General features: G+C 37.5%; 2 protein-coding genes and 1 long non-coding RNA gene across 3 annotated transcripts; 1 reads left to right on the top strand and 2 right to left on the bottom strand.

Annotated features, from left to right (window-relative positions):
* Positions 1-9,417: 9,417 nt before the first annotated feature.
* Positions 9,418-15,227, top strand: LOC103964467. Its single transcript, XM_048570930.1, is given in 5 exon segments — positions 9,418-10,357; positions 10,418-11,893; positions 11,975-12,485; positions 12,951-13,475; positions 13,478-15,227. Coding segments are annotated over 5 exon segments (4,851 nt in total). The 5' UTR covers positions 9,418-9,520; the 3' UTR covers positions 14,980-15,227.
* Positions 15,228-24,852: 9,625 nt separating this feature from the next.
* On the bottom strand, positions 24,853-26,243 carry LOC125471042. Its single transcript, XR_007253346.1, has 2 exons — positions 25,749-26,243; positions 24,853-25,178 (listed from the first exon to the last, which is right to left on the bottom strand). It is a non-coding gene; the product is annotated as an uncharacterized LOC125471042 (long non-coding RNA).
* A 23,795-nt stretch (positions 26,244-50,038) lies between these two features.
* Positions 50,039-57,436, bottom strand: LOC125471070 (developmentally-regulated G-protein 3-like). The gene is given in 11 exon segments (XM_048570943.1): positions 50,039-50,401; positions 50,541-50,592; positions 51,215-51,406; positions 52,067-52,366; positions 53,038-53,147; positions 54,067-54,126; positions 54,555-54,601; positions 54,604-54,625; positions 56,567-56,740; positions 56,832-56,885; positions 57,197-57,436. Coding segments are annotated over 11 exon segments (1,104 nt in total). The 5' UTR covers positions 57,239-57,436; the 3' UTR covers positions 50,039-50,350.
* Between the last annotated feature and the right edge of the window lie 12,552 nt (positions 57,437-69,988).

The following is a 69,988-nucleotide window of genomic DNA, read 5'->3' as shown; positions in this document are numbered from 1 at the left end:
AAACCCAAAGTGTTGAAAAGAAGAGGAGCATAAAACATGATGACATTGATGCTAGTGAACTGTTGAAAGAATGGAATGACAAAACAAATGATAAGTTGAGGCATATATCTTGGTGTAAACACGAAAATTTTGTAACGAATGAAACGAGAACACGTGTACAAAGTAGATTTGTATTGATTTGAATTTGCAGGTTACAATCTCTATTTACAACTTTCCCTCTGATTCAATCTTCAAATTTGATGTAGATGTGTAGGTTGTTGATCCAAGGGTTGCGATGACTTGATCTCGGATGAACGATTGAATGATTGCTTCAAGTTTTGAGCTTGAAACAATGCGTGGATAGTCTTCACCTCAGGTTTAGGGCTACGGCAAAGGGAGTGTTGATGTAGAATTTCGTTGATTCAAGGGTCTTGAAGACTTGATCTTGAAACGAACGTCATTACAAGTTTTGAGCTTGCAACAAAGTCTTGAAGGAATCGGCACGAGTGCTCGTTGATTCCTCAAGGGAGTGCTTTGGCTTTGGTTGAAAGAAAGCTTCGGCTTTGGTTGAACGTTCTTCGGAGAAAGTTTTGGCAATGTATTAGTCTTCAAATATTTGTGTAGAGGTTCTTCTCAATGTAGAATTTTTCGACCCTATGCTTGTGGGAGGACCTTGTATTTATAGGCTCCTCAAAGCTTGCCTTTAGGTGGATTTGACTTTGATTTATGTCCTAATTCACCCATGGGAGAATTTAGGGATGTTTTATGTCTTAATTTCAGCCACCTTTACTCCCTTGGCCGAAATATAAAGGCTTTATTGCCTATTTTGTGAACAATATTCAATTCTTACTTGTTTTGTGAAGATGCCTTTAGCTTTCTTTCTGGTTTTAGGATCACTTTAGACCCTTTTGCCTAATTTAAGGGAGTTTTCTCCCTTGAGTCAAATTTTGGGAATGTTTTATACTTCCCTTGCTTGATTTATGCCACATGTCATTGATGACTTGTCCATTTGTGATGAGTCATATGTCACGTGGAGCTTTGTGATGCATCATTTGTATGCAATGAAATTTACATGTCTACAAATGCCCCCACTTCAAGGCGTGTTGTAGGCATGTGCTTGTCACATGTAGGAAACGTGTTTTAAAGTCCAGCAATGTGAATGTTCTAACTCAAAGGTTGTCGAGACTTGATCTTGAATTAGTTTGCTTTTTCAAGGGCTGTAGAGGCGTATTTCTTGAATTGACATGATGAATTTCGTCAAGGACTGTTGAGGTGTATTTCTTGAACGAAACATTTCTTCAAGGGCCGTTGAGGCTTGGTCTTGAATCGAAGTGATGAATTTTGTCAAGGGCAATTGAGGCCTGGTCTTGAATTAAACTAAAATTTTCTTCAAGGGCCGTAGAGGCTTGATCTTGAATGAAATGAAAATTTCTTTTTCAAGGGATGTAGAGGCTTGATCTTGAATGAAATGAAAATTTTTCTTCAAGGGCCGTAGAGGCTTGATCTTGAAAGAAATTTTAAAAATGGATGAATTAGCACACACTTATTGTGAGTATTTGATTTCCCATAATCTTTAGCAAAATACATTTGGTGTATTTTGGGACTTGATTTTCTTTTCCTTGTGGGTGTAAGAAACAAATGTTTTTCCTTGTGGTCGTAGGAAACAAATATTTTTCCTTGTGGTCATAGGAAACAAGTGTTTTTTCTTGTGGTCGTAGGAAACAAGTGTTTTTTCTTGTGGTCGTAGGAAACAATGTTTTTCCTTGTGGTCGTAGGAAACAAATGTTTTTTCTTGTGGTCGTAGGAAACAAATGTTTTTCCTCGTGATCGTAGGAAACAAGTGTTTTTCCTTCCTTTGTTCGGAATCCTCTTCAATTTTGGTAACAAGAATGACTTCCTTCAAACAGTTGGAAAACTTTTGAGACTCAAGGTTTTGGAAATGTAAGTAGGATGTGCATTTTTTCACTTTCCCTTTTTTTTTTTCATTTCCCATGGCAAGGAGGTGTCTTTTTTCTTTCCCCTTTTGATTTCCTACAGCAAGGAGGGTGTTTTGTCCTTTCCCCTTTTGATTTCTTGCAGCAAGGAGGAGATTTGTTTGTTTCTTGTTTGATTTCCATGGCAAGAAGGACAACTTTCTTTCCTTTTTTTGATTCTTATGGAAAGAAAGGAGTTTTTCTTTCCCCTTTTGATTTCCTATAGCAGGGACGGTTTTTTTTTTTTTTTTTTTTTTTTTTTTGATTCCCCACAGCAAGGTGGTATTTTCCTTTCCTTTTTTTTTTTGTTTTTTGTTTTGGGAAAGATGTCATCTAACTTGCTTGCCTAGTTTGAAGTTGATTTCTCTTCTGGAAAATTCTAAAAAAATATGGGAAACGTAGCCTTATCCCTTATCTTTTCAGGCATATATTGCATGCCAGTAAGAAAAATCGGGAAAGCCTTCAACTTTGCATTTTCCTACAGCTGCGCAATCCTGATGGGAAAACAACTTCTGCGGGATAACTTTGAAAACTGGAACGTTTGGCTTTAGGGAAAATTATAAAATTTTGACATAATGATCCTCAGCCACTTAGCTTCCTTCTCCAATTGGCCTTGCATCAAAAATCCTTTGGAAAGTTGAATTATCACCAAAATAGTCTTGCTTGTGCAGATTGGCTAAAACTTGTCATTTTTTAGAATTTGCTTCCTTCTTTTGGTTGGAATGTGCTTCCTTGTTTTGATTTTCTTTTGCTATTTGGGTATGTATTTCCCTTATAGCATTAGGAAGCAATTGACCCTTATTTATAGGACAATTAGGTGTGAATTTTTTTTCACAACAAATAATTCTTGCCGTGGGCTTGCTTGGAGCTTTTGCGATGGGTTTTGCTTGTTGCTGCTACTTAGAGATTGTTGCAGTGCGTCATTGTTTACCACATTGTGCTGTACAAAAGATTGCACCATGTTTATGTTGTGTAGTGCCTTTTGGTCACAGTATTCCCTTGGTAGTGACGTTGTCATGCGCATCTGTTACTGTTGCTGCCGTGCCCTTTTTGCTGCTGTTTGGTGCGAGTTGTAGTTGCTTGAAGCTTATTACCGTGCCCTTTTTGCTACTGTAGCATGCCTTGAAGGACTGTCTTATAGCTACCCTCTTTGTCATGCTTGATCAAGCTTGGTGTCTAATTTCCTCTTGTCGTTGTGACGTTGTCATCGTCATTCTTCAACATTCACGAGGTTTGTCTAGCATGTCTTTTGCTTTTAGTGAAACAATTTTTCTTTCTTTGCTGCCCCACTTTTGTGCTCATGTTGCTTTGTTTATTTTGTTGTAGCCATGGTATTTTTCAAGTGCTTTAAGAATAATACCATCATTATTCTTGCGAAGGAAGGTGATTCGCAAGATAGAGGGACGACGTTGAAGCTTTGCGCGCCGTTGACTAGCCCTAAGATGCTTGTTCTTCCTGCAACAGATAACTTGATGCATATCAAATCATGGTCTTCTAAAGTGTCTTGAGAAGTGACGGATTTTGGTTAACTAACTCCAAAGAAGAAGGTGTGTACATCAAGGATTCTTATTTTGAATCATTCATACCATGTTCGAAAATTCACCGGCTTCGTTTGAGCTTCTTGGCGATTGCATCCGTAGCGAAGCCATGAATTGGAGTGGCACCTTGTCGACTATTGGAGAAGTTGCCTTTGTTGAGTTTTACTAGGAGTGGCTTGAAGATGTCTTGAGCCACTTCAAATATATGCTTACCAACGTGGGCCTTTATCATGCTATGTATGCATCTTTGTTCAGTTCTGATCGCCATCCTTCCATCCTTAGTGCATTTTTTAAGCATTGGTGTTCAGCGACCAACACACTTCACATGACTCAAGGGGAGATGTTGATTTCACTTTGGGATCTCCAGGAGATAGGAAGCTTGCCAATCCAAGGTTGTTCCTAGCGTGGATGAGTTTTCTCATCACAACAGCCAAAGATTGCTTGCGAGTTGCCACTATTTGTTTTGGGCATACCACAAGTTTTCCCAGGAGACTTAGGGTAAGTCAAGAGTGAAGATTTCTTCATGGATATGATTTTGGTATTAGGATGCCATGAAGTACAAGAGGTATTCAAAAGAAAAGTGGCCGCAATAAGACAACCAAGCCGAAGGGAGACTCGAATCCGTCATGTGTCATTGATCTAGCTCGGTGCTGTACCTTTGCTGAGTTGAAAGCATTTGAGGATCTTGGTGCAGTGTCAGAGCACTTGGAAGAATCTTACCTAGCCGTTTTCTTGGCTTGTTGGCTTTGTAAGTTTGTTTTCTCCAAAGATGACGTCAACTTTATCCGTCCCGAAGTCTTCAAAGTTGATAGCAAGATGGCAACAGGCGAATCTTTTAGCCTTCTTATTTTGGTTTTAGCCAATATTTACAATGGCTTGAGTGTTGTTTCAAACTCGGTGAGCACCGAAGATCGTGTTGCGGTACTTCTCTACCACTATGTGTACAGTTGGTTGGGTGAATACTTTGGCACTCATTTTTCTTCCTTGACTTAAGACAAGTCAGGGCCTTCTTCACCAACTTCAGTCAAGCTGGGGCCTTTGATGACAAAGTACTCTAGCATGCTTTCTACAAAAAACTTTGGTGATTTGCAAGCATAATCGATGTTTCGAAGTCGTGAAGGTTTGAGAATGGACCATCTAGCAAGGGTTGGTTCAGCATGGCGAAGCCTCATAGATGATTTGCACTTTCGTTCTTCCGACTTGTCTTATCTTACAAGCCTTCGCTCGGGGTATGCTTCTTTACGGCAAGGAGACCGATGTATTGTTTAGTCGTATAATCCTCACTGTTTCAGCAAACAATTTGGTTTTGTCCAACATATTCTAGGCAAGCTGAACGAAAACACATAGCTGGAATCCTTGCAAGTCGTGTATATGCATTGGGAGTCTTGTACTCATTCATGCACAAATGCTTCCATCACCCTTCCCACCAAGGACGAGTTTAAGAGCAATCCAATGACTCGTGCCTACATAGGTTGGTGGGTGACGATTCACCATGAAGACTTGGGGATGGCAAGTGGCACTAATTATACTCATTCACACAATGATGCACCAAGAAAGGGTTGTTCTGCGATTCCTATGCAGCTAGCGCCTTTTGATTGTGCTAGTGCAGCTTATTTGCAAGATGGACTCACGACTTTAGCCCCTCAATGCATATGCTTGTCTTCTCAACGTTTGGATGCTTCTAAAGAAGCGGGTGACAAAGTTGATTCGCACGAAGATGAGTTTATTTTGCAGCAGCGTCAACAAGTTTTGAACAAGCAACCATATGAAGGTGCTTTAGATGGCAGTGGTGTCAATTTTCGTCATAAGAAGAAGAAAGTGTTCAGTCCTCCTCAATTTGACTCAACGAACATGGGATTTCATTTCTATATGGAGATGCTATTTGGAGGCAATTTACCTACAAATGAGGAAATTGAGGATCCGCCTATTGCAGAGCTTGTTCCAAATTCACCAATTTTCCCAAGCTTGCCCTGTGTAAGCGAAGGTATGCAATATCCTGTTATGCGTCCAACATCTTTGCCAGCTACATAAACCTCTTTAGCTTTGGAATGTGTCCAAGTTTGGTCTTTTTAGCAAGCTGCTTTGGAAGGTTATCAAGCTATAGGGACCTCTTTTGCTTCGGTCTAGGCATGTCTAGAAGCGTTGGCATGAGAGCAAGGGCAGTTGGAAGTTGAAGCATCACGACTTCAAGGAGTTCTCTTGGAGCAGGATGCTATACTTTCTCAGCATCAAGAAGAGATTATACACCTAGAGCAAGGGAAAGATGCGGCCATGGAAGTACCTACCTTGTCTCCCACCGATGTAAGACTTTAAAGACTTTGGAAAACTTGCTTGAAGATCGTCGCCGTAGTTTTAGGGACATAGCTTTCAAGTAGTGTCTTCCATTTTTTTTGTACTTTAAGCTTTGTAGCCAAATTCTTCCTTTAAAGAAATAAAGTATTCACATTCTGAATTTGTTCTTTATTCTTCAAAGAGTTTGTGTTTTGTTAATGATGTGACTGTACTTGAAGTTTTTAAAGTTTCAAGTTGCCTACGTACGCTCAGTTGAGGAGGGATCAAGTCATAACGTAGTTTAAGGGAGTGATGGGTTTTTGCTATCTTGATGGTGAGTTTTTTGTTTTTTGTTTTTTTTTTGTTTTGTCATACAAAGATTATGCTCTTGCGGCCCAGAAACGTTGTGCAGTGCGCAGTTTAGGCTCGTGCATGCGAAGAGCTTTGAGTGTCACCTTTTAAGCTTATACAAATAAGGAGCGTTGTGCCATGTGCAGTCTAGGCTCGTGCAGGTGAACAACATTTTTTGTTTGGTTTTAAGGGTAGTAACGCTTCAAGAATCTACTGTTGATGGGGCCGATCTTTGAGCTGTCTTCTGCCATGATTAAGTAGGCATCGTTGGTGTAGACGCCTTGTATTACGTAAGGTCCATCCTATTTTGATGTGAACTTGCTTTTTTTTTTTTGTGAGTTGTGATGATGGGCCTTCGTGATGCCAAGAGAAGATCTCCAGTTTGGAAAGACCTTGTGCGCACCTTCTTATTGAAAGCCTTGGATAGCTGTGCTTAGTAGTATTCCAAGTGTTGTTGAGCTTCAATCTTCTTTCGTCGAGTGCTTCTAACTCTTGAAGTCGTAGCGTTGCATTTTTCTCTTCAGTCAAGCCTTCTTGTATAGCCATCCTTAGTGAGGAGATTTGACTTTCAAGTGGCAGAACATCTTCCACGCCATATATAAGAGAATAAGGCATAACTTGGGTAGAAGTTCTATGTGTTGTCTTACATGCCCAAAGTGTTTCGCTTATTCTTTCGTGCCAGTCTCTGTTTGTTTGGCCGATCACATTCTTCAGGAGGTTGCACAACGCTTTGTTGAATGCTTATGCAAGACTGTTAGCCGGAGCATGATATATAGAAGACTTGTGTTGCTTGAACTTGTATTTCTCGCAGAGCTCGTCCAAGAGTCAGTTGGATAACTGTTTTCCATTGTCAGTGATGATGTGGCAAGGCACACCATATTGGTAGATGATATGCTCCTTGATGAAGCAGACGACAATTTCCTTCTTGACTTCCCTAAGGGTATGACTTCAACACACTTGGAGAAGTAATTTGTGGGGGTAGGATGTAGGCTTCTCCAATAGATGATTTTGGTGCGATTGGTCATACGACATCCAATCCCCATGCAACAAATGGCTATGAAGCAACCGTAGGGTGTAATGGCTCAGGCGATTGATGTATGAAGTTGACGTGAACTGGTAAGCTTGGCACCTTTTGGCGTGCTCCAGGCAATCCTTCACCATGCTTGGCCATTAATAGCCTATTCTTTTGAGCTAGAAGTGTAGCTTTGGTCCAGACTGATATGCTCTCCATATGCCTGAATGCGCTTTTTCTATAACTTGATTGCTTCTTCTTCACCTAGGCATCTTAGAAGTATTCCTTCAAAAGAATGCCGGTAGAGTGTTCCTTTGTAGTAGAAGAAGCGAGGTGCTCGTCGGCATACTTCAGAGAGGCGTCTAGGATCGTCCAGAAGCTTTCCATGTTCCAAGTAGTTGATTAGCGACTGTCTCCATTCTGTAGTGTCGACTGGAAGTACTGAGATGATGTTTGTATCAACCAGTAACATTTTAGTGACGAGCTGGATAACCCATCTTTGGCAAATTGGTACGCTTGTGATAAGCTCATATTTATATATATTTTATATCAAATTCACTTGTCTTTTCTTAGTTAGTTCCTTATATTTTTGAGTTATTTACCTTGTTTTTGTGTTTTTTAGGATTTGTCAAGTAAAGAAAAGAAAAATAACACAAGTGGAATGTTAAGTAATAAATTCGTCAAAACTGCCTGTGCAGGTCAGCTGACTTTGGAAGCAATTTTCGGACAGCTCAGAATGAATTAGAGAATGAGCCTTATATGCTTGGAAAGCTACGGATGTCTATTTTCTGGAGCATTTTACGGATTGTTAATATCATTTTTCTAGAAAAAGTTATGGCCGTTCAAACACTGAAAGGTTCCCAGGAGGCTGAGCAGTTTGTAACTGACAAAGAAGCATTGAAAGCAATAAATCCCATAAAACTAACAGCCAAAACTGATGCAGCCAAGAACAAGCCAGCTAACACCTATTCAAATATCAGAGGAAATGAAAAATTAAGTGAGAGTAATGGGCATAAAGGCTGCCCAAAGAGTTACAATTGTTTTGGCATTTCCTCCCACTTATTGTCATCACTAAATGGCTGTTAGTGGGGTGAGTTATGGAGAAAAAACTGTGGCAGCAGAAAAGAAGAAAATACCTACAGGTTGCAGCAACAAAGGGGGAGAAAAAGTGTGAAAAAAAGATAGAAAAAAAAAGAAGCAAAGCAAGGGAAAAAGGCAAGGCTGCTGCGTTGGGGAAGGAAGGAAAGGAAGGAGGAAATCTTGGCATTCTCTTCTCTCGGTTTTATCTTCTCAAACTCATGTCTTTCTTTTGGTTTAATTTGAGAATTATGTGTAACTAATTTTTAGTAGTTAGGGGCTGTTTTGAAGCTCCTAATATGATTGCAAGTTTGTTATGACATTTCGTTTGAATTACTTTTACGAATGGATGAAAATTGGTTCACTACTTGTCTCATTGATGAATTCTTTATGTGTTTTCTATGGATGCATACTTAGTAAGCATATCTAGGATTCTAATGCTATGAATATGTGTGTGCCTGCCCTTGTCGAATGAGGACCTACATATGTTCTAGAGTAGTACTTGTTAATTGCGATTAACATGTGAACCAATTTCTAGGATAAGTAAGACAACGCCAGTACTTACGATGCCTTGTGATGACTCAAACTCTTTTCGTTCTTAATGATTTCTACTTGTTAAATCTATGAACACACCATTCAAGATTGCATGTTAGGGACTAAGTTAAGTTGAAAACGCCATTCTCTTAACATACTACATAAGAAAGAGTAATAGGTTGAGTTCTAACATTGAGCCAACTTGAGCATCTTCATCCAAAAATGAAAGGAATTTGAATGAAACATAACATGTTTGCATGATTATTTGGTGGTGGATAGCAATTCCCCTAACTCGTTTTTCTTAATTTGTGAACTACTTAAAAATCTGTCTCTGTCTTGTTTTTGTTCGATTTAATTTAAATATCAAATCAACTCCAAAAATCCCAAAAATTTGTGTGAGTGTAGCTCTGTGTGTCTAGTATCTGCATATAAAATTTCGTAGACTTTAGATAAGTGTAAGTCGGTCTAATAATTATTTTTCGGTGGCTGGTCAGTAGGGACAGCAGCCCAGTTTTTGTGACATTTTAAGTAGTTAGATAAAACAATCTTCTGCGGGAAAGACCCTTATTTTCATATGCTACAATTGACAAATATTATTGTTAATAAGGAAAATTAATAGGACATTTGTGTGCTACTTTGTCGTGTGAATTTAATCCTATCAAATTTTTGGCGCCGTGTCGCCGGGGATTGTTATTTCTAATTACTTATTTTTTTTTTATTGTTTTCTTTTCTTGTCTAATTAGTGTTTTTGTTCTTGTGTTTATTTCAGGTACTCTTCGTAGTATATGCGTACTCGAAGGTCCAAGAGCATTGATCTAGATTCCTATGATCCTGAGGTTGAACGAACATTTCGAAAGCTTCGAGGAACAATCAAGCAAAAGCGTGCATCGGTGTCTTTACCACCATCTTCTCCACCACATTTGAGTTCGGAAGAGGAGGAAGAACCACAAGAAGGCATGGCTGATAACCGGACTTTGAGGGAGTTGGCAACGCCTAATACGGATCAACAACCATTGTGCATCACATATCCAAATGCAGGAGGAGGATTTGAGCTTAAGTCCGGCATGATTCACTACTTGCCTAAGTTCCATGGCTTCTCAACAGAGGATGCCAACAAGCATCTCATGGAGTTTCATGTGGTATGCTCGGGAATGAGACCAGCCAATGTGGATGAGGAGCAAGTCAAGTTGAGGGCATTCCCATTTACATTAGAAGCTAAGGCAAAGGAGTGGCTTTACAATTTACCTCCAGGATCAATGAACACATGGAACCAGGTGAAGCAAGCATTCTTGGAGCAATATTTTCCGGCCACAAAAGCTGCAAGCATAAGGAAAGACATATGTGCAATCCGACAACAACATGGAGAGCCCTTTGGAGATTACTATGAGCGATTCACACATTTGGTTGCATCTTGTCCTAATCATCAAATTTCAGAGCATCTTTTAATACAATATTTTTATGAAGGATTGTGTGGTACTGATCGTGTAATGCTTGATGCAGCAAGTGGAGGAGCATTCATGGACAAGACACCAACAAATGCTAAGGCATTATTAAAGAACATTGCTGGCAACACACGACAATTTGGAGGGAGAGATGAGCTACCTCTTAAGAAAGTTAACGAGGTAAGTGCTAACTCTAGTATTGAATTACAATTAGCTAACTTGACTAATCTTGTGCAACAGGTTATGGTGGCTCCAAAACAGGTGTGCGGTGTTTGTTCAATGATGGGACATGCCACAGATATGTGCCCTTCGTTAATGGATCAAGGTGGTCTTGAGCAAGCTAATGCGTTAGGAGGGTTTCAGGGGCAACAAAGACAAAAGTATGATCCATACTCCAACAACTATAACGCAGGGTGGCGCGATCATCCACATTTAAAGTGGAACAATCAAGACAACGGACAACAATCTGTTCCCAACAACTATAACCGTCCACCTGGCTTCTTTCAAGCAAGACCGCAGACACCGTTTCAGCCTCAACAACAACAAGCTCCAAGTAAGTCTCTTGAGGATTTAATTGCTTCTTTAGCTAACTCTACTCAATCTCATCAACAGAAAACAGACAAAGCAATTGAAAACCTTGAGCGCCAAATGAGTCAGTTAGCAAGTTTGATGGGGCAACAACATCAACCAGGAAGGTTGCCTAGCCAAACCGTGGTGAATCCAAATGCGGAGCAGATGAATGTTGTGACTTTAAGGAGTGGAAAAGAAGTTTTTGAGCAGCCAAGGATGCAAAAGAGGACTAGAAAAGATACAAATGAGCAAGGGGAGCAACAAACCAAAAATCTTGAGCAAGATGAGGCTTCAACAGAAACTGAAAAGTCTCATAAAGATACAGAATTAAACAAAAAAGATTATGATAAGGTAAGTAAAGAAGTTCAAAATTCATTTAACTCATGTGTCCCTATTCCTTTTCCTCGTAGGTTTATGAAGTCTAAGAAGGAGCAAACTGATAAGGAAATCTTGGATACTTTCCGACAAGTCCAAGTGAACTTACCTCTTTTAGATGCCATAAAACAAGTGCCCAAGTATGCAAAGTTCCTTAAAGAGCTTTGTACGAACAAGAGAAGATTCAATGATCAAGAAACTGTGGCATTAAGCGAGGAAGTATCAGCTGTTTTGCAGAGAAAGCTACCACCAAAGTTGAAGGATGCCGGTAGCTTTACCATTCCATGTGTAATTGGAGGGAAAGAGTTTGGAAGAGCATTGTGCGATCTGGGGGCATCCATCAATCTGATGCCATATTCAGTGTATGAATCACTAAACCTTGGAGACTTGAAGGAAACAAAGGTAGTAATCCAGTTGGCAGATCGTTCAAATAGATATCCCAAAGGCCTATTGGAGGATGTACTTGTGCAAGTGAATGAACTTATTTTTCCCGCTGATTTTTTTGTTCTTGAGATGGAACATGACCCTATGCCTACTGCACTTCCTGTTATATTGGGAAGACCATTCCTTAGAACGGCGCGTACGAAGATTGATGTCTACGATGGTACTTTAACCATGGAAATTGATGGAGAAAGTGTCAAGTTCAAAATCTTCAATGCTATGAGGTACCCTAGTGATTTTGAATCTTGTTTGTCTATTGATGCGTTTGATTATTTTGTGCAAGATTGTTTTAATGAAGGTGTAGGACAAGACAATTTAGAGAAGGCGTTAGTGCATAACATTACACATGGAAAACTTAATTATTCCGAGCACATTGAAGAAGAATTAATCCAGACAGTGGCAGCCCTTGAGTTTCTTTCACCAATTCATGGTAAGTTTTCTTCCCATTTTATTTCTCTTCCTACTTCTAACGAAAAAATTCTTCCTTCTGTGATTCAGGCACCCAAATTGGAGCTTAAACCGATTCTTGAACATTTGAAGTATGTATTTTTGGGAGAGGATGAAACATTACCGGTCATCATATCATCACAACTCACAGCAGAAGAAGGGGAGAAACTGATCCGGGTACTGAAGGATCACAAAACTGCCATAGCTTGGAGCATTGCAGATATCAAAGGCATAAATCCAGCTACATGTATGCATAGGATTCTGCTGGAGGAAGGTGCAAAACCTACAAGGGAAGCTCAACGCCGTTTGAACCCACTCATGATGGAGGTCGTCAAGAAAGAGGTTATCAAGCTTCTTGATGTTGGCATCATATATCCTATCTCGGACAGCAAGTGGGTGAGCCCTGTTCAAGTAGTTCCGAAGCGATCCGGAGTCACAGTTGTTAAGAATGAAGCTAGTGAGCTAGTGCCTACACGTGTGCAAAACAGTTGGAGAGTCTGTACAGACTACCGGAAGATAAATAGCACCACACGCAAGGATCACTTTCCAGTTCCATTCATTGATCAAATGTTAGAAAGGTTAGCTGGTCATTCTCATTATTGCTTTCTTGATGGCTATTCTAGATATAATCAAATTGCAGTTGCTCCGGAGGATCAAGAAAAGACGACTTTCACATGTCCATTTGGCACATTTGCATACCGGAGGATGCCGTTTGGACTTTGCAACGCCCCCGCCACATTTCAAAGGTGTATGGTAAGTATCTTTTCTGATATGATTGAGAAAATAATTGAAGTGTTCATGGATGATTTTTCAGTTTATGGTGATTCTTTTGATACATGTCTACATAATTTGTCCTTAGTTTTAAAACGTTGTCAAGAAACTAATCTGGTCTTAAATTGGGAAAAATGTCATTTCATGGTTTCACATGGATTAGTTTTAGGGCATATCATATCTGAAAATGGAATTGAAGTTGATAAATCTAAAGTAGAAATTGTTAGTTCTTTACCTCTCCCTACTACTGTCAGGGAGGTTCGTTCTTTTCTTGGACATGCAGGTTTCTATCGTAGGTTTATGAAAGACTTCTCAATGATTTCTAGACCCTTGTGCCGTTTGCTTCAAAAGGATGTAATATTTGATATGAATGAAGAGTGTGTGGTAGCATTCAACAAACTTAAGGAGTTGTTATCCACGGCTCCTGTGATCATGCCACCAGATTGGAGTTTACCTTTTGAGTTAATGTGCGATGCTTCAGATTATGCTGTCGGTGCAGTTCTAGGACAACGTGTCAACAAAGTGCCACATGTCATCTATTATGCATCACGAACACTCAATGATGCACAGTTGAATTATTCAACAACAGAGAAGGAGCTTCTAGCTGTTGTATTTGCTTTAGAAAAATTTAGATCTTATCTAATTGGAACTAAAGTTATTGTGTTTTCTGACCATGCAGCTTTGAAGTATTTACTCACAAAAAAGATGCAAAACCACGACTCATTCGATGGATACTTCTGCTTCAAGAGTTTGACTTGGAGATCAAGGATAAGAAAGGGAGTGAGAATGTTGTAGCAGATCATCTTAGCAGACTTGTGCACTCAAACATAGAGGAAGATTTCATCCCTTTACGTGAGAGTTTTCCGGATGAGCAATTGTTTTCATTAAAGGTTACTGACCCTTGGTATGCAGATATTATCAATTACAAGGTCACCAAAAAGATTCCGGATGATTTTACACGTGCTCAGAAAGATAAGCTTGTCAAAACCGCCAAATACTACGAGTGGGATGATCCTTATTTGTGGAAATATTGCCCTGATCAATTGATTAGAAGGTGTGTCCCTGAATCTGAGTTTAAATCTATTCTAACTTTTTGTCATTCTTATGCATGTGGCGGCCATTTTGGAGCAAAAAGGACAGCCCTTAAGGTGTTAGAGAGTGGTTTTTATTGGCCTAGTTTGTTTAAGGATGCGTACGAGTTTTGTGCAACATGTGATCGTTGTCAACGAACAGGTAACTTGGGCCCAAGAAATCAAATGCCACAAACCCCTATTTTGATTGTTGAGATCTTTGATGTATGGGGCATTGATTTCATGGGACCTTTTCCATCTTCAAATGGTTTTCTTTACATTTTATTGGCTGTGGATTATGTTTCTAAATGGGTAGAAGCGAAAGCTACCAAAACTAATGATTCAAAAATTGTTTCAGATTTTATTAAGACTAACATCTTTGCAAGATTTGGGACACCTAGAGCAATCATTAGCGATGGAGGGAGTCACTTTTGCAATAAAACATTTGAAGCGTTGCTTAGGAAGTACAATGTCACACATAAGGTGTCTACACCTTATCATCCGCAAACTAGTGGTCAAGCAGAAGTATCAAACCGTGAGGTAAAGCAAATTTTGGAGAAAACTGTGAGTCCTAGTAGGAAGGATTGGAGCATGCGCTTGAACGATGCATTGTGGGCTTATAGGACTGCTTATAAGACTCCTATTGGAATGTCCCCATTTCGATTAGTTTATGGGAAACCATGCCGTCTTCCAGTAGAATTAGAACACAAAGCTTATTGGGCTATCAAAGCCTACAACATGGATACGAGTGTTGCCGGACAGCAGAGGAAGCTTCAATTGAATGAGTTAGATGAAATTCGGAATGATGCATACGAGTCTAGTCGAATATACAAGGAGAAATCAAAGGCATTTCATGACAAGATGATATCAAGGAAGAGCTTTGCCATTGGACAGAAAGTTCTTCTATTTAATTCTCGCCTTCGGTTATTTCCAGGTAAGCTTCGTTCTCGATGGGTTGGTCCGTTTGTTATAACTAATATTTTTCCTCATGGTGCAGTGGAAATCCAAAGTGCAAAGACCAGAAACCTGTTCAAAGTGAATGGACATAGACTCAAACCATATTACGAGTCTTTTGCGGAGCATGATGTGGAGGTTGTACCCCTCCAAGAACCAGCTTCCCTTGAATGATTACTCTTGGTACCGTCCGGCTGAGGACGTAAAAGCAAGCACTTATTGGGAGGCAATCCAATATTTCTATTCATTATCTTTTTATGTCATTTTCAATTTTTCGTTTGTTTTGTTTTCTGAGTTTTCATGCGTGCTAAGCTGAAGTATTTCTTTTCTTTGTAGGAATCTTAGGTTATGTCCACCCTTGGAGTTGATTGCAGAATTGAAGTTTGGGGGTCATCACTTGATTTTATTGCAAATTGGGGAAGTTTTCTGTCCAAATGCTTTATTTTGTTTCTTACTATTTTATTTCATTTTTATTTTTTATTTTATGCATTATTGTGTTTTATGACATTGGGGACAATGTCCAGTTTAAGTTTGGGGGTAAAGATTGAAAAAATGACTAAATTGAAAATTTCCGTCCCTTTGACTAAGAACTGGTTTAATTTGTTTCCTTGTTGTTTTTTTTTGTTTTCTTAATTAGTTTTGTTGACTCTTAAAAAAAATAACAAATAAAAAAAAAAAAGAGAAAATTTTGAAAATATGAAAAATTCAAAAATAGTCTTATTTTATTTATTGTTTTGAATTAGATTTTTATTAGTTTCCCGACCCAATGATATAATTGGATTGAATTTGGAGCATGGTGATCAAGAACTTAGTAAGCATGTATTGTGTGAAGTTCCTTATTCTCTTGTTAGCTTTGTACATGTTTAATCATCTTTGAAAAACCAAAAGCACATAGCCTTGTTGATGTGAAACTAAAGCATGATTTAAAGCTTCATATGTGAACATAGTGACCATATACAACCTATGTGAGTTTTTGAGCCTATTGAAAGTGTGTGCATTTTTCATACACTCCTATTCTTTCATGTGTGATGAACTTATGTGACTTACATCTCTAGAACTTGCATAACGATCTTTCGAAATGTTTGTCATTGATTGCATGAACTTGAAAATGATAGAGGCATTAGGTTTATCACCATGGCCCAAATAAACATGTTTCCTAAAGAAAAATGATATCATTAGATTGCCAATTTGAGCCTATATGTTAAGCCTTTTAATTCTTATCACCAGATATGTCTGCCCTTATACCTTAAACATTTTTCCTTACCCTTTCCAAGCTAGCTAGTGAGCAATGTGAGATTGTCTTATGAGAAATGTTTGTGAAGTACTTTGAAAGAGTTTGGCAAAAGAATAAGTGTGGGGGTATTTCATGTTTGTATTTAGTTATGTGCGAAAATTGGTTCAAAAAAAAAAAAAAAAAAAAAAAAAAAGAGAAGAAAAAAAAGGAGAAGAAAAATTTTTGTATACAAAGCAAATAAAAAGTTTAGGGGTGTGATTGGAGGTATTAGTAGAGTGGTTGGAGAGCTTGAGTTCTTATAAATCTCAACAAGAGAATTGCTTGCAATGTAGCTTGGAACTTGTGTTTACCTATCCTTTCATTTCTATAACCCCCTCCCTAAGCCTCATTACAACCAATAAAAGTCCTCTTGATTTTAGTTTTGCAATTATGATTGTGGAGATGAGATCTTTATGCAAGCTTATGGTAGATCTTTCACATTTGATTCTTTGAGCAAAACACGTTAAACTAAACATATGTGTGATTGAGTGTATGTCCCGTGAGAAGGTCACTAGTTTGCATGTAGTGTTTTAAAACAAAACTTGAAATTGCATTAGCATGGCTATTACACACACTACACTTCAAGGATGATTAAAAGGTAGTTGTTAACATTTGAATAAGGAAGATGAGCTTGGATTAGCTTGCTTGGTGCTAGCTAAGGTTCTTGATGATTTGTTTTCTTGAATGAAATTCTATGAGGGTGACATAGTGGGGAGCTAATGTTTTTCATGTTGCTACTTTTTCATGTTTTCTTTGTTTTGCTTGAGGACTAGCAAAAGCTAAGTGTGGGGGTATTTGATAAGCTCATATTTATATATATTTTATATCAAATTCACTTGTCTTTTCTTAGTTAGTTCCTTATATTTTTGAGTTATTTACCTTGTTTTTGTGTTTTTTAGGATTTGTCAAGTAAAGAAAAGAAAATAACACAAGTGGAATGTTAAGTAATAAATTCGTCAAAACTGCCTGTGCAGGTCAGCTGACTTTGGAAGCAATTTTCGGACAGCTCAGAATGAATTAGAGAATGAGCCTTATATGCTTGGAAAGCTACGGATGTCTATTTTCTGGAGCATTTTACGGATTGTTAATATCATTTTTCTAGAAAAAGTTATGGCCGTTCAAACACTGAAAGGTTCCCAGGAGGCTGAGCAGTTTGTAACTGACAAAGAAGCATTGAAAGCAATAAATCCCATAAAACTAACAGCCAAAACTGATGCAGCCAAGAACAAGCCAGCTAACACCTATTCAAATATCAGAGGAAATGAAAAATTAAGTGAGAGTAATGGGCATAAAGGCTGCCCAAAGAGTTACAATTGTTTTGGCATTTCCTCCCACTTATTGTCATCACTAAATGGCTGTTAGTGGGGTGAGTTATGGAGAAAAAACTGTGGCAGCAGAAAAGAAGAAAATACCTACAGGTTGCAGCAACAAAGGGGGAGAAAAAGTGTGAAAAAAAGATAGAAAAAAAAAGAAGCAAAGCAAGGGAAAAAGGCAAGGCTGCTGCGTTGGGGAAGGAAGGAAAGGAAGGAGGAAATCTTGGCATTCTCTTCTCTCGGTTTTATCTTCTCAAACTCATGTCTTTCTTTTGGTTTAATTTGAGAATTATGTGTAACTAATTTTTAGTAGGTAGGGGCTGTTTTGAAGCTCCTAATATGATTGCAAGTTTGTTATGACATTTCGTTTGAATTACTTTTACGAATGGATGAAAATTGGTTCACTACTTGTCTCATTGATGAATTCTTTATGTGTTTTCTATGGATGCATACTTAGTAAGCATATCTAGGATTCTAATGCTATGAATATGTGTGTGCCTGCCCTTGTCGAATGAGGACCTACATATGTTCTAGAGTAGTACTTGTTAATTGCGATTAACATGTGAACCAATTTCTAGGATAAGTAAGACAACGCCAGTACTTACGATGCCTTGTGATGACTCAAACTCTTTTAGTTCTTAATGATTTCTACTTGTTAAATCTATGAACACACCATTCAAGATTGCATGTTAGGGACTAAGTTAAGTTGAAAACGCCATTCTCTTAACATACTACATAAGAAAGAGTAATAGGTTGAGTTCTAACATTGAGCCAACTTGAGCATCTTCATCCAAAAAATGAAAGGAATTTGAATGAAACATAACATGTTTGCATGATTATTTGGTGGTGGATAGCAATTCCCCTAACTCGTTTTTCTTAATTTGTGAACTACTTAAAAATCTGTCTCTGTCTTGTTTTTGTTCGATTTAATTTAAATATCAAATCAACTCCAAAAATCCCAAAAATTTGTGTGAGTGTAGCTCTGTGTGTCTAGTATCTGCATATAAAATTTCGTAGACTTTAGATAAGTGTAAGTCGGTCTAATAATTATTTTTCGGTGGCTGGTCAGTAGGGACAGCAGCCCAGTTTTTGTGACATTTTAAGTAGTTAGATAAAACAATCTTCTGCGGGAAAGACCCTTATTTTCATATGCTACAATTGACAAATATTATTGTTAATAAGGAAAATTAATAGGACATTTGTGTGCTACTTTGTCGTGTGAATTTAATCCTATCAGCTTGTAGCTTCCTTTTCTCCTAGCGCCATACTTGAGGCTAAGTTAGCGAGATCGTTTGCCATTTGATTTTCTTTTCTTGGCACATGTTTTAGCGTCATAGCCTTAAAATTTCGTAACAGTTGAGTTGCAAGCCAAAAGTACAAGACGAGATTATCTTTCCTCACTTCATATTTAGTCAAGAGTTGATTGATTATGAGCTTGGAGTCGCCATACATTTCCAGCATTGTTATTTCCATGTCGATTGCCATTTAGAGTCCGATACTTAGCGCTTGGTATTCAACAACGTTGTTGAAGAATAGCTCGCTTAATTGGAATGAGTAGGGTAGTATTTGTCTTTATGGTGACATGAATACTACTCCTGCCCCTCTTCGTCTGTTTGTGCGAATTCGTCGAATAACGTTGCCTTTGTCGGGAAGATGTCGAAGTAGAACACCTCTTCATCAGGCAAGTTGTCTGAGATTTTCCAATCGGCTTGGATTAGATGATTGGCAAAGAAGTTTGCTAGCACTTGTCTCTTGATGGTTTTAGCTGGAACGTAGATGATTTCATATTAATTGAGAAGCAACGCCTATTTCACTAGTTACCTTGTCAAAACTAGCTTTGACATGACGTATTTGACCAGGTCAGCTTTAGCAACCAAGTGGATGGTGAAAGCATGCATGTAGTGTCTAAAATTTTTGACGGCAAAGACTAAGGCAAAGCACGTCTTCTCGATTGGTGAGTAGTTGAGCTCGGCACTAGTGAGGGTTCTACTTAGGTAGTAAAGTGCTTTTTCCTTTTGGTCTTTATTTTCTTGTGCTAAGAGTGCTCCAATGGAACCTTCTTATGCAGCAATGTATAGGATGATAACTTTCTAGGTATGGGAACTCCTAAGACAGGTGGGTTTGCCAGGTACCTTTTTTATGATTTCAAAAGCATTGCAGCATGCGTCATCCCATACGAATGGAGCATTCGTCTTCATTAGTCGACTGAAGGGTTGATGGTGTCAAGTGAGGTTGGAGATGAAGCGTCTAATAAAGGCAAGTTGTCCTTGTAGACTTTTCAACTCATGTAGATTCCTTAGCTCGGGTATGCATTGAATGGCCTTAATCTTTTACTGGTCCACTTCAATGCCACGGTGCTTGACAATAAAGCCAATGAACTTCCCAGAGGTGAGGCTAAATGCATATTTCAACTGGTTCATCTTGAGGTTGAAGTGCCGTAGTTTTTCAAACACCATTCATAAATCTTTCAAGTGATCAGATCTCTTCTTGGCCTTGACAACCACGTCTCTACATAACACTCTACATTTTTAAGTAGCATGTCGTTGAAGATCTTCTGCATGGCGCGTTGATATGTGGCTCCAACGTTCTTCAAGCCAAAAGGCTTTACCTTGTAGCAGGATATACCTTTTGGAGTGCGGAAAGCTATTAGTTCCTCATCTTTGGGAGCCATGCAATTTTGATTGTACCATATGAGCCATCCATGAATAATAGTGCCTCATGGCCAGTGGTTGCGTCCACCATGATTTCGATGATTGGCAAGGGAAAGCCATCTTTTGGGCAAGCATCGTTAAGGTCTAAGAAGTCTATGCAAACACCTACTTTCCTGGATTTCTTAAGGACAATGGCGATGTGGGAGATCCACATAGGGTATTGCAACTCTCAGATGAAGCCTGCTTCAATTAGCTTGTCAATCTTGGCCTCAATTTGTGGGAGGAGCTCAGATCAAAAATGTCTTTGAGTTTGCTTTATCAGTTGCATTCCAGATTTGGCTGCAAGACGATGCACATCGATAGTAGGGTCAACGCTGGGCATTTCTTTGTAGGTCCAAGCAAAGACGTCCTCGTACTCCAAGAGCAGTTGGTAGTACTCCTGGATGTTGTCCATACTTAGTGATGCACTTACGAAGATAGGCTTCAGTTCCTCGCTTGTGCCTAAGTTGAGCTCTTTGAGATCATAAATCGTAGCTTGCCTCCATCCTCAAGCTGTGGTGGCGTAGCAGTGACGTCCTCCTTGGGGATCTCTTATTCTTTGTCTTATTGGATCGTGATATGGAAGACGTCTTAGACCTCATTTTTAGTGCTGTCATCTTGGGCTTGTTGGCGTGAAAAATGGCCAATGTGGATGATGGTGCACCTTCTTACCTCCAGTGGTCTTTTTGTGTCAACCTCCAAGGTTGCTTGGCATTTCATCCTTGAAGGAATCGAGCTTCAAACGTCATCTTTTTCTGCTAAACCGTTGAGCTTTTCTTCCTTTGGCGTTGTCTTCTTTTTCTTAGAAGGTTTCTTGGTTTCTTGAAATCTTTCCAAGGCTGACCGTTGTGGAGGAGAGATAACCATGTTGCTTTGTTTCTTGGTTTTTTGACAACCTTTAAAAAATAGAGCTTTGAGGTGTTGGTGTGTTAAACCTTTTAAAGACAGAGGTTTGGTCTTGACCATCAATGCGATCAAGTGTCAAAATTCTGGGTTTTGGTGATTCAGCCCATCGAAGACTGATGTTCGAGGGGCGGGTTTAGGCTCTTTTTGACTTTGTTCAACTCTCACATTGATGTGTTGGGCGCTAGCATTTTTTGCTTTGCTTGAAATCTTCACGGACGTATTTGGTGTGAAGCCAAGTCCAGCTTTGTTGTTGTTAACTCCATAACCATGTTCCTTCAACTTCTTCAGAGTCTCGGTGAGGTCATGTTCTTTGTCATTCAACTTCTTCAGAGTCTCGATGAGGTCATGTTCTTTGTCATTGACAATGTTTGAAACCTTCTTTCCAAGATTTGAAGGGGAGGCAAAATCGTACCGAGCCTTTGGCATGAGTTTGTAGTCATTTGGGTTGAAACCTTCTTCTATCATCTTGGTTGGAAGAACGCTTGGTTCCGGCCCTTTTGGCAAGGGTTTTACGAAGCCTTGAGGTGGTTTTGAAATTTTAGCATCACCTAGTTGTGTCAGAGGTAAAACTGCGTTTGTCTTGAGAAACTTTACATCGTCCTTGTGTAGCTGTGTGTTGTTTTTGCTTGTTCCAGTTTCAAACGAGGATTGCCCATTCTTTCTTTTTGACATTGGGATGTATCGGAAGACGAGTGTGCTTGGTCATTTTGAGGGCGTCACACTCCTTTTGGTTGTTGCAGGCTTAGCAGGCTCATCGTCGTATTTGCTTGAAGATGGCATGGCTTCCCTTTCTTGCTCTTTGGGCACGACGTACCACTTATTCTTTTTGGGTGCGGCTTTGCCTGTGAACTTGATCTCCTTCGAAAAAGCTTTGGGCACCATTTCTTCATCCATGTAGAACTTGGCATCCGCGAAGTGTGACTCGGCTTCGGTGAATGGCTTGGTGTCACCTTGCATCACCTTCACCCTTTCTCAGTAGAATTTTAAGCATTCGTGGAGGGTAGACGACACCACTCCATTCTCATGGATCCAAAGCTTTCCCAAAAACAAGCTGTAGGAAATTCTCGCGTCAATCACGTGGAATAGCGTGCTTGACTTGAGTTCGTCATGGTCATTTTGATTTAGGCCATGCTCATCGCTCTTTGTCCTTCTTGGTTAAAACCTTGGATTAAAAGATGGCTTCAGGATAGTTCACTTACCTTGATGCTGATTGTAGTCATTGTTGACTTTGGCATGATGTTTATGGCCGATCCACCATCCACAAGTATGCAATTGATTTTGTTATCTCTCACGTACCCAGAGATGAAGAAATGACGGTTATGAGGCTTTGACGCTAGTAGTAAGTTTTCGTTAATGAAGTTGATTGCATCTTGGGCAGCACATCATGTGACATATTCATGCGGCCAAAGGTTTAAGCCTTCGCCTTTGTTTTCTTGCACCTTATGGTTGTCGGGACTTGCTAAGACTGCTACTAGTGCTCTTCGCATCTCCTTGGGCAATTATAGCGCTCCTCAATGCTAAAGTGTGTCGGCAGGCTCTCTTCGAGCGTAAGGATTTTTCTTTCTAGATGGTGATAGCTTTTCCTTTTAAGGGCTCTTCTATCTCTATTTCAACCATGTGACAGGCAACGGTAGTGCACTATTGGAAGAAATCCTTCGGAAAGTACTCATGCAAGAAGAAGGGAATGCGTGGCTCTTGCTCCATAGGTTCCCCAACGTATGTTGGCTTAACAGCTCTTACATCTCTTTTGGGCTTCCTATTGTTGCAGCGGCGATGCTTTCTCCCATGTTCCACTTTTGGCCGTGTGGCTTATGGTCTTGGCTTCCTTGTTTTTTTGTAGGTCACCAAGGTCCATCCTTCATCATCATCGGTATGTGCGTCTTGGTTGTTTGCCCTTAGTGATGGTTGTACGGAAGGTGATGTGTAGCTTAAGCATGGACGAGAGTGGTCATGCATCACTTGGAAAGGCACGAGATCGAAGAATTCAAACATAATCGAGTCAGTGTTTGTTGTGACCGTGTCTTTTAGGTTGAGTTCAATTTGCCCTTGTTGTGCTAGTTTCATGATGAGTTCTTTGAAGACGAAGCACTTACCAACTGGATGATTCACGATACGATGGTATTTGCAGTACCTAGGATCGTTAACGCGATTCATCTCTTCGGGGCGCTTGCATTCAAGCAGCTCAATTACTTTATTCTCCAACAGGTCATCTAGCATTGCGGCCACGTAAAAGTCCAGAAAAGGGTACGTCTTCTGCTCTAGTTCCATCAAGGTATTTTTGTACCTATCTTGGGTGCGAGAAGGCTCACATCTCTTCATCACATTCGTTTTGTTTTTTGAGGAGATCTTGACAGGCACAGATGAGGTCTTGATGGGAATAATGTTGATGGTAAAAACTTCATTGGTGGGCTTCTTCCTAGTTTTGTCTACCTTTGGAGCAAACACCTTATCCTTCTTAAGTCAGTGATTGGCTTATTTTTCCCATGATTAGCAATACTCAGCTTCATGTCATGAGACCGAGTTGCCAACTCCTCAAACGTTCTTGGCTTTAAGCCTTAGAGGATGTAATATAACCACCCCCCCTGTGCATGCCTTGAACACACATCTTAATGGCGGAGATTTCAAAAAGCTGATCTTTGCAGTCTAGACTTATGAACGCCATCTATTGATGTAGTGGACGACAGGTTCATCATTTCATTGCTTTGTACTTGTCAGCTCCAACATGCTTACGTTGCATGGGTGTTGTAGAAGCAGTTGAGGAATTCCTTTTCAAGCTGATCCCAGCTATTGATAAATTCGGGCTCGAGGTCGATACACTAGTCAAAGGTGTTACCTTTTAGCGAGCGCACAAATTGCTTGACGATGTAGTCTCCCTTAGTCCCAGCGTTGTTGCAAGTTTCGATGAAATGGGCAATATGTTGTTTAGGATTGCCCTTTCCATCGAATTGCATGAATTTTGGCGGTTGATAACCCCTTGGCATCTTCAAGGCGTCAATCTTCTTAGAGTAAGGCTTTGAATACAGTACGGACTCATGTGAGCTTCCTTCGTACTGCGCCTTGATGGTGCTAGTGATCATCTCTTGCAACTGCTGGATAGAGAGAAATCCTATAAGCGCCGTTGCTTAGTCCGCCTCCAGCTTCTCTTCAGCTTTCTCCACCAGAGGCTCCTTTTTTCATCGATTTCTTTCTTTGGTGGATCAACCTTTAAGTCAGCTTTCTCGTCATGCTGCACCTCTAGACGGTTGATGAGTGTAGCAATCTATAAGTCCTTTTCATCCACGGTCCTTGTCAGCCTTGCGATTGCTTCACTCACTTATGTCAGCTACTCCTCGATGGAAGTCGGACTAGTAATCATGATTTGCATGGCTACAGGATATGAACTGCTGCTTGAGTCGGCATCAGAAGTCAACAACTCGGAGTACCTCATCAAGCTTTCTTCCTTTAGCACCTTTAGTGAGGCCAAGGTGATCACAAGCTTGTGCTTCGAGTGATTTTGCTCCTTTGGTAGGGTTGATGTAGGAGTGGAAAGCACGGTAAAAAGAGCTCTTGCCTTGCTTCGGGTTATGACCACTAGAAGAAAACAGTTCATCTATCACGGTGAATGCCCATGATAAATTGCAATCCACCACGGTCATTGTGTCCGTTAGTATTCAGGATGTGATAAAAAATATCTATTTTTTTTAGTATTCAGGATGTGATAAAAAATATCTATTTTTACCACAAACAATGCCTGTTGTCAAATGGGATGTCATCACAAATTATGTCTGTGATAAATTGAAATCTAACACCACCTACTATGGCCGTTGTGGATGACTAATTGACCACAGCCAATGTCCATTAAAAAAAAATTTCCACAATTAAAAAATAATAATAAAAAAACTATTTAAGAAATATAATATATATAAATACTTAATATTTATATACAAACTCGTACATTTACTACAATATAATAATTACCTAAATGATCAAAGATTCAAGTTACAAGTTGTACACTAAGCAAAGAAAGAACAAAAATCACTGAGTTATACTAAGAAATATCAATTTATATATGAAGTACCAAATAGACCTCCAATAACCAAGACATAGTTACTTGAACACTTCATTTTTATTTGAACACCTCTAAACAAAGGACTTTGAGAGTGAAACACTGCCTCGAATGCTTGAGCTTCAGAAGTTGTTGCCTCCTTTGATCTGCATAGACATAAGTATATGGATGAAAAGAAAAACAGAATCTTGTACTGCTATGGGTGGAACTGTACATTTGATCTCAATTAAAAAAATGAACAGATAAACACATGATTAGATCACGAATCTACTACAGCCACTACATACATTCCTGGAAATATATACTACATATTTCTTGGCTGCTCCGCTCCATCTCCCATCTGACCCAAGTCATTTGCTTCTGATCAATTGCTTACACATTCAGGTTATCTAGTGCACAGAAACCAAACATGATACATATTTACTCCATTAACTACCACATATGACTTGTCTCTGTCGTTGTAATCAACTGGTGATTTAAGACGGGAAATCGCTCGTTCCCACAATGCAATTGATTGAACTCATAACCGGAAAGATAATCATCACAAAGCCGGGTAAAAACACAACCATATGATTTTATCCACGAAAAATCATATAACTGCCACAAATCAACCATTTATCATTTCCCATAATTTGTAATTGATTAAATTAAACAGTGGAAGAATTGAAATATATTAAATTACAACAATAAAATAAAAAGAGATGAAGCTTAATTACCCCCAGTGAAAAGAGACCCATCTGAAATCGTATTCTCCAAACCAGACACCGGCGAGATCTCGTGATCTCTAATTGGAGGAGAAGACGGAGATCTAGTAGATTGGGAATAATGAGACGCCCAAAAAATTAGAAAAAATAGGATTCTAAAAGTGTATGCAAACAAGGCGAAGAAGAAGATGTAGGGGACCCAGATTGCAGAGAGAGAAAATGGGTTTGGGGTCGGAGAAGAAGAATAAGAGAGATCGAGCAAGGGGCGGGGGGCGGGGGGCGGGGGCTTTAGCAGGCGTTCAAATTCTGGGGAGGGGAGTCTTGCAGGAACTAGCTAGTTGATGGGATGGGATAAACCAATATATTTTGAGAAGTTTTCAAGAGTGTTGTGAAATTTTCAAATTTTACAAATGTTTGAAATTTGGCAAAATTCTTGTGTCCCGCCTCCTCACAAAATTTTAGTTAAGCGTGTATGATTCTAGCACAGATTATGTCCGTGGTAAACAACAAAAAGGCTCTGTGGATGTTAACAATATTGACCATAAGCATTGTCTGTGGTAGCATGGTATATTTACAATGTGAAAATTTGCGCGTGATTATTTGCAGCTATTTTACAACAAGCTATAATTTGGTCATGATAAAAATTGTTATTTACTACGTGCTTATTATGTTCGTGGTAAAATGGTACTTTTGATAATGAGCTCATAAAGTCCGTGGTTATATTGTCGTGGTAGATGAGCTATTTTGTTCTAGTGGACTCCCAAAGTGCCACCACTTACGGCAAGGATGTTCTTGTTGTTTGTGTTCGTTGTGTGAACAACTTGAACTTTTCTTGATGTCATTTGTGCCTTTTGCGGATTTGAAGACAAAGATGAGAGGCTGAGATATCACATCGGGCGTGCCAAATTTGTAAACATGAAAATTCTGTAACAAATGAAACAATAACATTTGTACAAAGTAGATTTGTATTGATTTGAATTTATAGGTTACAATCTTTGTTTACAACTTTTCCTCTGATTCAGTCTTCAAATTTGATGCAGATGCGTAGGTTGTTGATCCAAGGGTCGCGATGATTTGATCTTAGACGAATGATTGAACGATTGCTTCAAGTTTTGAGCTTGAAATGATGTGTGGAGAGTCTTCACCTCAGGTTTAGGGTTGCGGCAAAGGGAGTGTTGATGTAGAATTTCGTTGATTCAAGGGTCTTGACGACTTGATCTTGAAACGAACGTCATTACAAGTTTTGAGCTTGCAACAAAGTCTTGAAGGAATAGGCACGAGTGCTTGTTAATTCTGAAGGGAGTGCTTCGGCTTTGGTTGAAAGAAAGCTTCAGCTTTGGTTGAAATTTCTTTGGAGAGAGCTTTGGCAGCGTATTTGTCTTCAAATATTTGTGTAGAGGTTCTTCTCAATGTAGAATTTTTCGACCGTATGCTTATGGGATGACCTTGTATTTATAGGCTTCTCAAAGCTTGCCTTTGGGTGGATTTGGCTTTGATTTATGTCCTAATTCATTCATGGGAGATTTTAGGGATGTTTTGTGCCTTAATTTTAGCCACCTTTACTCCCTTGGCCGAAATTTAGAGGCTTTATTGCCTATTTTGTGAGCAATTTTCAATTCTTGCTTGTTTTGTGAAGATGCCTTAGCTTTCTTTTTGGTTTTAGGATCACTTTAGACCCTTTTGCTGAATTTAAGGGAGTTTTCTCCCTTGAGCAGAATTTTGGGAATGTTGCCTTGCTTGATTTATGCCACATGTCATTGATGACTTGTCCATTTGTGATAAGTCATATGCCACGTAGAGCTTTGTGATGCATCATTTGTATGCAATGAAATTTACATGTCTACACTTGTTTTTATGATGTTTCTCCATTGGTTCAGGTTCTCCACCTTCTTTGCAACCTCAATCACATCGATAAGGTCGTGGAGCTTTTCGTCCACGTCGTTGGTGCCATGGATTATTTGTAGCATTTCCTTGGTCTCATCAGGGCCACCTCTTTCCAGGATTGAATTCGGGGTGTCGAGAAGAAAGAGGGCAGCAAGAGTCATCAGTAAGGAAGGGATGGCTGCAAGAGCAAGAAAGAGTCTCCAGCCATAGCCACCCTCAATTTTGGCAGTAGCATAGTTGACAAGAATTGCCAGTAGAATGCCAATGGTGATGGCCATTTGAAACCCCATGTTCAGTGCTTCTCGTATTGATGTTGGAGCCATTTCCGCTAGATAAACAGGAACAGCCTGCACCAAATAATTAATTAATTAATTCATGCATAATGATACTATTTGTACCATATATCGAAGTATTCTATGTTAAACCAATCTAAACTGCTGAAAACGAGATTTAAACACAAACACATCCATAATCATTTAATATGGTCCGAAAGAAGTCCAATAATTCTAAATTTTCTTTCTCTCTCTCTCTCTCTCTCTCTCTCTCTATATATATATATATATATATATGTTACGCTAAACTCATGTGTAAATTAAGCAAGCGATATAAATATGGCAAGCTAGCTAGGAGTTGTACCTGAAAGGAAAGCCCACACCAATACCAAGCAAGAGACGATCAATAATGAGAAATATAACGTTGTTGGTGACACCATTTAGGATGGATCTATGCAGGCTGGATTCTGGGCCTGGTCCCTCGCACAGCTCCACGGGGCTTTGGCTCTTTCTTGCTTGTCAGGCAAGATCTTGTTGCTTGGTGTGCTGCAATACGAGTTTACTGTTAGTTTGAAAGGTGCCTTTGTGGGGCCTTTGGTTTAGGCCTTGAGGCTCACAATCAAAACTAACGAGGATATGAGCATGCCACTGTTATCTTTGTATTATAGATTGTTGAATAGGTATGAGTTAAATTGGTTACTTGCACCATAAGTTATTTAGACCTCCTGTTTATCAAAGGATCATCACATATGGGTTAAGTTTGTATAAGGTTCTTTTCTTGCCTTGTAAACAAGGACTTTTAATTCATGGTTTTGTATGTCTAAGATGAAGGGGGTCTAGGACCCTTCCAACCATTTCCTTGATCAAAGTTTGCTTTAATGAAAACATGAACATTAACTTAACCAGATTTGATTGTGAATGAAACTCTTAAGTAGAAACAGTTGGAAATGATTTACAAACATGAAGGAAACTACATTAAATAACAAATCTCACTAGTAGGAAAAACGATTTGTGTGAGAAAGCAAAATCCGTTTCGCAAGGATGTTTTGCGAAATGAAAAAATTATCTTTGTCGCGCAAGGTTAGTGAACTTTGTGCGACAGGGAACTTTATCATGCAACAATGTTTGCATGACCAAAAAAAGATGTTCGTCACACAAAGCCAATAAGAAAACTGCAGGTGATTTGTTTTGGAACAAAAATAAATGAATAACAAAGATTTTCTCGCGAAACCTTTGTGCGACAAAGTATTTGTCATGCAAAGCTCGTTCAGTTTTTCGGGCAGAGCATTTAACGAATGGGAATCAGAGGAATACTTATGCGACAAAGGCTTCATCGCGTAAGTTATAGTGAGTTTTGAGTCAGGGCATTCAGTGCATGTGAATCAATGGAATCTACACTGTATTTAATGTGGGTCTTTGTGCGACAAAGCCTTTGTCACGCAAAGGCCCTAACCTTCCTATAAATATGCGCTTCTGCTCTCCTTATTCTTCACAATTATGTTCTCCTTATTCTTCACAATTCTATTCATGCTGGGATAAAGGATAAAAACAAAGATCAGCGCGTGCCTGCCAACCCGTATGATTTGAGGCAACATGTGGAATTTGCGCATGCAATTGGTGTAGCCATGCAGAATAATTGTCCTACTGCTAAGTGGTGTTCTTGGAAATATGTGCCCAAGAATGTGAAGAAGGAAGTTATGGATGAATTATTAAGTACGTATACTGTTGATGGATCAATAATTAGTTTTGATGGATGCGACGTTGAAGGGAGGTTACAAGCAGTGGCGTTATGACATCGAGCAAAATGGAGGACCATCGAAATAGTAGTTTTAAAATTTATGTTTTTTAGGACAATACTTAAATTTACGGTTCTTTATAAGTTATGTATTTGGACTTAATTAGTCTTTCATTCCTGTTTTTTTTTTTTTTAAATAATTGAATTGAATGGAATATAATATCAATTTATTTAAGGTTTTACTTATTTTTAGAATAAATATTATAACTGAAAATTTGTTTGTAATTATGAAGTTTGCGTAAACATAGATATCTATGTTTACGTAAACTTCATAATTACATTAACCGTCTTTTCTTGGAAGCCAAGTGAGTGGTAATTTCATTAGCATCTTTGTAATCTGCACGTGAAGTTCATAATCAGTCTTTCGATTTACAGTTTATCTTATCTCTCGGTCCTCATAATTGTCTGTTTAAACTCTCCAACCAAACAGTAAGGTGTGGTCCAAACAATAAATCCCAGGTAGAGGCATGAGCGGAGCGCATGAGCAGGGAAAATGTTTAGCGAATACATGAGGAACACGAGGAATGTTTGATTGATTTATGAATTACATGAGTAGATTATTTAGATCTAATTCAATGGCCAGCATTAGCTCTAGATCCAATTTAGGTGTTTTACCAGATATTGTTAATGAAGAACAAAAACTTGATTTTCAAACTGATGATAGTGTAGACTTTGGAGATTGGAACATCCCCAAGGTTTCAAGTAAAAATATTTACAGAAAGAAATGGTCAGTAGCCTCATTTAGAAGTGAACATCATGTTAAAACTGTTGAAAAAGCATATGCTCTTAGCAAAAAACATGAAACTTGTCAGTTGTTCTCTCCGGATCAAATTAAATCCCATAGGAAAGATGGTCATAACTACATCCACATTGGCTTAGTTCAAATAGCCGTAAAACCTTTAACTCGTAGAGGCCTTAATACCTCTATTTTGGAGATGCTAGATTCACTAACTTTAGTAATAGTATACTTGGAATGATTGAGTCAAGTTTACACAATGGACCTATCCATTTTGATTGTTTTCCAGACCTTACCATAAGTCTTTCAGACCCCCACATGCTGAAAGCACTCACTCTTAATATCAAAACTTCAGGATACCAAGTCCTTTAAGGCACACAACCTTTGGCCCTAATATATAGAGTTTATTATAAAGTCACTGGCACAAATATGAATTTTCAAGCTTTAACCAAGAGTCCTAGAGGCCATACACTTTTAATTCAAACCAACCAGGAAAATGCAAATATTAAAGTCCTCATAACCATTAGATGGTCAGATATTAGTCTACGTTCAGATTGGTGTCTAATTAATGAAAGTAAGCCAGTAGTTATCCAAAACAGTCTAGTTAACTTAGACAACATTGAACAATATTTTGACGGAACAGTTAAAATCAACTTTGACCGTCTAGCTAGAAAATCTTATGAGTCTGCCCAGTCATATAGATCATTTGCTCCTAGCAGAAATTCTTTTTATGGATCCATACCAACTGATAGGATGGGTCAAGATCAAGAGTTAATCAATTCAATAGCCAATAGGAAACTAAAGTCCGTAGCCTCCAGTTCATCAGTAGAAACAACCTCTCAAGTCACACATCCGATCTACGAACCCCAAGCCCAAGATCAAGGAGAACAAACTTCTCCTACAGAATCTGATTTTGACGCAGGTTAGATTCATCATCAACTTTTAGTTTTAAACAAACCCTTTAAACCAAACAGAAAAAATCTCAATGCCAATATTGAAGCTGAAGAGAATATTCCAAGAAGGAATATTTTCAGAAATAAATATACAACAGAAGAAAAATTAGAAATCCATAAAAAATGGAAAAAATTTATGCAAACACATAGATTTGAAGTATTTTTCTTCGATTATGTTGAAAAGTATTACGAGTTTGAAAAGAAAATAGAAGTAATAACTAAAGAAAATTGGCTTAAAGAAGATAAGACAATTGTTTCATCTAGTCATCCTCCACAAGAAATGATTTTAATCACAACTGCTAATAAGCAAATCCCAGCTACTCCTTTTAAGCTTCCCAAAGAAGATGCAGGAGTAAAACCAGTGACTGAACAAAACAATTTTACCAATCATAGTCTTCACACTATTGGTAAACAACTTGATAAAATTGAAACTAAAATTGACAAACTTTCACAGCCAAAGTCTCTAATTAGGGAAAAACCCCTGGTTAACTTTCCAGAATCTTCTTCAAAGGCGATAGCCTTAAAAACAATTTCCATGAGTAAAAAAATTGACCAAATGTTAACAGAATTAAAACAAGAAAGGCAGTTCATGTCTTACAACATCCCAATGACTCCTCATCAGAAAGATCTTCATCCTCCTCTGAGTCAGATAATGATTTAGATTCCATTCGAAAAGTTGAACAAGCTTTTCAAAATCTTGAACTCAAAAGGATTACCAACAAGCAAGTCAACCCAACCTCTCTTACCAAGAATTGGTATCCCAGGCCAACACCTCCGGATATTCAGTTAAAGGAAAGAAATATTCAAAATCAATTCTCAGTCTCTTCTGATAAATTCTATGAATGGAATATAGATGGTTTGTCAGAACAAGAACTCCTAAACAAACTTCAACATATCTCTATGGTTGCTAATAGCTATATTACTAATCATAATCTCAGCCAAACACAAGTTGTCGACCTTTTGGTCACTGGATTTACAAGAATGCTTCATTCTTGGTGGGAGAAATATCTCACAAAATAGTCCAGAAATGAAATAAAAAAACGTTGTTAAAAAAGATGAAGAAGGAATACTAATCTTTGACGAGCAAATTGGACAAGGAGTCCCAGATACAGTCAATACATTGCTTTTCACAATAATAGAACACTTCATAGGAACACCTAGTAATGTCACTTCTAGGATCCATGATCAACTCAGCAATATGAGATTTCCAACTCTAAGCAACTTTAGATGGTACAAAGATGTGTTCATGTCTAGAGCCATGCTTAGAGAAGATAGTAATCAAGCTTTTTGGAAAGAAAAATTTATAAATGGATTACCAAATCTTTTTGCACATAAAATCATAAGTGTCTTAGCTAACGAAAAAGGTATCATACCATATCATACCCTTTACTTATGGAAATATAATTAATATTATTCAGAAGGAAGGATTGAAAATGTGTATCGACATGAAAATTTCAAAACAAGTTAATAAAGATAAATCTATCGCTAAGTATGAGCTAGGAACGTTTTGTGAACAATATGGATTACCTCCTATTGCCCCTTCCAACAAAAAGAAAAAATCCCAGGTTAATCATAAGTACTCCAACAAGTACTCAGGTAAATCTTATCCCAAATATAATAAATACAAATCCAAAAATAAACATTTTGAAACTAATAAGTTCTAAGAAAAACCCAAATCCAACAAGTGGAAGAGAAAACCCTATGGAAAAATCCACTCCAAAAACCCAAAACAAAAAGGAAATTGCTACAAGTGTGGCAAGTATGGCCATTACACCAATGATTGTCGTGTTAAGAGAACCATTAACCAGTTGAAGATCTCTGAGGAAGAGAAACTTCAATTAATCCAAGTCCTAGAACTTAGGAACACATACAATAGTCAATCAAAAGATGATTTGGAATTATCTTCTTCTGATAATAGTTCGTCGACCAACCTTTCATCTCCCGACATCAAGCTAGGATGTACCGATGCTTGCTGTAAGAAAATCTCAGTGCTTAATAAGCAAGAAGAATAAGAAGATTTTCTTATCGAATTAATAAGTAAGGTCGATGACCCTGAACTCAAATCTTTCTATCTTAAGAAACTTAAGAAATTAGTTTCTCCTGATGAATCCGGCACTAGCCAACCTCAGCCAACTTCAAAAATCTCTCATAGCACAACCTTGGAAAGGTTCAATAAGACTAAGAAAGAAATTACAATTAAAGATCACCAACGTGAAGTTAATAAAATTAAAGACGAAATTAGGTTTCTAAAGTCCGAAATCTTAGAAATTCATACACATCTCAGTAGAATCCGAACCCAAACACTTGTCACTAACAATGATGAAGGACAAAGCAGTTCTTCTCCAGATCATCACTCTGATGCTCATTCGAGCAAATCATCTTCAAAAGATTTAATTTTAGATCTCTTAGACAAGATAAGAATCCAGAAATGGTATTCTAAAATCAAAATAATAATTAATGATTTTCATATTGAAACTATTGCTTTGATAGATGCGGGAGCAGACTTGAATTGTATTTAAGAAGGGTTAATTCCTACTAGATATTATCATAAGTCCAATGAAATACTTAGTGCTGCAAATCAGTCACCAATGCAATTAAATTTTGAAATACCAAAAGCACATGTTTGCCAAGATGATATTTGTTTTAAAACCTCATTTGTTTTAATCAAAAATATTTCTGATCCTGTCATTTTAGGTCTCACTTTTATGGAACTTATATATCCTTTTAAGGTTCATCACAATAGGATTACCACCCACGTCTTAGGAAAGAAAGTCACATTTGAGTTCTACAAGGAAACATATCTCAAAAAATTAAAACATCTTCAAAAGGATGGCATATCGCGATCCCTCAATCTAATCAATTATAAAACACAACAAATTAATTTCTTAAAAGAAGAAATTAATCACAAAAGAATTGAAGAATGACTAACAAACAAATCTTTGTTAGAAACTGATGCGTGAATTTATACGCACACAAATTAAACCCTCTTTTTGTCAATTGTAGTATAGAATGTAAGTAGGGATCGTTCAGGACCGGGGATTAGGAGGGATTGTTAATCACTTGGATTTCACTCAAAAACGTAAAAACACAATATAAAACACTCTACTAGACTCAAGGAATGCAAAACTAAACTTTAAAACACTAAAACAAACCAAAAGACTCAAAACAGCACCAAAACACTCAAAACTGCCTTAAAAACACTTTCTGGGCAGTTTTGAGCACTTTGAGTACTTTGGACGAATTTGGGTAACAAATTGAATCAAAACACTTAAAAACACAAACCAAAACACTTTCTAACTAATTTGAACAATACAAAGACTCAAAGGACTCAAAACAAGTTCAAAAGACTCAAAACTGCCTAAAAACACTAACTAGGCAGTTTCTGACCTTAAACCCAAATTTGGACGAAATTAAGTTGTAACTTGACTCAAGACTCTTAAAAACACAAACTAAATTGATTTCTAACTAATTTGGACATTAAAGTAAGGGGGGATTGAGTTTTGGACGAAATTAAACTAATTGCACAGATTCTAATTAAAAACAGAATGTAAATATGAATGTGATGGATTTGAATGGATGGGATGACTAGCTAAGGGGTTCATCTCCACACATGTTACACTTGCATAATAAAAAGATTTCCAATTGCATTTCAATAAACCATGAATTCTCAACACCCCAAGTTAACCGTGATGCACTAATTAACCTTCAAATCTTCCTAACGTTATTGAACTGGATGATTGCATACGACAACCCAAAACATTCCCCACAAGTCCCCTACATGATTGCATAATAGAGATACAAGCAAGAATCATTACGCTCTATGAAAATTATAAGTGTTGACGAGGCATTCGTTACTATGATTGCATGAAACTTATGCCAAGAATTCGTTTAACGCGATTGTTTATAAGCAACCTCCACTACTTGTGAATATAAGTTCGTAACTATTAGGTGAAACTCACTTATATTCTAGCATCATATTCATGCATGAAAATTAAGCGTGTACTCTCAATAAACATACATAAATAAGTTATCAATCAAACAGTTAAACAAATTGAATCCACAACTTATGAAACGCAATTAGAAGTAATCAAATCAAAATGCAAGCATAAACATATATTTCGAATCCCCCCCTAGCCAAGGGGGGGGTTTAGTTCCTCATACGTACAAAACAAAGAGAATTGAAATTAAACATTGGAATCGAGGAAAAGAAACACCTAAACATTCCAACAACTCAAACTTGAATTGTATGAATGTTTAGGCACTCTTCTCCTCCTCTTCGTTGTAGCACAAGGTCTAAGGATAGGTTTGGAGGGATGGGGAGTTATGGATGGTGTAGAATGATGTGTTTAGGATAGGGATGGATGTAGGGGACCTCAAGGCTTATTTTTGGGCAGAAAATATGAAGAATGGTGAAGTATGGATGTGTTATAGAGAAGGGATGAATTTCTGGCGTGAATGGTGAATGAATTGTGTATGAATGGGAATGAATCCATTGTGGCTGCAATGGATGCTTATTTATAGGTGAAAAGGAGGGAATATGACAGCTAGGAACTTGGTGGAAATCTGGAATGGTGATGGGAGATGCATGTGGCTGATTTGTGAAGGGAATGCATGTGGATTAAAGTGGAATGACAGCTAGGTTATGATGATGAATGCATGTGCAAAGTTGGTTGAATGATTATGGGTGCATGTGGCTGATTTATATGAAGGGAATGCATGTGGAATGAATGTGTGAATGATGGCAGATTGTGTATGTGAATGATTAGGGTGAATGTGCATGTGCTTTGACAGCTAGGTTGAATAAATTAAAGGGAGTGCATGTGGCTTGGCTGGAATGATTGGAATGCAATCTGAAATGGGATGTGTTGGTGTGAATTTCTGGTACAAAGGGCCTCCTTTGGTCTTCAATTTCGTCCATCTACTTGGCTTCAAGTATATGCAATCCATTTAACGCCCCAAACTACTCCAAAATGCACCAAAATGCACCCTTTTGCATACTTTGCCCTTAGAACCTGAAAACACACAAAAGAAGCATAAATGACTAAAATAACTAAAGAAACATAACATAAATGTACGAGAACAAGCCATTTAAGTCGCATGAATATGCTCCTATCAAATACCCCCACACTTATCTTTTGCTAGTCCTCGAGCAAAACAGAAAGAAAAACAAAACAAAACGAAACGAAACAAAACAAGTAAAACACAACCTAAACCTTCCAACAATCGTCTTAGGGATTTCCAATGCACATGACATGTTAAAAATCATCATTCCCACAGATTTTAGTCATCTTCACACTTAATTACATTCTTAATCACAGTCACCACATACTATTTCACAATTAAGCATTTAAAACCATGTTTTGAATGTAGTAACATGCCTTAGAGAATTTGCTCAATTCCTCACAAGATATGCACTCAATTTTTACTCAGATTTTCTGACTACACACCCTACACTAAGTATATGTGAGAAGATTGATGTAAACATGAAACCGAACACTCACATATATGTATCACAAAGAACGCAATTTCTAGAGTTAATAAGCATGTTTAGATATGATCTCATGAATGGAATGCTACTACTTAGACGCGAGAACCAGTGACACCATATGCTCATACCAAGTTCAAACTCCACAAATTGAAACACATAACACTCAAGATTGAAGTCACGGGTTGTAATGGGGTTCGGGGCGTGTGGATAACAAAGAAGGGATATGGAAAACAAAGGTTCTTAAAGAAATAATGAGCAAAGCACTTGAATCAACTTAGAATTCACTTTTGAATGAAAACTCAACTTTTGAACAAAAAGGGAGAATTTAGACAATTTACGGCCAAAATTGGTGTTTTGGACCCTTTCTTCAATCACTCATTCTTTCATTTTTTTCAAGTTTTTTTTTTTTTTTTTTTTTTTTTTTTTAAATGAATCTCAAAACATACATAAACACTTAAACATTCTCTCCCCCACACTCATTTTCTTTCATAATGTAACTCAAAAGGAATTCAATTAAGTCATGCTCACTATCTTTTAAGAACAAGGGTGGGGATTGTCCTAAACTAGGCTAGGTGAAGAAAATGTGGGTAAACAAAGAATCAAGGCTAAACAAGGCTCAACGGGGTTAAAACTTACAACATATACGAAATATGGGAAGTAAGGCTATTTGGCTATGGTGGTGGTCACTACACAACTTCTTCTTGAATATGTGTTATGCAAATCAATAACATGCTTTGAATGAAATGGGCATGAGTTCTAGCATTTGGAACTATATGATGAAACGCCTTCTAAGTAGTAACCAAGCAAAGAATAATGAGATCATGCAACGACTTTAGAAAACAAGAAATCACAGATTATACTCTCCAAAGAACGTTATAGGCTCAAGTCTCTCAGGGTTGTAGCGTTTGTTTGAGTTCCTTCCTTCAGGCATGTTACAAAAACGAATTTTTCTTTTATGATTGCATGTGAAGTCATACATTATAACCATAACCAAGCATATACCAAGAGTAAATCAAACTTTTCTCTATGTTTATAACTCTTTTTAACAGTCATGCAATTAAAAACCAAATCCTTATCATTGTGTTGGAAGGTGACCTACGACACAAACACACAAAAATGACTCAAAACACTCTTTTTAGGCTTTTCAAAACATGTTTTTCAAATTTTTATGTGATTTTCAGAGTTATCAAAACAAAACATACTAAAACACTCTAAAGCAACTTAAAAATACCTTAAAACAGCAAGGAACAACATTTGAAGTTATGGGTGATAAAATCCCACGAATTTGCATCAAATATACTTAGTTACCCCAAATTTGCATCAAATATACTTAGTTACCCCCCCCCCCCCACACTTAAATCACACATTGTCCTCAATGTTTTAAGCATAGATTTACATAAAACATAAGTAAAAACACAAACAGCATTTATACATACTAAACATGGCAGAATGTAACTAACAAAGAGAAGAGTTTAGGGATGCAAATCTGGAATTGGAGTGCTTTCTCGGTCTTCCTTTGTTGAATGCATGGGTTGATCTTGGTGATTCCACAGGCTTACTCTTGAACTGGGCTGGAGGATTCTTTTTGGTCTCCTCCACTCGTTGATTTTCCTTTGTGCTACTCTTGAACTGAGCAGCAGGATTCTTTTGGTCTCCCCCGAAGGTCTAAGCTTCCTCTTTTTATCTGTTTCTTTGTTCAATCTCTCCAATTCGTATTGAAGAGGGTTAGAGGATAGCTCAGCATATGCAGTTGTAGCTTGTCTCCACATGCTTCAATGTATCATTTTCACTTGCCTTACTTTCTCCCCTTTGCAGAAGTGGTCCCTTCTCTGGAAGTGTATCAACCGTTGAAGATGACTACTCGAGAGCAACGCTAGGTAAGCAATCAGGGAAGGGATTCCAGGCAGTTGGTTCCAAATCGGAAGACTGACTCCAATTGTCGGCTGATTGCTTCTTTCACTTTGCCATGCGAGTAAGAACAAGGACAAAGAAAAGGACAGGGAAAGAGCATGATATGAGATACTTTTGCTTTTGACCTTGATGATATGAGATACCTTTGCTTTTGAAGAAGCGGTGAATGAATCAGCACATGCTTCCATCTACCGTTTTCTCCTGGGTCATCTGTACTCCAGGCATCTGGTATCATCTTTGGGGAAGAAGAAAAAATTGAGTATTTCGAAAGGCTTTGTTGGGAATGCGCCCTCAGAGGTGAGGAAGAGTTGGGCATTTTCTTCAGGTCTGCCTTGCCATAAAAGATGAAGGTCGACATATATAGGGATTTCCCAATAGCAAGTGTTGTTCTTTTACCCTTGTCGACAAACGTTTTGATCCCGCAAATCCGGCTTTTTGAAATAGTGACGACTCTTCGATCTTTGAATACGCCTATTTGCTTTCTGAACGACGCCTCTTTGATTTCTAAGCAGGCGCCCCTTCGATTTCTGAACGACGCCCCTTCGCTTTCTGAACGACACGTAGTAGTGCAGATGCGGCTCTTTTGACAAAGCTGCACGCGTTTTCTGAAAAGCAGAGAAAGCGTCGCCGAACTTTGCGCTTGTCGGCTAAAGATGTGTAGTTGCAATGATGGCCTCCACGTGTCTTCAACTTTGTCAGAGATCTTTTGACAAAGTTGAACGCGTTTTCTGAAAAGCCGAGAGAGCGTCGTCGAAATTTACGCAGGAAATTCCGGCTTTTTGACTCGGTGGACGCGTCGCCTTGGCTTTTTATAGAGCTATCGATCACCACCAACATACACATTCTGAAGACTGCCCATCTGTGAAAATCGTCTCCGGCCCTTTGAAATTTAACTCCATCCAGCCCTCCTCTTTGAACACTTTTGAAAAATGGCAAACCCATCGAACCTTAGCTTAGAATTGAGTCTCAGCAGTGATACGGGCGCGCCGCGTCAAGGTAACGTATGGCGCCCTTCTTTCTTATCTTCTAACGGTCCTCTTACAGGTGAAGACTCAGTGATGCAGGATGCAACAACAGCTACAATAGTAGCTAGGAACCACCTCACTCCCAAAGATAGTCAGCTGCTTTCAGGACGGTCCGATGAGTTGGCCGTTCAAGAGTCCCTCGCTCTCAGTGTTCAGTGTGCGGGCTCTGTGTCCAACATGGGCCAACGCTTGCTTGCTCGGTCCCGCCAAGTGGAATTGTTGATGGCAGAGGTGGAAAATCTTAAGCAGAAGATCAACCAGCTTAAGTACGAGAATAGAAGTTTGCACGTGCTTGCAAATAACTATTCGTCGGGCATGAAGAGGAAGCTTGATGAGCTGCAAGAATCTCAAGGTCGAATGCAAAATGACCGTCAAAGGCTTGCGTCTTTCTTCCAGAGACACCTTTTTCCTGGGTCATCCAGCGTTCCACCTAGTATTGAGGCCTGGAATGCTCTAGCTCCGATGCCTCCTGCTCCGATGCCTCCTGCTCCGATGCCTTCCGCTCCGATGCCTTCCGCTCCGAGAGTTTCGCCACGTAGTGGGTCTTCACGTACACAACCTTTGTGAAGGCTACATTCTTTTATTTTATTTATTTTTTATTTCTATTTTTTATTTTTATTTTTATTTTTTAAATCAAACGGCATGGACTTGATCTTTGAATGGAAGGTGATACTTGAAATGATCCGGTAATGGTTTAAATTCTAAAGTGGGTGCCTAAATCATTAACAACATATTAGTATAAATCAAAATTGAAATTCGGGGAGGTGGCTTACCTGTGTGCTCCGACATAAACTCAAGAATAAACACCCCTTCGAAAGTTGTAAGACTAGAAATTTCAGCTAGATTTGGTGTTTTGAGCGTTATGACTTGTCCTGTGTCATGAAATCCAATTTCCTTGCGAATTGTTGTCTCAAGTATATCCTCTTTGATGAATTCTAGACATTCCCCAGTCACATCTTGCTCTTGATTCTTTGGAAAGGATTCGAAGATGCCTTTCTCACCCTCTTCTTCCTTGGATTGCATGAGCCTGCAAGGAATAGGGACATTCAGTGGAACGGGGTTAGAAATAATTAACTTTGGAACAACCATACCTGAATTGGATGGCGTAGGTGCAATAGGTGCCTGCGGCAAAGGTGTTTCCTCCCTTGTCGTGGCTTGGGTGTGTTCCTCTTCCTCAAATTGCAGTCCTTCATCCTCCTTCGGATTTGCCATGGTTGAAATAGGGAGTTTGCCTTGGTCTTGAAATTGTCCTATGAACTCCGCTATCTGCCCAATTTGCTTTTCCAAGTGGTCCAACCTTTTGTCTTGATTTTGCCTTGCTTTGTTTTGATCTTCTTGCCCCTGAGACAAATTGGTGAGTAACTTACTAACCGTATCATTATACAAAGACTCGCTTGAATTTGTTTGGGTAGGTTGTGGTGGCTGCATAGGTGTTGTATAGAACTCCTCATATGGTTGCCAATATTCTCCTTGTTGAGCCTCCTCGAGTTGATTTTGTGAGCCCTGCACCAAACAAATTAATTCATTAAGCTTTTCATTATAATCTATTGACGAACTTGAGTTTGGTTGGGCATATTGAATATGAGGTGGCTGCCAATATCCTTCTTGTTGAACATTTTGAGGTTCCCACCACATAGAAGTTGAATGATCACTCCAATCCGAATTGTAAGTATTGGAAAACACGTTATTCCTTGATTGAAGATCGAATATATCAACACTTTGCATTTGGGACCTTTCCATGAGCTGTGACAAAAGAGAAGCATTATCAAGTGCCATGTTGTGTTTCTCTAGTACTTGAAATCAACAAACAAAACACAAATCAAAAACTAAAACTAAAATACATAACAGAAACGAACAATCCAAGGGATTAGCAAATTTGCTAATCCCCGGCAACGGCGCCAAAATTTGATGCGTGAATTTATACGCACACAAATTAAACCCTCTTTTTGTCAATTGTAGTATAGAATGTAAGTAGGGATCGTTCAGGACCGGGGATTAGGAGGGATTGTTAATCACTTGGATTTCACTCAAAAACGTAAAAACACAATATAAAACACTCTACTAGACTCAAGGAATGCAAAACTAAACTTTAAAACACTAAAACAAACCAAAAGACTCAAAACAGCACCAAAACACTCAAAACTGCCTTAAAAACACTTTCTGGGCAGTTTTGAGAACTTTGAGTACTTTGGACGAATTTGGGTAACAAATTGAATCAAAACACTTATAAACACAAACCAAAACACTTTCTAACTAATTTGAACAATACAAAGACTCAAAGGACTCAAAACAAGTTCAAAAGACTCAAAACTGCCTAAAAACACTAACTAGGCAGTTTCTGACCTTAAACCCAAATTTGGACGAAATTAAGTTGTAACTTGACTCAAGACTCTTAAAAACACAAACTAAATTGATTTCTAACTAATTTGGACATTAAAGTAAGGGGGGATTGAGTTTTGGACGAAATTAAACTAATTGCACAGATTCTAATTAAAAACAGAATGTAAATATGAATGTGATGGATTTGAATGGATGGGATGACTAGCTAAGGGGTTCATCTCCACACATGTTACACTTGCATAATAAAAATATTTCCAATTGCATATCAATAAACCATGAATTCTCAACACCCCAAGTTAACCGTGATGCACTAATTAACCTTCAAATCTTCCTAACGTTATTGAATTGGATGATTGCATACGACAACCCAAAACATTCCCCACAAGTCCCCTACATGATTGCATAATAGAGATACAAGCAAGAATCATTACGCTCTATGAAAATTATAAGTGTTGACGAGGCATTCGTTACTATGATTGCATGAAACTTATGCCAAGAATTCGTTTAACGCGATTGTTTATAAGCAACCTTCACTACTTGTGAATATAAGTTCGTAACTATTAGGTGAAACTCACTTATATTCTAGCGTCATATTCATGCATGAAAATTAAGCGTGTACTCTCAATAAACATACATAAATAAGTTATCAATCAAACAGTTAAACAAATTGAATCCACAACTTATGAAACGCAATTAGAAGTAATCAAATCAAAATGCAAGCATAAACATATATTTCGAATCCCCCTCTAGCCAAGGGGGGGTTTAGTTCCTCATACGTACAAAACAAAGAGAATTGAAATTAAACATTGGAATCGAGGAAAAGAAACACCTAAACATTCCAACAACTCAAACTTGAATTGTATGAACGTTTAGGCACTCTTCTCCTCCTCTTCGTTGTAGCACAAGGTCTAAGGATAGGTTTGGAGGGATGGGGAGTTATGGATGGTGTAGAATGATGTGTTTAGGATAGGGATGGATGTAGGGGACCTCAAGGCTTCTTTTTGGGCAGAAAATATGAAGAATGGTGAAGTATGGATGTGTTATAGAGAAGGGATGAATTTCTGGCGTGAATGGTGAATGAATTGTGTATGACTGGGAATGAATCCATTGTGGCTGCAATGGATGCTTATTTATAGGTGAAAATGAGGGAATATGACAGCTAGGAACTTGGTGGAAATCTGGAATGGTGATGGGAGATGCATGTGGCTGATTTGTGAAGGGAATGCATGTGGATTAAAGTGGAATGACAGCTAGGTTATGATGATGAATGCATGTGCAAAGTTGGTTGAATGATTATGGGTGCATGCGGCTGATTTATATGAAGGGAATGCATGTGGAATGAATGTGTGAATGATGGCAGATTGTGTATGTGAATGATTAGGGTGAATGTGCATGTGCTTTGACAGCTAGGTTGAATAAATTAAAGGGAGTGCATGTGGCTTGGCTGGAATGATTGGAATGCAATCTGAAATGGGATGTGTTGGTGTGAATTTCTGGTACAAAGGGCCTCCTTTGGTCTTCAATTTCGTCCATCTACTTGGCTTCAAGTATATGCAATCCATTTAACGCCCCAAACTACTCCAAAATGCACCAAAATGCACCCTTTTGCATACTTTGCCCTTAGAACCTGAAAACACACAAAAGAAGCATAAAGGACTAAAATTACTAAAGAAACATAACATAAATGTACGAGAACAAGCCATTTAAGTCGCATGAATATGCTCCTATCAGAAACCATTAATAATTTTCAAATGAAACTTGTTAATGATATATGTTCAAAAGTCTTGGAATTACCCGTAATACATATGTTCAGAAGTCTTGGAATTATCCGTAATAATTTTCAAATGAAACTTGTTAATGACATATGTTCAGAAATCTTTGTTAGAAACCATTAATGACTTATTTTCAAATTAAATACAAGAACTTCTTGATAAAGGAATTATCCGTAAAAGTAAGTCACCATGGTCATGCCCTGCATTTTATGTTCAGAAGAACGCAGAGTTAGAAAGAGGTACTCCTCGATTAGTTATTAACTATAAACCTCTTAATGAAGTTTTGGAATGGATTAGATATCCAATTCCCAACAAAGAAGATTTGATAAAAAGGCTTTCTCAAGCAGTTATTTTTTCAAAATTTGATATGAAATCAGGTTTTTGGCAAATTCAAATCCATGATTCTAATAAATACAAAACAGCTTTTGTAACTCCTTTCGGATATTATGAATGGAATGTAATGCCTTTCGGCCTTAAGAATGCTCTAAGTGAATTTCAAAATATCATGAATGAGATTTTTAATCAATACAGTCATTTTTCGATTGATTATATTGATGATGTCTTGATTTATTCAAAGTCTATAGACAAACATTGGAAAAATTTGCATTTGTTTGCTAGAATAATTAACTCCAATGAATTAGTTGTTTCTGCATCCAAGATTAAATTGTTTCAGACTAACATTAGATTTTTAGGATATAATATCCATCAATCTACTATTCAACCTATTGATCGTGTAATTCAATTTGCTGATAAATTTTCAAATCAAATTACTGATAAAACCCAATTACAACGTTTTCTAGGTTCTTTAAACTATGTTTCTGAATTTTATCCTGATCTTCTTCAGCAGTGTAAACCATTGTTTGATCGTCTTAAAGATAATCCCCCAGCATGGTCTACCATTCATACTTCCATTGTCAAATAGATAAAAAAACTCATGTTAAGACATTGCCTTGTCTTGGCATTCCAACTCCTAACTCTTTTAAGATAGTTGAAACCGATGCATCTGGTATCGGTTATGGAGGTATCCTCAAGCGGCAAATTTTTTCTGGATCTCCTAAACAAATTGTTCGTTTCCATTCAGGAGTATGGAATCCTGCACAAAGTAATTATAGTATTATTAAGAGAGAGATATTATCTATTGTATTATGCAATAGCAAATTTCAAGATGATTTATTAAATCAAAAATTTTTAGTTCATGTTGATTGCAAATCTGCTAAACATGTTTTACAAAAAGATGTTCAAAACATTGCATCCAAACAAATTTTTGCATGGTAGCAAGCCATACTTAGTATTTTTTATTTTGATATTGAATATATTAAAGGCAGCCACAATTGCATCCCAGATTTCTTAACAAGAGAATTTCTGCAGGGGAAGAACGACAGGAAACAGCAGTAGCCAAAGAAAGTTTCCAGCCACTCTTCCACCTCCCCCACTAGTAAAACTGGAATCTATTCCCGATTCCTCATCGGCCTTAGCCATTACCTACAGATTCACTCCACTAGGATCCACAATATGGAATTTCTGACCAAATTACCAAATAGCTTTAACCAGTTCATATGATCCATATTCATCCATGCCAACCCCATCATCATCCAAACCAAAACCACCTAGCTTTGCTAAAACATCCCCATACGTCAAGAAAAACCCAATGGAATACCTATTTTGCATCCCCCATCACATTGACAAAAAACAAGCTCCAAAAAAAATAGCCAAAACTATTTTTCCTCCAAATTCCCATCATCTCCCAACTGAATCTTTCAAAACCCTTAAATACTATCAAGCCAATCTCTTTGAGATAGAAAGCATTGCAATTAAGCGCATTTACAGTACCACCCATGATTGCAAAATACTCTACCATTCCCTTCATATTGGTAGATTTCTTACCGAACAAGATTGGGGAACCCCCTTCTACCAAACCAAACAACTCCATACTCAACATGTCCTCATCCCGAACAACCATTACAATTATTTTGATTACATTTAAGCTTGGACTAATATATTTCTTCATCAAACAACTAATTTCAGCCATTCATGGTTTGTAACCTTTGACAGAAATTTCAGGCTAATTTTTCCAGCATGGTTTCCTAATTGGTTGTCAGTCCACGACCCAGCAGCCAGCCTACTACCTGAAGAACTCATGCAGGTTCTATCATCTGGTTTCTAGCAAAGATTTGACAGAAGTCGATTTGATGGCAGAATTAGTCTTCTATCATTGTTCATGGCCAAGTACAAGGTCCCCTAGATTTTCAGATCGAACAACGAAGTCGAAACAAGCCAAATCTACAGCTCCCGATGGGTCAAATGGTGGGATAAATTCAACTGCCAAAAAATTTTCAGTTTAGTCTCATCTAAGTTCCCTAGTGTTCCTGCTCCAATAGTGTCTCCGCCAGCTTAAAAGGCATTGCCAGAAATTCCAGAGAATACTCAATCTTTGTCGGACATTAGTCCCTCATCCTGCCTCAAGGACAAAACAAAGTCATCCAAAACAACAAGTTCCAAAAAGATAGAGAAATCCTCACATCTCCAAGAAATAGCAGATAAGCTTTTGGCAAAAGCAGCCTTACTGCTTAAAGAAAAGGAAAAAGCAAACTCAGATTCATCCGACACTTCATCCCAACCCATCAAATGGTCCGACTACCAAGATTCTTAGGACCCATTTGAAATTTGAAATTCAAAATGTAATAATTGTAATCATTTCAAAGGTTTTACCTATGTAAATTACACAGTTCTAGCCATGTGATCAATAGTAACAGCAATCATTTTGACAAGGAACTATTCATCAGTAGTAGCAGTAGTAGCAGACAAGACATTATTCATGAATAGTAAAATCACTTTTACTATTCATCCATCAATTTGAAATCAGAACGCGTGAATACACAGTGACAGCCTCATCATTTGCCAGCCTTTAATAGCTAGCAACACATGCAGCAAAAATCCCGAGCTCAATTATCTCAGTTTCAATCATTCCTCTCAAGGGAATAAAAGGAGAGCTCATTCTCAAAGCAAACAGATTTTCAGTCGCCATAAGCTAGAACTTTTGCAAATTCTAGTGAGCTAGCTTCATCCCAAAATCAAATATCAAACATTTATACTTCCATCAAGGATGCCTGCGAGCACCATCTGTTTTCTTATCAATCGTCAGTAGATGAAATTGTAAGTTGGTTTCCAAGTTGAAATAAAAATTATTTTCAAAGTTTCATTTGCATCATTAATTTAAATTCATTAATTTCATTATGAAGAATATTTTCATTACCACTGATTTCAATTGGCATTTATGTTTATCTCCCAGTCAATTTATTGAGTATCTCAAGTTTAAGGTAAATACCGATCAATCATTTGTACAATTCTTCTTATTCGTTTATCATAATTGGTATCATAGCATATTCAGCCCTGAAGTTTATGAACCTCATCTTATATCCCATAATTCCATGAATCATTTATCATTTAATCCTGATCATCATTGCCCTTGATATAATTGTCCTCATCGTTATTTCCATTAGGCTTCCATTCCCCCATTTGGTATCTATGTTCACGTAAACTTCATAATTACAATCGATCACATTCGTTGCTAAAATGTTTACACGACAAAGGTTGTCACTGTGCAAAACCTTGCTTGACAAAGCCTTCATCGTGCAAATGGCATTCAATTTTAGGTCAGCGTATTTGGTGCATCTGAATCAGAGAAATCAATACCGTGTTTAGTGCAAATGTTTGCACGACAAAGTCTTCATCGCGCAAAGTCCCTAACCTTCCTATAACTATGCACTTCTACTTTCTTTATTCTTCACAATTCATTTCGGAAACACTTACCAAGTCTGTAGATTATAATTAGTTTGTTCTTTGATTGTTGGTAGGATGGCCGACAGTGGTGCATGTTTGTCAAAGACATCGAATGGCGAAGGTTCTGGAAAAGGTTTGCGTTGTAAATTTTGCATCTTGTATAAATTTTTTATTTAGCTTCAATATTATGAAAATATATTTTGTGGATAGACAAAAAGAAATTTGTTGCGGTACGGGTCCAACGCACTTATTGTAACATCCCACATTGCCTAGGGGAATGGATCTTGCAAGCCTTATATGTATATTCTCATCTTTACCTAGTACGAGGCCTTTTGGGAGCTCACTAGCTTCGGTTTCCGTCAGAACTTCGAAGTTAAGTGAGTTCGCGTGAGAGCAACCCCAGGATCGGTAACCCACTGGGAAGTTCTTATGTGAGTTCCCAAAAACAAAACCGTGAGGGTGTGGTCGGGGCCCAAAGCGGACAATATTGTGCTACGGCGGAGTCGACCCTGGAATGTGGTAGGGGCCCAGGCCGGGATATGACAATTTGGTATCAAAGCCAATCCCTGGTCGGATGTGTACCAACGAGGACGTCGGGCCCCTGAGGGGGGGTGGATTGTAACATCTCATATCGCCTAGTGGAGTGGATCATATAAGCCTTATATGTATATTCCCATCTTTACCTAGCACGAGACCTTTTGGGAGCTCACTGGCTTCGAGTTCTATCGGAACTCCGAAGTTAAGCGAGTTTACGCGAGAGCAATCCCAGGATGGGTGACCTACTAGGAAATTCTTGTGTGAGTTCCCAGAAACAAAACCGTGAGGGTATGGTCGGGGCCCAAAGTGGACAATATCATGCTACAACAAAGTCGAGCCTAGGATGTGGTGGGGGCCCGGATCGGGGTATGACAATTTAGCAGTTCCGTCGGAACTTCGAAGTTAAGCGAGTTCGCACAAGAGCAATCTCAGGATGGGTGAAAAAGCATGAGGCCCTAAATTCAGCAAGTTGTGCATCATTAAACTTGTGACGCAAGACTCCTACGACATGACTAACTTGAGAAAGGTTGTTAACCCTTCCTCTATAAGATTCTTCCTATTTTGTTGCGAGTTTAACTGCCTAATTTGCCATCTCGTGTACACATAACAATACAACCATTCATCACAACCAAATTGAACAACATACACCCCGATAACAACCAAATGGAACAATGTTTATCATTGACACAACCTGTCAACAAGTTATCATAGTTATACACCAATACTATGAACTTACTTTCATGAGTTACAAAATACCAAATTAATTCATAAAATTAACAAAGATTCATCAACAAAAATCATTCCAAAGTGAACAATATAAACTCAACAAAACAAACTGAAGCACATATATCTTGTACACAACCTGTCAACTACAGTTCATAAACTTACATCTCACTAAATTTTCCTAATACTTCCACATCAACTAATTTCATCAACCCACTTGTATAATTAACCATAAACCCTAAAAAAATACACAATTTTACATACATAACAAAATTATTTTCTAGGGTTCCAAATTTTCAAACTCACCAAATTTCAAAGTTAGTTTCCGGAATCAAATTTGACGTCAACTTCCGTGGAAGCAACCATTTTGAACCCACGCCAATCAAGGAACCACCGGATTTTTTCCATGTAAGCAACTGCTAACCCTCAAACCAAACATGGCTATATGTCAAAGTACACTAAGCCGGAGACAACCACACCAATACTCCGACTGGATTTCGAATGGAAACAAACTTTTCGAACACTACCAAAGTTTTGAATGAGCACGATCTCGGGGTGAGAAATAGATTTTTGAGAGAAGAAAAAAATTTATGGTTTCAACTGTTGCTATCGTGGGAGGGAGGGGGAGAGTTTAATTTTTTGAATCTTGCAGGTACCGTTTTCAATAACTTTCAAGGCTATTTTAACATGGTTTCAAACTAAGTCATTTCTAATGGATTCGTTTTCAACCGTTCAAATTTAATCCTATGGTCCATATCCCATACGCACGCAACATCCGCAAAACTCTATCCGCACCTTAGGAATCGCGATTAAATGAAACTTGAAAAACAGAGTTTGAATATTAGATAGTGTGTACTCTTTCCTCCCATCCCCTTCTTCATTTCTTAAACTGGACTAATCCATCAGTACGGCCCCATCCAAATGTAGCGCGCATTGTGATCGCAGTAAACCAAAAATAAAAAATTTACCAAAAAATAAGAGCTTACCAATCCCATTTCTTGTGCTTTTTGGACTTGCAAAACTTGGCCAACTGAAACATGCAAAACTTGGCCAACTGAAACATATAAGTGGCGAAAGCAAGGGAAATCACAAACTAAACAACTTTCTTTAATCCTCTGAACTTCGTAATACATTATATTATTATACTTTCACAATTCACAAAGAAATTTTAAAACGACAACACAAAAAAAGGGCAGTGTGATATTAAATATCAAACTGCCTCAAGTTCTGCCTAGCCTTACACCCCAATAAGCAGACACCGGAGGAGTGCTGTATGGTCTACATATTACAACGATCCAAAGTTGGTTGAAAACGAAAGCCTCATCTCAAAAAGCTTTACTCTCGCACAGTGACATCCTGATGTGCTAAGTTTATAAGACTTACCGACTTTGCACCAAATCACACCTTTTTGATAATCTGAACAACATCTTCGTCTTCAAGCAGATGTTCCTGTTGTGTCAAAGCAGCAAATATGCATATTAATTAACGCAGTCAATGTCCATTGATGGACATAAATCAAGTAGTCGCGTGTGGAAGAGATGAGCATGGTGTAACATATATTTAAAATTAAAAAAACAAACCACCCAACCTTGCCAACTCTTTGGGGCTTGTGCTTTGCGCTTGACCCCCAAACAAGAGCACTGCCAAAAAACAAAGTTAACTTCAAATGAAATAATGAACCACATAAAAGTGTCCGTGGAACAAGTCACAAGTATAGCAACCAGATTTACATGGGAATAAACAAATGCCAGATTCTGAAACCCTATATATTTGAAGATGCATGAAAAATACTTCAATGTCCAAAAGAGTGGCAGTAAGGGTGACTTATCTTTCAACTTTTCCACTATCACCCCAAAAAAACTAAACTCTGCCTTACGTAAAGTTGCCCGAGTACTCTTAACCTCTGGATTTGAAATAATGCCACAAAATTAAAACTACGACATAAAATCCACATCCTCCTTAAAGCTTTAACTTAGCACAGATGTTCACACAAACACCTTTTTTCTTTCCCCAGAAGTTTGTGTTATCTTTTTCAGATCAGAAAAACTTAAAAGAGTCTTTTAATGTCCAAAAGTAACATACCATTGAGTTGAAACTTCTAAACAAAGTGGAAGCCTATATTTACTTATGCTCTAGTTTTGCACAGCCGTTAACACAAGCGCCTAAGGCACCTTTCTCTGTTTCCAGAGTGCTTGTTATCATTTAAAAAACAATAAAATATCAGACGGATCAAAACTAGGAAAATTAAAGAGAGGTACATACTACTTAAATTGTTTGATAAAATCCTTATGAATCCGTTCGCAGAAATCCTCAACCGTCCTTGTCTTAGAAGACAGGATCACAGGGTCTTCATAGTCTGGATTCATCCCTTTAGGTTTTGTATATATGCGAGTTAAATTAAGATACTCCCATATTTTCTCCAGCAAACCATCAAGGTTCCACTCCAGATGAGCACTGCAGATCAGTCATGGCAAATTGCACAAGTAAAATTAACAACAATTTCAGAAAGTATAAGCCAGCAAAACTATACCTGAAAAAGAAATAAACAGCACTAATATAAATAACAAATATTTCCAAGGCAAACAAATCTAAACAATGATTCATGAACGCTACACAATCCATATGCTATTATTTGAAATTTATTCATAGTGTCATCTTTGTATAACTGCAAACAGTTTTAACACTCAGTCCGGTGTATAATTAAGCATTATTTAGGATTACAATTTTTTCTATATGCTTCAGTTACAATGTTTTATATAAGCTGCTGATACATTATGCATTGTAGAGTTGTCTTCTGCCAGTCATGTTTCTACCCTAGGAGAGCCTACACGTCTAACAAGCTATAATATATTTAACTGATGCAATGTAAAGTTGTTAAACATCGATAGCGTCCTCTGCCAGTAATGTTTTGAAACTACATTAGGGCTACTCCCCTAACAGGCTTTAATATTTTGAATTGGAGTTTCTAACGTGTAATATCTCAATAACACATGGAAGTCCAAGTTCTCGAAAGAGAGGGAGATGGAACATCCAAAATTTCAAATTATCCTACAAACATTTTGCAACAATAATCCACTATGAAACTATAAACTGTGGTCTTAGATAAAAGATTACCTGACAGGACAGTAGTGAGGAAGTTTATCCAAAATCTCAAGCTCTTCAAGTGTAATCTGATCAATCTTGTTCACAACATAGATGCAAGGCATATATATTCTACTGCCTTCAATTACATCTATGAGGTCATCGGCCGTTGCATCAAACCTTAGAGTGATATCAGCATTGTGAATTCTGTATTCACTGCATATTGCCTTCACAGTTTCAAGATCCAGATGCGTGTTTGTAACTGTTGAAGTGAAATTAATACCACCCTTATCTTTCTTCCGGAATGTAAGGTTAGGTGGTTCCTTGTTTAACCTGCTCACAATAAGCATTTAGCTAATTATAAGTATAAACTATCTAGGAAGAGAAGGTACAAGCAAAGGGTCTAGATAGTGTGAGAAAGATTACATGCGCATACATCTAGATATACACATGTAAAACATTTTTGTAAGCATTACCTGCATGCGTATGGGCACTAGAATAAATTGTCACAAGTATGCAACTTAGAGGTTTTGTCGACTAACTCAATAGACATGGTGTTTGCAGCAAAAGAATAAAGGTCACTGAACTTTCCATATTTGATAAAAGGAAGGATTAATAGCTTCTGATGTTTGCCAAAAGCGGGAAAGAACTTTGAAGAAGCATTATAAAACCTGAAAAAGATTTCTAATCCAGACAAGCCTATACAAGCTAATTCAACAACACATCATCCACATAAATGTATATCCTACGAAGATTTCACATAACTTTTTATTTTTATATTAAGAAAAGGTTGAATCAGCATCTCATCAAGGTTTGACAAAAGAGTTCATATGATGTAAACATAATGTAGAGCACAGTACAATCAAATTTTGAAAATCCAGCAGATTCAAATAATGTAAACGAAACGGAGAACTTCTGAAAGTCATGCATTACTGACCAGATCTGCTAAATTGAAGTAACAAAATGATAAAGCTATACAGACCAGAAACAAAGCTATAGCTGACCTTATGCCAAATCCCTCGAGCTCTTTTTCAATTAGACGCTTGTGAGTTATTGGCTTTATTGCATCAAGAACAATTAAAATGCAATTGCATGTCCTAGCAGTGCTGATAACCTGGATGACATGAAAGTCCAATAAGTGAATCTAAAAGCATATAAGGAATACCCAAAGACAAAGGGGAAAAGCAACCATTTTCTGTATTCCAAACAATCTCTGGCATATCTCAAGCCTTCATCAGTGTGACATATCAAACAAATTATAACATTATTCACAGCCAAAAGGAAAATATACCTCAAGCATATTTTACCACTAGAAAAGGTTCACAACATATAAGAAGGTCTGTCTGCAGAACCATGTTAGTCCAGATCTTTATAAACTACCCAATATCATTGATATGCAAACATCTTTCTGAAAGCCATTCCATGCACTTATATGATCAAAAACCATCAGAATACTTGTAAATCCATGCAAGGGTACAATATTGGTCATTTATTTATTCAAACGTTGTTTGGTCTATCTATCCAACCACATATTGTACAAATTTTCTTGCAACGAAAACTGATCTTAAGGCATGCATCTATATTCATAGAACACCATTGTTCAGGTCTTGTCCAGCAGCCTTGTAAAATATAGCCTACTTTTTAAGGATATGGACAGGGTATTGAAGCATATATGCATACTGTACAACATGCTTGCCCAAATTAATGTCCAGCTGCAAGCATGTCAGGAACATGACCTCTGCCTCATGCCTAAGATTAACTCAAGACAGTCAACATTAACATTCTTTAGACACGAGAAGGAATGCAGAGAAAGAGATTGCAATTCCCATTCTCTAACATGTCCGTTACATTCATGTCATGTGCTTTGCATGTCAAACACAGATGTTATTGCGATGGTGTCAAGTACCCGTATTTCACAACTTGTTACTGTGAATATAAATATGAAGAAAAAAATGAGTATAAGAAGTAAGTGCACCGAAAAAAAACACCAGCATGTTACGGTAGCACAATGAGGAACAAATATCGCACTTTACCTGTCTTCCTCTACCCTTTCCATCCTTAGCACCCTCAATAATTCCAGGGAGATCTAACAACTGCACATTAAAGTGTGACAATTTAAAAATATTTATTGTAAGGGATCAAATGGATTATAAATCTAGAACAGCTATTTTAAGTATAATCAAAAGGAAAACTAAGGAAAAGTCCAAAAAAAAAAAACTTTAGTTTTAATGAAAAAGGACAAATAAAGGTGTAGTGAACAGTACCAGGGAAAGGTAAAAATGTGGTTTTTCGTTAAAAGTGAACAGTACCATGAGTGTTTCATTAAAAGTCCCTATATCAAAGCTTCTCTTTTATTGGGAAAGAGCTTATAAAAAACACACACACACAAAAATAAACAGACATAAGTACAAGAATAGTGAACAAGAAGTCCAAATCTAAAAAAAAAAACACCAACTAATTATTTAAATTCCAATTATATAAGCAAATATAACAAATAAAGCAAATTATAAAATTATAGTACCTGAATTTTCGCACCTCGATACACGATCACTCCTGGTATGCAAGTTAAGTAGTGAATTCATAGGAAGCAACCTGTACACAAACACATTAGGTGGTCTTCAAAACATCAAGAATTTTCTTGCAATGATATAAATTATCTCAGTAGGCAACCTACATTTATTGCATGGCTGCACAATGAAGGAAAGAATAACAATAATAATATTCAGGTTTCACGTAGCAAGCAACAATTTAGGTCTCATCACACACAGAATTAGAAACACACACAGGAATCCTGACCCCCCGAACCCCTAAGTTTTCACACAGAAGGTACAAAAGAAATCAAAATTTCAAAAGGATTTCGATACAATCCTCCATTCCCAAACAGTTTCCTAGATTTCAGTGCAATATAAAGCTTGGAAGACATCAGACCAAATAGAATATGAGGAACCTGTAAATGGGCGGGACCCTAATATTGTGGTTGAGGCTTGTTTCTTTCCATTTCTGCATTAATATTAGGTTCTAGGTGATGATCCAGAAGTATCCGATCCATATAATTTTCTACACCTTAATGGACTCAGGACTCTAAAACTCTAACACTACCAAATTTGCCGATCTTTGTTGAATCCTTTCCAACCAGTTGGAACTTTCTTTTCCAGAGAAGTCTAAATAATCTGGAGGCAGGAGAGCTATCTCTCCACCCTCTTTGCTTGAAAATGGCTCCTTTCAACTGAATAAAGGTACACAAAAATAGTGAACAAGGAGGTCCACTAATAAAAATAAAGTACATCTGATTACAAGAGAAAAACAACGAAAACAACTACAAGGAAAGGAGAATGTAGATGCCTGAATTCTGATGAAACTGAAGACCAAAGGACTCCACCCTCTCCCACAGATCTTCTAGCCCTAGATTGGATTAGCATTCATGTTCAAATCAATACTTGTGACATAGTCCAGAGGAGGCCTTATGTTAGTTTATCTTCCTATTGACCTTATTTACAAAAATGAGGTTACACGTATAGACCACCTATTTTTTCATTGTTGTACCACTTTAAATCTTCGATGGTAATTGATTGCGTAACAGGTGATTTCTATACTCTGCATTTCCATGCTTGTTGAGAAGCATTATGCTTTTGGAGAAGTGGAGAGCAAAATTCTTGGGAGTTGTGGGCTGGCCACTTTTGGGCAGTGTGAATGAAATGAAACTCGACTTTCGAAAATTCTAGGAAGGAGGAAGGTTGTGGGGTAGTGTCTTACATTTTGGCATCCTTGCCCCTTCAGTTTCCTCTAAATTTTGGGATGTCATCTTTCCTTATCCATGTGAACTGGAAGATGCTACATATACATATTTACACATTATAATCGTCAAAACAGAGTCATTGGAATATTGGTCACTTGCATATGCAAAAGCTAAGATGAATAAGAATGTTCCCACTGGACATATAATTATATGTCTCATTCCTCTACAGTCTCAGGTCATCCTTATAGCAATTTGTATGGTCCATGACCCAACTTTTGGAATAAATAGATCCAAAGACATTAAAATGCTGAAATCACAAAGCAACCATCTAAGAAATAACTACATTTGAAAGAGGGCTTATCACTATGTTCAATTAGTTTTAGTGCACACCTGAACTCCCCAATAAGTTAATCCATCTAAGAGAAGAATGTTCAGCTAATATTTAAAAAAATAAAAATAAAATAAAAAAGCATCACTTAAATAAATTTTACATTTCTAGTACTAGTGACGAATTTCACAGTATATAAGATCTCTATACAGACAGAAACCGCTTCTAAAGAATCTCTGGGAGACCAGGTGACGATTCCCAGTAGACTACACAGAGAGTTAGAAGCTCAAATTCGACCTAATATTAGAGACCCACAGTTAAAACATAATAAGTGATATTAATCAAACTCTACATGCTTCATGCCTAACATAACGAATCTCTGGGACATAATTATGTCTCTCCTTAAATAAAAAATTTGTTTGCCTCACACAGATAACGTTTGAAGTGAGATAAATCAACAGTTCCGTACCTCTGAAAAGGTCCCAGTTAATTTATTCAGCAGTGTAGATTTCCCAACTGAAGGGAAACCCACCAAACCAACTCTTGCATCTCCGCTTTTAGTAACATCAAAACCCTCACCAGCACCACCACCGCCTTTCGACGGAGGCTCAAGTAGGTCTCTCCTTAGCTTTGCAAGTTTAGCCTAGTAAAAAATAACGGATCACTATTGTCAAAAAAATTGAGCATGAAAGGCAATTTCATGACGAACATTAGAATGAAAAAGAATAACTCACCTTCAGCAAACCCAAGTGATGGGCAGTAGCTTTGTTCTTTTGAGTCCTAGCCATCTGCAATTAATAAGCAAATAAATATTAAAATTCTAGTTAATATGAACTATCCAGATTCCAGAAGCATCACTTCGGAAACAATAAACGGATTTCGACGGTTAACTGAGAAAATAATAAATCAAATTTTCGTTGATTGGAGAGAGTTGAGTTCGTCATGGTAAATTTTCCACTTGACAAATTTATTGAAATCCCTAAGCATCTAACAAGTGATATGGGTATATATAAAGCATTCAATTTCCCTAAATTAATTTAGGATTTGTCGTTGGCAGAGAAAGTAGAGGAGAGGATATTGGGGGTGCAGGCAAAAGTACCTCATCTTCGATGTCCTTGATTTTCTGCATCAGAGTCGCCATTGTTGAAGCACGCTAGCTCCGAAACAGAGGTAAGGGTTTTCGTCGGCTTGTAATGATTCTGCTCAAACGCTACTAGCCTACTACGCCACAGAGAGAGGGAGAGGGAGGAGAAGGGACCAGAAGTAAATGGGGTTAGGGCACGTCCTACTCTTGCCCATATTTCACAAACCTATCCACTACAAGAGACCTAGTAATTTCCTATGAATTTATCAACATCATAACTAATTAAGTCCTCCGTTAATAATTCATTATTCACACGATAACTAATCCGATTACCCATTTAACGGGCAGTTCAGAAAAAGTTAGTTTGATAATTTTAAACTCCTAAAAAAAATCTTACTAGTTACTTACATAGTCTCATACAAGTGAGATTAAAAATTTCCAAAACACATTAAAAATACCAAAGCACATTAAAAAAATTCATAATAATTCATTTACAAGTGTTAAAAATGTGAAAAAAATAATAATATTTAAACGCCGGTGGTCTCATTCTTTATGCCTTGATGATGGCTACATCATTGTTTGAATTTTTAAAACCTACAAATCCTCATGGATAGTATTTTTAGGGCAGTTTGAAATAAATAAAAATTCATAATAATTAATGTATAAGTTGAAAAATATGAAAGAATAATAAACGCTCGTGATTGCATCCTATATGCTTAGACAATGGTTACATCGTCGTTTAGATTTTTAAATTCCTCCAAACCCTCATGAATAGGTTTTTATGTGAATGCAAAACTAATAAAAATTCACATAATCTACTAGGATTTACACAATCACACTCCTAATGAAATTTGGACTAGTGTGTAAATAGTAAAGTAAATGGTGCATCAACTTTTCACGGATGATGTAGAAATAGTAGATAAAGTCGTCTCATCCAATCGGCACAATGAGCAAATGCGAATCTCAAAAAATACGGAACAATGCATAAGTAGTAAAACTTACAAAACCTGACTATGATAAAACCCAAGGTAGGATAATACCCATACTCTAAGGAGAAAAATGAAAAATTGCATTAAGTCAAAACTAAATGCCTTCAAGACGCAAGTAGAAAGCACACAAAGGTATGACCAGCCCAAGATAAATGTCTCATTAAAACCTCATCAAGTAGCAAAAATCCAATAGAAAAAAATGCTCCTCACGCAGGAAAAATAGTACATTAAGATCAAGTGAGTATACTTCGGGATACTTCCCTGAGTTTAACAAAACTCCCAAATGAGAACTATAAGCATTGAAAATCAAACAATGTACAAATACTAGTTCCTCAGAAGAGTTTCTGGAAGGTTGACTTCAGTTGTGACTTCGTGAAGGGGTCGGCAAGGTTGTCTTGGGATCTAATTTGCTTGACTTCAATCTTTTAATGTTTTGCTGATGTGATGAAGGCACAATATTCTTGGCATTGACATTTGTTGATTTATCATGTCTTGGTCTGGTCGATACATACAACATTGTCTTCGTAAATCGTTGTTGGAACTAAATGATGTATGAAAAACCACAGATACTTTGAATATGCTCAACAAGAACTCTCAGATGTATCTCTCAAGTGTGGTGTAGGATGTACGGTGAGTTTGGAATGATTTGAAGATTTCGCAACTAAGATCTATTTCGTGGACCTGCAAGATATTGCAGTACACCAAGTGGTAAAGGCATAACCATTTGGGAACGTATCTTGTGTGGGATTGATAAGTAACTAACGTTAGCATAAAAAACAAGGCAAACATCCTTTGAGGAATCTCGGGATGCGTAGGGATAGGCCTAAATCCATAATACATTCAAGGTAGCGAAAATCCGTCTTTATTGTCAATTCAATGGTTGCCTATAGGTGTAGTGCTGTATCTTGTCAACATATTAACAACGAAGGAGATGGCATGTCTAATGCAATGAGCTAAGTACAACAAAGCGTAAAATTGAACTTAGATATGGAGTTTCAGGTTCCATAACCTCGTAAAAAGCCTCATTTGCATCTAGCGTATGAATGATCATGGGTATATTCAAAAGGTAACACCTTTAAGGTATAACTGGTGGACCAGAATATCGTTAGAATAATGCTTGAACTTCAAGTCAAGGCAAAAATGAGTTTTCTCAAGATCTTCCATCCCAAATTCCATCTTCAGGTGTGGCGCAGTTTTCTCAAGCTTTTCCAGAGTCTTAGTGGGATTTATGTCATCAACATAGACTACAACTCTAGCAACTCGAAATACTTCTTTGTTAACATGCAAATGCATTATATATTCATATCTCTAACTGATGAAATAATCACTTAGAAGAGGATGCCACATCCGCCCCAATTGTTTTATTTGAGCTGAAATTGTATTTCGTAGTTTGGAACTATTTGAACTAGTCCATATAATTCTTCAGGAATTTACAAGTAAATCTTTAAATCAATATCCACATTCATAAACTGCAATTAATCACAAAGCGTTTAAGAGAAACCTTATGCCATAAGGCGTGCATTATATCGCACTATTTCAGTCATCTCATTATACTTTTTTTCCCTCTTGTCTAACTTCCTGAAACCTCAAACTACATAAGAGTGACGTAAGGCCAACAAAAAAAAGGGACTTTAATGAAAAGGGCTTGGGCCAACAAATATTTAATCAAAAACCATCTCAAAATGTTATTTAACCAAAAGGGCTCAAAGTTTAATAAAAAAAACCATCCAAAACTATTGCCCATGGGTCAAACTTACAAGCTCAACCCACTACAAATCTACACTTCCGTAAACACCCGTAAATGATTTGATATTGTTTTAACTCTTCACCAACCTCAACCCAGCATGAAACCTCCATAATAACTGTGACATCCCACATCGCCCAGGGGAGTGATCCTTATATATATATTCTCATCCCTACCTAGTACGAGGCATTTTGGGAGCTCATTGGCTTCAGGTTCCATAGGAACTCTGAAGTTAAGCGAGAAGGGGGCTAGAGCACTCCCATAATGGGTGACCCACTAGGAAGTTCTCGTGTGAGTTCCCAGAAACAAAACCGTGAGGGCATGGTCTGGGACCAAAGTGAACCAGCATGCTACGGTAGAGTCGGGCTTGAGAAGTGATCCATCCCGGGCCGAGATGTGACAATTTGGTATCAGAGCCTAATCCTGGTCGTGGTGTGCCAATGAGGACGTCCGGCCCCTAAGGGGGTGGATTGTGACATCCCACATTGCCCTGGGGAGTGATCCTTATATGTATATTCTCATCCCTACCTAGTACGAGGCCTTTTGGGAGCTCACTAGCTTCGGGTTCCGTAGGAACTCCGAAGTTAAGCGAGAAGGGGGCTAGAGCACTCCATGATGGGTGACCCATTGGGAAGTTCTCCTATGAGTTCCCAGAAACAAAACCGTGAGGGCGTGGTTGGGGCCCAAAGTGGAACGGCATGCTACGGTAGAGTCAGGGCGGGGAAGTGATCCGCCTCAGGCCGGGATGTGACAATAACTCCATGTCTTCCTATCAAATTGAATTTCCCAATTTCAAAAACAACCAAATCAAAGTTGAAAAAGAAAGCATTCATCGAAACAAAGCCGCCAAAGCAAGTTCAAAGAAGTTTAATAGGCAGAAACCAACGAAAAAGTGTCTAGAAGAAAAAAAAACCAAAACATAAAACTGTTTCTGGATAACCCAAACATAACATTGTTTCTGGAAGAAAAAAAATCAGATACAGTGTTTGTTTTGTCTGTGCACAAACAAACACTGTATCTGGAAAGAAAAGAACCAAAATCCAGAAACAATGACTTAAATTCCAGAAATAGTGACTAGATTCCAAAAACAGTGACTTAGTTCCAGAAATAGTCTATGTTTTAACCTTTGACTGTTCCTTTTCTTTCATGCATCAGTTGACTATATTTAAGAAACATGGTGCTTATTTTGCTTTGAATCCAAATATAGTGAATTTCACTATTTCTTTTCTAGCTTACATTTAAGAAACCGTGTGTTTATTTCATTTGAATCCAGAAACAGTGGCTTAGATTCTAGAAACATTAACCTATATTCCAGAAACAGTTTATTTTTACAGTTCAGAAAAGTGACCCGTCGTTATTATTGAATAGCATGCAAATCTCAAATTTATTTTCTAGAGAAACAAACGATGAACTTCATTAACGATGAAAAACTGAAAAACAGTACCTCGAATACACTATGAATAATAACGACGATCACATTTCAACGAAATAATACATAATATAAATTAAATAGCATGAGGATCTATATTTTTGTCAAAGAAAAAGAAGAAGGTTTGCAAAACAACGATGAACTCCATTAACGATGAAAATCTAGAACTCAATCTAAAAAAGTTAGGGGTAAAATTGACAAATCATAATTTATTATAGTTGGGACCATTTTTAGTTGGACTACTTTAATATGGGCCTTATACTAATCATTAAACAAAACTTATAACATGGTTTTTTATTAAAACTAAAACTTTTCAAGCTCTTTTCATTAGCTTTCCTCAAAAAAAAAAAAAGGGTTTTTTTGTTTACTTCATCCTAGAAGCTATTGGTTATTTTTGTATTACATACTTTTCGAAGCTTGAAACATTATAGAAGTGGGAAAATGAACTTTAAGGTAAAAAGACCAAAATGCCCATATATGTTTTCTTGTTTTTATTTTTATTTGATTTATGTGTTTTTGTGATTAAAATGTCTTAGGACATGTCTGTTATCTAGCTAAAATTATGTCTTTGTTAAGGATTTTTTTGTTGTTTTGCGAAGTTTCAAGATGGGTGACTATTTTGCCCCTGTAAGTCTCATCTTTAAGTTGAAATTTAAAGCTCATCACCCATCAACTCAAGGCAACTTGGTGTTGGAAACAAAACTGAAAATATGATTTATTGATAACAGTATTAGAAATGACAAACTACTAATAATAATAAGCACAATGCAAATGTAAATGAAATATATTAAATGAGCAAGAATTTACTAACAGATGGATGATAGAGGCTTGCAAGTTTGCCATGTCCTTGTAGACAAAAATTTGGCCTCTACATTTGTGCAATAGTTCTTGTAAGCTTCTATCACTAGGATTCAACTATCATAATCAAAGTCCTTGCACTAGGGCTTTGATTCTATCAAAGTACTGAGTATATCTCTCCAAAATATTAATGTTATATGAAAACTAGGTTGTAAAAAAGTTAATTTTTTGAATGGAACGAGTTGGTGAATTTATAGACTTGTCCATGCTATTTGGACAAGAATGAACAACTCCCTTTTGCAGTTGTGTCATTTGATAGATAACTGATCATTTCAGTTACAACATTTGATTTGAATTAAAACTCATAGTTATCTAATATATATACACACACACACATATATATACCATATATATATATATAAGGATTAGATTAATTCTGAGGCCCCATTGCCCGAGCCCTTATCTTAATTGCATTAATTATGGGCTGCATCCTAATCCATTCCAAACTCTTTCAATTCATACTTAATTCAATATGCTAAGTCTAATGTTGTAAGACATAATTTGAATGTGCAAAGACCAATCCACCAATGTGGATTAAAATAAACTCATGGTTTTTACCATTCAAAACTCCAACAATACCCCACATTTTGAAATGGAAAAAATGAATGCAATTTCATCTAAAAATATATATAATAGTAGCAGAGAGAGTTCGTCAAAATGATATGAATCAGGATAGGTGTCTTTTGAACTTGAACCTTCCTTAGGTGAGAACTTACCGAGCTTACATAGTGATGCAGTGAATATTACATCTTGAATTGTTCACATTTTTAGAAAAAACTAAAACAATAAGCTTCACACACATCAATTCTTATCACTTGTTCAGCTCTTATGGTTGTGTTTATTTTGGTCCTGAACAAATCATGGATTTATGGGAGCTTTAGAGAAATTAAGCCATCTCATTCTCATAAATGGGACCCCACATTACTCTTATATAGGTAATACTAATTAAGAGTACTTTGCATATACTCCTCTTGTAAATAAGATATTAGTGTTATTTAATATGAATATCCTAACACTCTAGCAAACAATACACAAAATCACCTTAGGAATGAAGTACGGTGTATTTGTATGTTTGAATTATATCTAACTAGTTTGCCTATTGAACCTAGTCTAATCATCTAGGTTAGGTTTCCGTCAGACTAACTAATTCAATTTGCTTTATCCTCATTCCCCCTTGATGAATATTTTACTTGCTCTCTTGGCACACCTTTGGTAAATGGATATGCTATATTTTCCTTCAATTATAACATAATCAATGGAAATGATTCCATTAGAAAGTAATTTCATGACACTATTATGTTTGCATCTTATATGTCAGCAACTTTCCATTATACACTTTATTCTTTGCTTTTGCAATCGCAATCATGCAATCACAATGAACCCATATAGCTATCACAGGTTTAGGCTATATGGGTATATCCTCTATAAAAATTTGAAGCCATTATGCTTCTTCAACAGCTGTATCTAAGGCAATGAATTCTGATTCCATAGTGGAACATGCAATTAATGTTTGTTTAGAGGCTTTCTGGGATACTGCTCCTCCTCCCATTGTGAAGAGATATCCTCTGGTTGATTTGATTCTATACTAGCAGAAATCCAATTTACATCAGTATAGCCTTCTATCATGGGTGGGTATTTTACATAATGTAAACCAAAATTAATAGTACCTTTAAATATCGTAGCACTCTCACTAGTGCATCCCAATGCATTAGTCTAGGATTACTTGTGTATTGACTAAGCTTGCTTATAGCGTGTGCTATATCAGGTCTTGTCTTATTCATCACATACAATAAATTCCCAAGTACTCAAGAGTATTCTAATTGTGATACACAATCTTTTAAATTACAATTGGTGTCAAATGGAGTAGCTAGTGGACTATTCTCAAATCGTCCAAATCGTTTATGAACTTTCTCTATAAGGTGGAATTGAGAAAGTACATAACCATTAACATTTCTAGTAATTTTAATTCCAAGTATGATATCTGCAATGCCTAGGTCTTTCATGTCAATGCATCAATGTAACATTTTCTTAGTTAAGTTGATCACATCCTTATTTGATCCAACTATATCATCCACATACACACACACAATGGCACATGAATTTGTGTTTCCTTTGTAGTAAACACATTTATCACATTCATTTATTTGGAATATGTGTGTCAACATCGTATGGTCGAATTTTTCATGTCATTGTTTAGGTGCTTGTTTAAGTCCGTATAGGGAGACATAACAAGTCTACAAAATTTGGTTTCTTGGCCTTTTATAACAAACCCTTCAGGTTGTTCCATGTATATTTCTTCTTCTAATCCACTGTTTAAAAATGCATTTTTAACATCCATTTGATGGATTTCCATATGCGGTTTTGTCAAGAATCACATATATTGCCATCAACATCCATATAGATGTGATTCTTGACACTATCAAAATAGTCCAAGCCTGGTTTCTATCAGTACCCTTTGGCAAGAAGCCTCTTGACTAGTCATGGCTTCTTTATACGTTTGAGGTTCATCCTCATTTAGGGCTAGTTTGGTATTGCTGTGTTTTGAAAAAAAGCTGCTTCTGTTGTGCTGTGAGAATAAGCAGCTGTGAAATAAAGCAGCTGAGTGTTTGGTAAACTTTTTGGTAAAAGTGCTTTTGGAAAAAAAAAAAAAAAAAAGCAGTATGATAGTGTTTGGTAAACTTTTATGTAAAACAGCTATGACTGTGTGAAATGACCAAAAATGGTATAATACTATATGATTATTATGATATTTTATTTAATATTATTATTTTTATGTAAGGGTTTTGTGTGGCCGTGGGGCCCACACCCTATTTCCCTTATCCCTGTGTCTTCTTTTCCCTCTACACTCTCGAACTCTCTCAAAAACTCTCAGCTCTCTCTCTCTCTGCACTCTCTCCTCCACCGAGACAACCCTACACACAAACCTTCGATCTCAGACCATCTCACCTCAGCTCTCTCTTTCTCTGCACTCTCTCTTCCTCCTGCTCGGAATCCTCATAATCAACTGCCTGAGCTTGAGCTAAGTGAATGTATCAGTGAAATGGAGAAATGGGTTTTGGGAAATTGGGGTTCTTGATGGGTTTGGAGCCGCCATAGCTCGGTGGACGAAACGACATCAGAGAATGGGTTTGTTTTCCTCCAATTTTCGTTTAGGACGTTCTCCGCCAGCTCCCACTCAATCCGGTCCCAATAAATGGCGTCGTCAAGGACTTGGTCGGAGAGCTTCACCCAGTCCTTAAAGTCGCGAGCGCGGAGATTTTTGGAGACCCACTTAAGGTAGGCTAAAGGGAGGGTGCCCAGCATCTTGCCCTTGTATTTTTCGAAGTCAATGACTCTGTCTCTAGCAGGTGACGGTGTTAAGGCAGGATAAAGAAGGTGGTTTGGGGGGTTTTGTGGGTTTGAAGAAGCAGGAAAGGCGGAAGGATGCAGAGAGGTGTGGGAAAGTGGTGGGTTTGACGGAGGAGTGTGGAGGCGGAAGAGAGAGCTCAAGGTAAGATTGCCAAAAACTTTCATTAAAGGGTCACTGTTCACCCATGTTTTAGAGGTTTGCGCAAAAGCTGAAAAGCCAACTTTTCAAAGCTGCATTTTGCTGCTTCTGTTTTTTGGCTTTTTTTCACCCAAAACTGTGAAAAAAAGCTGAAGCTGGAAGTTTACCAAACACAAAAATGACCCCCAGCTTTTTTTGATACCATTTTTTTTTAAATCACCTCAACTCCAAACCAAACCTTAATAAGGTCATGAAATCAGGACCAAATTTTTTTTTGGAGTTTTCGTCCTTTTGCTTCTTCTTAGTTCTAGTGTTTCCTCTGGAACACTTGATGAAGATGTCTCTCCATGGTCAATTGTTCTCTTCTTATTGGAACTTGAAACTTTGTCTTTATAATGAAAGATGTCCTCAAAGAACTCAACATCTACATATTCCGATGTTGTGTTATTATAAATATCAGAGATTTCAGAATTATAAACTAAAAAAGGGAAAGTTGCACTATTTGAAACTAATCCTATGAAAATGCAATCTACGGTTTTAGGTCCAAGTTTAACCCGTTTAGGCAAAGGAACTTGCACTTTGGCAAGGCAACCCCACACTTTTAGCATTTTATATGTTGGCAGAAAAACTTGTCATTTTTACATGATTTGTTTTGTTTGTAACTCACTCATTTCTCAACCGATTTTTGTGAAATTTATATCACTCTAAAGCTTATAATGTCAACTTTTGATCTGGAAACTTTGGTGACTGAACACATACCATACAAAGAGAAATTAAGCTCAAAAGTAGCCTAGTGCAACCTTGTTTTACAAAGACTGTCATCCATTTTGTTTTGGCTATATCTCACTCGCTTCTTAACTGTTTTCAGTGATCCTATATCAATTTCAAAATTATAACCTTAACTGTAAATCTGGAAAGTTTGGTGATTAAAAACTTTCTACACAGAGAGCAGGGGACCACGAAATCAACTATGTACAAAGTGCTTTTTTTTTTTTAATACTATCCTTCATGTTTGCAACAATCAGTTTTGTCTCGTTTCCAAATCGTTTTATTTTCTCCTTATATCAACTTAACGCCTCTAACTAGCACTAAAATTCTAAGAGATTGTGGGAAGGTTCGAAACGACACTTAAATAGGGAACATAAACAATTGTACGTAATGTTTTGGATCTCATAGATAGTTTCTTTATGACTAGTATGTTGGAAGTCTCTGTTAAATTATGTTTCATGTGTTTATTTGGTTGGAACATTAATGTTTGTTCTTATGTACTCATAATAAGTAACATTTACGTTTCACATACAGATATGTTTACATGAAAACTTTATACTTCAAAGAAATTGTTGTTTGGGAAGTTATACGAATGGGCACTTTAGCATCCATACTCGAAGTGAAATAATGGTCAAAACATTTGGGAAAGTTTGGGAAGTTAGCTATGGGCTCAAGTCCCTTCAAATAGTGGACTACTACACCTAATAAGCTATGAGAAGTCAAACCTATAGGTGTACATGGTTTGATTTTTAGTGAACTCTAACATGTTGCGGTTTATCATGTTGAAAGTTTATGATTTATGTTTCTTTACCAATCTCTAAATATTAGTTTCACTAGAATGAAAGTTATATTCTGAAATGGAAATATGTGAACTTTGTGCCTGATTACTCTTATGTAACTAGATCGTGGTGTGAATTTAGGTTATTTTTTTCCTGTAAGGTAAATATGTTATGTTTTGGCAATCTATGCTTACTAGGTTTGTGTAACTCATGATGCTACACTTTTGTTTTTTAGGTAATGAGTAGAATCAAGGGGACGGGGAGATCATTATCGATATTATAATAAAAAGCATTTTGTATTAACTAAAATGTTACAAAGGCTCTTTACCTTGGTATTGTAAACTTATATACTGCAAATGCACATGTCATATTCCAATATTATATGAATCGGGGATTTGGGGGTGGGACAAATTGGTATCTTGGCATCAGAGCTCAGGTTTCTTTTTGACAAATTTAACCAAAACAAAACAAATTCTTTTACAAGCTGGGATAGTAGTGAGAAATTTGTTAACTGAAGTTTGATTTAAATACTTTATAAGAAGTGGAAGACTACTTTGGGTAAAGAAATATTTATATTGCCTACCTGATGGGAAGAAAAGGGTAATTCAGGGCTGGTGAGGATTTGAGGTTGACGGGAAAAAGAGTCTTCAAGTTCATAGATGATTGCCATGGTAGAAATAGAGGAAGAGCTATCTGGGTAAAGAGTGAATGAAAGTGAAGGGAAAGAAAACCCAAACCCTTTATAAATATTAGCACACACAACAAACAAGCTCTTAAACTTCAATATTGGAAGAAGAAACGTCCTACAGAGCCTAGACTTTAGCCTAGCCCTTAGCCTAGTCCCTAAAAAACTTAGCCTACCAAACTCAATCATTTCTTTACCAACTGCTATAACTATCTCGAAACACAACGAAAAGACATAAAAATAGTAAAACTCCAAGTCCAAAGGCAAGCACAAGATATAATTGGCTTCGAAAAACAAGAAAATAAACGCACTAAGCAACTATTTAAATTCCCTGTGAGAAAAGACTTACAATGTAATTATCAACTATCCATAGGCAAACATCCACATATAGGCACCCTTGGGGAAACCAAACAACTCTTCACCATCATTACTGGCTCCTTTCAACTCGTTAACAAATTCATATAGAGGAATGAACGGGCAAAGACACTTTTTCTCTTTCTTAAATATGGGCCAAATACTCAGATAATATCTCAAGCTTTTAGGCAAAAAACTCAATTGGAAATTTCCAATAAACCCTAGATCTCTTCCAAATCTTTATGCCAAATTAGCCATACTAAATTGACAAGGGTTAGTAGCCTGATGAACTTAAATCTAGCATAAACTAACCATATACTTAATCTAATTGCCCCCCAAGCGCGATAAACCATTATCTCGTACTTAATGGATAACATTTGATAAACAAAGCTCATTAAGCAAAATAACATATGCATTTAGCAATTAAATAGCGGAAGCATGCCTGTAGCTTGTGTGCACTTTAAAAAAAAAACTTAAACCATGAAATTCAAAGCCCAGTAGTGGTGGTGAACCAAGACACAACTCAAATCACAAAGAGTTGAGAAGCATTATACCTTCGAAGAACCACTTTGCTTAGCAAAGGTTAATCACCCATGAGAGGGCCTTCATTTCTCTTGCATCCTTGCTCCTTGGCTCCATGCATATGGATGATTGAACTTTGCTTCTTGGCTCCATGTTGGATTTGGATGGAAGAAATGATTCTTCAAAAGCCCACGAAGGAGAGGGCCTCTAAGTTTCGACACCAAGGAATGATTGAGGATGGAGATGAGTGATATGGGATGAAGAGATTACAAGTTATTTCCTTCCATATGGCCGGCCTCTATAAGGAAGGAGAGAGTTTGTGTTTACTTAAATAAGATGAAGCACACTTTTATACCACCCAACAATTGAGAGGCAAACTTGAAATTAAAGACATTTACCCTCCATGGTCGGCCTCCCTATTGTTAGTGGACTAATTTCCCATTTTGTTTTAGTTATTGTATAACTTAACCTCAATGGACCTCGTGGACCAAAAATTTGGGCCCCTAAAGTAACTTAAGGCTCAATACGAACCTTTCGTCTTTGATTAATTAAATTTTAACTATTCTTAGCCATAAAAAAAATTAAACTATTTAATTGTTCTTACTCAACTTCATTATATCCTTCAATTACTACTTTAGACGGTGTGTGATCTATTAGATTTCTTTTAGTGAGGCAGTAGGTGATTAGAAGTCTTACTCATAGATTGTGAATTGAACCTTACTTTTAATTCTCCTTTCAGTGATTATTTATCTTGAGGGCTTTCACAAACCATGAGTGACACCTAGCAGTATGTCATGGCTACCAAGCTAATCAAAAGAGGTTGGAGAACCTATTTAGTTTGGGATTACAATGCAATACGACCCTTCTCTAATTTAATATTCTTCATCACATTGTTTGGATGATAGTTAATTCATGTCTACTCTTCATCACATTGTTTGGATGATAGTTAATTCATGTCTACTATCTGGTGTGATTTTCTTGTCTATATGACTACCTTGAATGTGATTTGGACAACTTCCTAAATCTCATTCGTAATTTGCCCAGAGATGCTTAATCATATCATAGAGTATTCTCCCTCAACAATTTGAAGGTTAGAGATCCCTTGTTGGACATTCACATACCGACATGATTAAGTAGGTTAGCCTTAATTATGTCACCCTCAAATGGAATGCCTTTAACACAGTTACAGGCT

Source organism: the organism of the source record quoted next, unplaced genomic scaffold, assembly GCF_019419815.1.
Source record: "Pyrus x bretschneideri cultivar Hongxiangsu unplaced genomic scaffold, Pyrus_bretschneideri_v1 Contig56, whole genome shotgun sequence".
Classification (NCBI taxonomy): Eukaryota; Viridiplantae; Streptophyta; class Magnoliopsida; order Rosales; family Rosaceae; genus Pyrus; species Pyrus x bretschneideri.
The sequence above is the reverse complement of the archived record's forward strand: the minus strand, read 5'-3'. Positions and strand labels throughout refer to the sequence as shown.